Source organism: Falco peregrinus, chromosome 4 (genome assembly GCF_023634155.1).
Source record: "Falco peregrinus isolate bFalPer1 chromosome 4, bFalPer1.pri, whole genome shotgun sequence".
In the NCBI taxonomy this organism is placed as follows: domain Eukaryota; kingdom Metazoa; phylum Chordata; class Aves; order Falconiformes; family Falconidae; genus Falco; species Falco peregrinus.
Genome location: NC_073724.1, coordinates 116,686,646 through 116,758,734, shown reverse-complemented (window position 1 = coordinate 116,758,734; position 72,089 = coordinate 116,686,646). Strand labels below are relative to the sequence as shown.

The 72,089-nt window shown below is 39.9% G+C and overlaps 1 long non-coding RNA gene across 1 annotated transcript; it reads left to right on the top strand.

The window, feature by feature from the left end:
• The first annotated feature begins 30,463 nt into the window (after positions 1–30,463).
• Positions 30,464–56,746, top strand: LOC114011163 (uncharacterized). Its single transcript, XR_003552988.2, has 3 exons — positions 30,464–30,551; positions 37,381–37,442; positions 56,573–56,746. It is a non-coding gene; the product is annotated as an uncharacterized LOC114011163 (long non-coding RNA).
• The last annotated feature ends 15,343 nt before the right edge of the window (positions 56,747–72,089 follow it).

Sequence of the window (72,089 nt, the reverse complement as noted above, 5' to 3'; positions counted from 1 at the left end):
GGCACACAACTACTTCTTGTTTTACAACTGGGAAACTGAGTCATGGTGATACTAAATGGCTTGGCCAGAAGTCACTCCGAGAAAACAGTGGCAGAGCCAAGTGTAAACCTGATGGTCTCAACTCTGTCTCTATCATGAATCAATTGATTTTATTTTCTCTCTCTCTGTCATTCTACAAGGACACTCTAAACATGTTGAATTATGTTTTGACACTTTAGAAACATGACTTTTTTACTAAATTCTTATATATTCAATTTATACCATCTGCAGACATTCTCAAAGCTGCAGTTTAACTTGGCTTTTGTTGTATGGCACTGAAATAGAGAAGATTTAATGAAACTCATATTCCATCCCATTCAAAGTGAAGAATGAATCTTACTTTACAGTACAATTAATATTGATTATATTACTTGAAAGAGACTGCACATATATATATATTTTCTGTGAATCAGTGTTCTAGCAAGGACCTATATTTATTATAGCTGCTGAATGTGATCAAAGAAGTGAATCTTTAAAGTAAATAGTTCAAAGTATGAAATTAAATATCACGATTAATTCTTCCTAGAGGAATGGCACTTCTATACAGCAAAAGTGCAGAGAACATCTTTGGTAAGAATAGCTCACAGTTAAGGGGACAGTTTGGAGAACGGCATAGAGAATTTAATTCTTTGCTAATTGTGTGAGTCTGGGAAAATTATAGTCTCTCTGCTTCTCAGCCAAATGCAAGTAACGTCTCACAGTACGTCTTCAGAGGGAGGCAGTGATGATTTGCTCAATAAATTTGTGCTGAAAGTATGGACATGCAGCACACCCATTCTCACACTGGGGAGATTATCTTTGGTGGAACAGGGGCACGGCTGAAGATTCAGAGGATGGCAGACAGTGCACAAGCAGGAGTCCTATGGGTGTCAAAAGTTGGTGTGTTCAGCCAGTCTCAGACCGTATTCCACCTCTGCATCTATGACAAAAAGCATCCACTCTTTTTGGTGCTGTCACAATTTCTCTGTGCTACTTGTCCTCTCCTTCAAGTTGCTGCACTATGTTTTCTCCCCTCCCTATCACTCCATCTCCTTGACCCTATCTGTCATCCTGCCATACGTACTGTGAACTGCACATCTCAGAAAAAACAGAATTAGCCATGGGGCTGGAGTCAGGTGCATAATCCCTTGGAAGAAGTTCTGAGTCCCTCAGAGGTCACTGAAGCTCTACCAAGGTACTGCCTGCAGGGATTTTGTGGCATAGGTGCACATATGATGAGGCTGGCTGCTTGCTTCTTTTTTTTTTTCTTTTCCTAGCTATTTAACTGTATTTTGGCTGTGCCAATAATCCACCCCCAATTCATAACAGCACGGTGACTGTATTTCAGAATGCCAGTGGTGTTTGAGATCCCGTGATTTAATTTCACAGGAATTTCATATCACACATTTACAAAGTACAGACCAACAAACAATTTTAATTGTGCTCCAGGTAAGCCGTGCTAGATGGTATACCAATCTACAAAAGATGAAAGAGTAAAACCTCATAATCAATCACTTTTTTTTTTTTTCATTTTTTTGTTTTCCTGGTTAGAAAAAGAAGCGGCTTGATTTTCTAAACATCTCAGTGCCCTCTAACACCAATGACGCAAGTCACCATCTGCACCAAAGCAAATTGGGATAAGGGTAACCCAGGACAGGTCCTCTCTTCCGAGAAGACCATGCTATGGGCACAGCTAAATGGATGGAGGTGACCCTACCAGGGAAAGCAGTTCAGATAATGTCCAGCAGAGATCAGTAGTGAATAGACACCTGTCAATCAACAGAAACCCCTGTCTGCTGATCGTGGCAGACAGCATTCGCCAAGGGCTGTGCACCAAACCCAGACTGCTGAAACTCCAGCACAATGTCTGAGCCACAAAACCATCCCATTTCTCTGTAAATGGAGTACAGGAGTGTTAGGAGACAGGTTTAAAACAAGGGGGGAGGGCATTCCTCCCAACAACTCAGATTTCATAGATCAGAGCCAAAAGAAGCAGCAGGTTTCTGGCTACGCTGCATTTAGATCAAAGACTCTGTTATAGCTTATATGATTAATGAAAGATGAACAGCATTCCAAAGATTAGCAAATTTAATTCCTGAGTGTGTAGCAGTTATCTGTGTGGGCAGACTGACCCCTAATCTCTGACTTGGTGCTGGACCGTGCCACTCTCATGTTTCTCTCCCCCCAGCCTCTACTGCCACTTTCACGCCGGCAACTGAAAGATGACATTGAGTAGATGGGTTCAGCACAGGAAGATAAAAACAATGTGAAAGGATGGAGATTGGGAGCTTATCAGCCAAACAGGACACAGGATATAAAAAGTAATCAACTTAAAGCTCTTATCAAAATGTCTCCTGGGAGCAGTTTTTCTTTTTTCTTCTTTTTTTTTTTTTTTTTTTTTTAATATCTGTCATTGCTCAGGAAAAATTATAGGATTATTTTTAAAGCAATTTCATCTGATATACTCTGCATATGGGGGTGTATGTGTTTCCTGAAGAATGCACATGCTTTGTAATTTGAGGTGTTTTAAGCCAAGGGAATCAAGTTATCATGTACAAAAGAGGTATATTTAAAAGAGGAACCCAGACATGACATTTTCTGTCTTATTTTAAAAGTGAATTGAAAAGCACTGAAAAGGAATGCACACGCTGCAATATGTTAAGAATTTAAACAATTAACAAAATATTTAGACAAATTACATATAATTACGTGCTAAAACAAAATAGCTGCCTGTAAGATCCTCCCTACCAGGATTCTATAGAGCTTCATTTGCAGAAGTGCTTCTTTGAAAAGGTTTTCAAATCTTACAGAAAATCCTGTAATCTGATTACAGCAAACAACTCTGAAAGTGGAATGTTTTTGAATTTCCGTTGTTGTTGGATTCAGTTTTCAGGATTAATCATTTTCAGTTTACATGCCCAGTCCAGTATACATCCAACCTCTTCTCCACTGCTAAGAACCTACATTCCCTAATCTATACAGTATCATCCACTCATTTAGAGAGTCTCCTGCCCATCAGGGACAAAAAAAAAGTTATGTGATATTTTTTCATGTATTTTTCACAACTATTCGAGAGAAATAAAGCATTTTGTATATATATTTTTTTTTAATGAAAAAGCTAATTGGCATATGAGTGATGGGTTTACAGTGAAGTTATAACACTTCTTAAGCAGGTACATAATATGAGAGCACTAAATGCATGATAATAAGAAAACATAGTATAGAAATACTATCACATGGAAAATGGTGTAATAAAGCCAGAAAGATACTTTTGACAGTGAGACCTTGACTCCATCCTGGTTTCCTTATGGCATTTGGCATAGCTTACTTGGGAATGGGTTGAAGGCAAATTAGGCTTTATGCCACATTTGTACTCCAGCAATTTGTTTGGTTGCCAGCATAAATTAGAGTGGCCTTAGGGCTGCTCCAGTTTATACTTGGCTTCCTATGCCCAGAATCCAGACTATGTTGTGGTTTAGGTTCTGTGCTGGCCAAAAGACCCCTGTGCATTGGAAATCCAACTACATAACAAAGTATGTTATGGTATCAGTGGTATTTAAATGAACTCCATAGGTCAGAGAGGCTTCTGAGCTGGATACTACAAGACAACGCAGTTAGGCAAGGACAGAACTCCAGCTGTCCCTTCATCTCTTCCAGAAGAGAAGTCCATTTCTTTTAGTCACAAAAGGGATTTGCACAACACATGGCACAGCTCTGCCTCCTGCCCATGCCTTTCACGCACACACAATGAGAGGGTTCAGTCAGGCTGGAATCCTGCAGTAGGTGTGTTCTTAATATTCAATCGTTCATGAATTTTTAAAGGCAGTAAGTGTCAAATTAAATGTTTAACGATCTTGTTTATATTTAAAAGACCTTGGGAAGGATCAAGAAGAAGCCAGGCTCTCTAAATTGGCCAGTTACTGAGCTCAGAGAAGCATCTCCAACAGCTTCTGCTGCTCTGGAGCATGTACCCTGTGACAGCAATGGTGGATGAATTAAAAGACAGGCACACTGATGTGGTAACACCTACCAGCAACAAAAATATCTGTGTTTTGGGCTATCCCAATAGTCCTAGTATAGGTGGATCTTAAAATGATGATTCAACTGGCTAGCACTTCTGTGGTCCCTTATTTTTTTGTAGTAACTCTGGGATTTCCTTATGACTTCTTGACATGTTAAGGTGTATGTAGTAGATTTTAAGTAATTTTAAGTAAATTCACCTGCTTGAAACTACCCATTTCTATGATACTTCATCATGACCAACCTGGATCTTATCTGCTTAACATAGCTGTGGAGAAGAAATCCTCTACATGGTGGAATTTTCTGCAGAGACACAGACATTTAGAAAAAGGTGTTTTTTGGTTTTTTTTCCACAAACCATCTAGCAGCTCCCTTATTATACCCTATTTTTTTCAAGAAAGTGAGAGTTCAGTCCTCATTACTGCAAACTGTGGAAACAATATTTGTAATCTCAACTATTAAGGAACAGGGGAAAAAAAAGTTAATTACGTACAATTACAGTTACCTTCACCTTGGTATGCTTTAATGAACTACAAGAGTTTAATTCTGTACACATGACTTTTACAGAGGTGAACAGACTTGAGGCAAACTGAACAGTGCCCTGTGAGCCTCCAGAGCGAGAGGTGGCACAGGGGAGAGTAAAGGTGGTAGCTGAAATTGTGGTGAAGAAGCACATTGTTTCACAGCCTCTACACATTTGGTCTCTTCCCCTCTCAGCTCTGTATCGGCTTAAATTATTGTTATCTTGCATTCATTTGAAATCAGACCAAGCTTTTTAAATAGTGCAAGAGAAACATTGTTTTCAATTTTTGCTCTTTCTTATGGCTTTGGATTTTTAGGTTTTAATGAAGCCAAGAAAATGTGAGCAAGCATTCAACTCAAAGCTACTTGTCCGGTTCACACACCCCAGTGTGGCGTTTACCTCTGGACTCATCAGTTTATTTAGTTCTGCTTTGCCAGTAGAAGCTGAAGGCAAACAAAAGTCTCACTTCATTTAATTGAACCCCACTTATGTTGTCCAAAAAGAGTGCAGATACTTGATCTGTTACCATATTTTTTTTCTGTATTGCAACTATCTAGAAGTTCATGTGAGGGTTGAGGATCCAGAATTCTTAGCATTTCCCAAACAAACAATAAAAGGATAATCTCAAACTTCAAGAGATAATTTGACAAATGAGATCTCTGGAGGACAGCAATGTGAATCTTTCTGGATTTTTCTCTGTGGAGTTTGCTGGCTAAACAGTCTGTAACTCCTTTTTTTTTTTTTTTTTTCCCTGCTTGTTTTTCTTTATCTAAAGTAAGTGCAAGTTTTTCTTTGTGCCTGTAGGAAACCTTTCATTGACCCATTTCCTGAACCAAGCAAACAGCCATCAGCTTATAATTGGGTGAATTAGCCACAGGAGAGAAAGCAAACTTTAAAATAATTGCTCTTTTTTCCTTCTTTATATCAATGTTCTTTCTGCAACAAGCCACCTGGCTTCAAATATTTGTTTTCAATTCACCCAAATACAAAACTCACCAGACAGCAGACTCTGAAAGGTCCTATAGTGAAAATCTGCTCAAATCACACCATCAGTTTTCAAAACCCATTCAAAAGGAAAAGATGGGCAAAGCATACCCTCACACTGCACATTCTTTGGCTGGGAAAGCGAGCTCCCCTGCAGCTCACAGCTAAGGAAGCAGGAATTTTACTCTTTAAATCACATAAAGTATACAGAGAGAGGGAGGGAGGGAGCGTGGGGAAACTAGCACTGATCAGAGGAACTACTAATGGAACAGAAAAGCTTGGAGATGTCTGATCTCCCTTCTGCCTTGACTGCAGGCAAACTCTCAGATGAATTATGAAACACACAGCCCTGTCATGCCCACCTGAAAGTTCAAGGAGTAGAACAGTTGTGTACTCTTCACTGGGTACTCTGCCAATCTGCTACTTATTCTCCACCTGCTTTACAGAAAGAGATATTTTATATATTTTCCTTAGGCAATACAGACCTGTTTATACCAGCTTGCCTCCAATGTGCTCAGGGAAAGGATGGCTGTAAAATACTCCTTGACTTTTTGCACCTGCGTAGCAAGGCCATCAGCAATGGCTACACTGCAGGCTTGGCTCTGGTTTAAACGTTTCAGGTCCCAAGGAAGTTTACCTCCACCCTGCTGACCGCACAGCTACAGCTGTGGGAGTCATCTCACCTCTCTTCACTCATCTGCAGGGTAGATATCTGCATGCAAGGTAGTTTTCACCTTCCCCTCCTCACAATCGCAGGAAAGAAATAAGTCCTCCTAGGGAATGATTCATTTGACTAATTTCAAATAGCTACCTTATGGTGAGATAATTAGGCCTTAGAAAAGCCTAATAATTTCTGTTGACTGTAAAGGGAACCTTGAAGATTGCTAGATGTACAGAAACTGCCTCTGGCTCAGGTATTCCCTGAGCTGCAGATCACTGGTAGCTCCATGCTTGCCTTGTCCTTTTCCTTTTCCCTCAGCACCTGGCATCTACCACTGGTTATGGGCCAAATGGTCTTTCAGTGAAATTAAAATCTCACGAAATCGTGCAAGCCTTCTCGAGGACTCTCAGCCTTGCCTCTATCCATGACACCTGCTTCAGGGCAGGAACTGCAAAAAAAGTCTTGAAATGCAACCAGATCCTCCCCCTTTGGGAAGCTGCAGAAGCCCAGGCAAGGCAGGGAGCAATGACCCTTCCAGGGCAGAAGAGAAGGTTGCAAATCTGTGCTTAGGACACAGCCTTGATGTGTAGCAGTGCAGACACCCTCTGTGATCACATGGTTTTCGTGGGAAGCAGGGTCTAAATGACTGCCCAGTCCTGTCTTCATGAAGACTTTCCTCAGAGGGGCAAAAAGGCTGGGGCTTCCTATCCACCTGCTTTTGCAATGGGCTGACTCAAAGGGACAATTTATACTTCAGATTATTTCTTCTCCAGACACTGAACCCAGGCCTCTGGGAACCAAATGGCAAGATTTACTGACTTCATATAGCAGATTGACCTTGGTTTGCCACCATGTGCCCACCAAGCTGCCCTCTCACTTCTCAGCGAGGCAGGGGAAGAATATACAGTGAAAAGCTCATGGGTCGAGATAAAGACAGAGAGATCACTCACCACACACCTTCACAGGCAAAACAAACTCAGCTTGGGGAGACAAATTTAACTTATTGCTAATTAATAACAAAGTAGGATAGTAAGAAATAAAAATAAATCTAGAAACACCTTCTACCCACTCCTCCCTTCTTCCCAGGCTCAACTTCCCTTATGAGTTTTCCACCCTTCCCCCTGAGCAGTGCAAGGGATGCAGGCTGCAGTCAGTCCGTAACACTTCATCCCTGCTGCTCCTTCATCCTCATGCTCTTCCCCTGCTCCAGCACCAGGTCCCTCCCACAGGATAGAGTCCTTCATGAACTTCTCTAATGTGGGTCCTTCCCATGAGCTGCCGTTCTTCAAGGACTGCTCCAGCATGGTTGGGGTTTTTTCTTGGTTGTTTTTCTCTACTGGGTGTAGTCCTTCAGGAACAGACTGCTCCTGCATGGGTTGGTCCCTCATGGGCCACAGATCCTGCCAGCAAACCTGCTCCTGCTGGGCTTCTTTCCACGAGCCACAGACCCTGCCAGGAGCCTGCTCCAGCATGGGCTCTGTTCCACAGGCTGCAGTGTGGGTATCTGCTCCATGGGCTGCAGGGGGACAACTTGCTTTACCATGAGATGTAAGGGAAACTCCACTGCAGCACCTGGAGCACCTCCTCCCTCTCCATTTTCACTGACCTTGGTACCTGCATAGATGTTTTTCTCACTCCCCTCTCTCACAACTACTGCACAGCAATTTTTTCCCTTTCTTCCATACGTTATCACAGAGACACCACTGGCATGGCTCATTTGCTCAGCACTGGAGAACAGTGAGTTCATCTTGGAGCCAGCTGAAACCATCTCTGTGCAACACGGTGGCAGTTCCTTGTGTCTTCCCACAGAATCCACCCCTGCATCCCACCCTGCTATCTAAACCTTGTCATTTAAACCCAATACACTTCAGAGCCAGGATTTCCATCCCTTTCTTCTTCTGGATTTGGCATTCAGACAGTGTATTTCACTATCAATGTATCTATCTATATATCTGTCTAGCCTCTCTTTTCCATAGTCCAGACTCTCCTCTTGGGCATATTTTTCCTTATTCCTTTTAACCTTAATTTAGGGCTATAGTAATTAGCCACAGATGCAAAGAGAACAGCTTCACACTTCCTACTGCAAAGAAGAAAGTGATAAATTCATTTTCCAGGTCTCTCTGCAACATGCCTTTTAGGCTCCTTATCAGGGCAATATTTCATCAGTGCTGGTCCCTTTGCTACTGTCAGTTATTTCAGGAATGCTGTGAAATTAATGAGGGTAATGGGTTTTGTTTCTTTTGGGTTTTTTTTCCGTGCCTTTTTTTTTTTTTTTTTTTAAGGTCTTATTTGTTTAGAGGTGCTTTATAGCCCTCATAACTCCCATTACACAACTCCCATTACATACTCTGACTGCCCATGGCCTTCTTATGAAAAAGAATAATTCGGGAAGCAGATATATGCCATCAACCTCCCCTCTGAGGAAGCTAAATGGAAAATCTAAATGATGCTGTTTTAGAAGCATTTCCATACAGAAATCTTAAAATATGAATTAACAGTATAGGTTAACATGCATTTCAAGGCAGATACAGGAAAGTCAGAAATGCAACTTATTGTCTTTAATCCTATTCCTGCCATTCTTCATGAATCATAAAACAACTTTGCAGTTTTAACTGAGTTGTGGAGTTAAGCCTTTCATGTCTCCATCTCATACGTATACATCAAATTTCTTTGCACATATATGTAAATTCATGTATGTATATGTAGTAGCATAGGGACGTGGCGATGCGGAAGATCACGTGCTGTGACGGAAACGTAGGAACTAAGTAGAAAACCACCCACGAAGGGCTGGCTCTGCTACTAGGATGTAAGTGCCTGTGTCTTTCAATAAACTGCCATTTTGCCTTCCTCTCCATGAGAATCTGAGTGCTGCGCTGAGATTTGGACACGTCATGAGCTACAAGTGGTGACCCCGACGTGATCCTGGGAGGCAGCGCGCTGGACGACTCTGGACCTCTGGAGGGGCAATGAAGCCGAAAAAAGATGTTGATATTGATTCTGTGGTACAGGTACTGAAAAAATGGGTGAAGGTGACGGGGGGAAAATGCCCGCGAAAAGATATAACAGAAATCATCCTGTGGATAAAGGGCAGAGGGTTGATTGTTAACCCGCAAGATATTATGTGTTGTGAACTGTGGGAAAAATTTGAACAAGAAATTTGGGAATCTGAGAAAATGGGCACGACGGCGTGGCGTTCAACCTGGGGTAAGATATGTCGTGCTATGAACAAAAAACGTGAAGGGACTCAAATATGGGCTGTGGCGGGAGCATTTATGTTTGGTATGGAGCATCCTTGGCTCCCGGGAATAAATCGGGAAACGCAGGTGGGCACTTCAATAGCAGGGGACTCTAAACCTCCTGGTCCTCCCCCTAGTCCACCGGGTAATCTACCGGACAGCCCACCGTCAGAAAGAAAGACGGAATGCTATCCGGTAGATAAGAAGAATGCACAGCGGGAACAAAAGAACTTATACCTGACAAATGACTTGGCAAATTTAATGCAGAGATTAAAAGTGGAGGAACAAGAACAGCAGGAAAGTGATAAGGCAAAAGAAAGTAGTGTGCGGGATAGAAAACGTGAAAGATGGTTGGCAGAGTTAGAAAAGGAGGAAGGACAGAAGGAAAAGGATTGGAAATCAGTAAAATGGTTACAGGAGGCTATTAGGCAGGGCGAAGACAGATTGCGCAGAATAGACAAAGCAGGGGACAACACCCACACATGGTGCCGGCGAGAACAGCCGCCGAGTTTTTCGGATGTGGCAACGCCTCCTTCATCTAGTTCAGATGAAGAGGAGGACTCAAAAAACTGTGGTAACGCAGCCAGCAATGAACTACCTGACATAGACTGGTTGCCTAGACACATCGACCCAAGGGGGGGAGAGAGACCAAGGACACACTCAGCACTGCTAGATAAGGAAGACAAGGGTACAGTCTGTCTAGCTAACAAAGGGAGGGCTTTAATCGACATAGAGGAGGAGGAGGGAGAAGGGACAGTTGAGCCACGAAGGGAGGCTGCGGTAGATTCAGCTACCGTACCAGCCCTTATGAAACAAATGCAAGCAACAGTTCAGCGAATACAGGATGTAGTGCAGCAGCAGAGAAGGGTAAAAGGAGGGATCTGAAGTTTTTTAGCACTGCTATTGGTTTTGGTGTCCTTGGTCAAAGGTGACTGCCCGTACAACTGGACACTGATACAACTTCAAGAATTGCGAATACTAAAATCTATAGTGACTCCGGGTGCTCCCTCCTTCAGTGTCACGGTCTGTCAGCTGATGGGCCCAGATCTACTGGATGGTTGGCGAGCCCCGAATTGTGCTAGTAACAGTAGCAGATGAGACACTGATGGTAGGAATACATATTGGTGCCCAAGTTCAAATCCCAGTAGAAGTTACTGTAATTCCCCTGGTTATTTTTATTGTGTCTACCGGGGTTGCGAAACTATTGCCACAGTGTGGACCCCGCGTCAACCTGATAGATTTCTTATGGTAACATGGGGTCCCTTTGGCTGTAAGACCCCTTCTAAAACTGATGGTGGGACGGTATGGCACCGTGGGAATTGTAGGTATCTCTGGATAAATGTCACTAACCCATCTGATCCAGCTTGGTTTATTGGCAAAACTTGGGGAGTAATGCTTTGGGCATCAGGTACTGATAGGAGCACCCTTATTAAAATCATAAAAGAACCCCCAGGGTACACCCCTCAACCTCAACTCCTAGGCCCCAACGTAATAATCTCAGGGCTTCTACCCCCACAGACCTGCGCCCCTGACACAACTCCCAAAGCAACTAAAGGTACAATTCGTGTCCCTCAAAGGGCTCATACTGAAAGCCCTGACCCTTATCCCCTTTGGTCCATGATGCAGGCGATGTATTTGATGTTGAATGAATCTAATCTGACCCTCACTAACCCCTGTTGGCTCTGCTATGACATCAAACCCCCATTTTATGAGGGTATTGCTTGGAATGGCACCTATAATTTCTCTACGGCGGATAACCCTGGTTCATGTAAGTGGGAGAAGTCTAATGTCGGCCTCACGATGTCAGCGATCAGGGGGGAGGGAACCTGTCTGGGCCGGGTAAAAAGGAGCTGGGTCTCGTGTGCTTATAACATCTCTCAACAGTCCTTTAGTGGAAATGTCAAATGGGTTATTCCCGGAGAAGGAGGGTGGTGGATTTGTTCCAGGAAGGGCCTCGTACCGTGTGTATCACTTGAACCTTTTAATAACATCACTGATTTTTGTATCCAAGTCTTAGTTATGCCAAGGATTCTGTACCATCCCTGGGAGGACATATATGCACACTGGGAAAAACAACCATCACCTGTCCGCGTCAAGAGGGAGCTGATAACAGCCATAACGGTCGCAACCCTCATGGCACTTGGAATCACTGGAACGGCGACTGGCTTCACCTCCCTAGTTCAACAACGGAATGGCTGGACCTCCTTGTGCGCAGCAGTTGATGAGGATTTAGAAAGACTTGAATGATCTATCTCGGCCCTAGAGAAATCCCTATCCTCTTTATCAGAGGGGGTCCTACAGAATAGGCGAGGCCTAGACCTTCTTTTCTTACAACAAGGAGGCCTCTGTGCAGCCCTGCAGGAAGAGTGCTGTTTTTATGTGGACCACACGGGCATAGTTAGAGATTCACTAGCGAAATTGCGTGAGGGTTTGCTACAGCGTAAATGAGAACGTGAGGCACAGCAAGCATGGCATGAATCCTGGTTTAACCAATCACCCTGGCTAACCACTTTATTATCTAGTCTTGCTGGTCCTCTTCTTATCCTGATGTTGCTTTTAACTTTTGGATCTTGCATTTTTAATAGACTAGTAGCATTTACTAAATCTCACTTTTACACAGTAGAGGCACAGTATGTTTTGTTGGCTCACATGACTGACCATCGTCACCAATGTACTTAATGTTGTATTCTTGTAATGTTGTATTCTTGGACACGTCATAAGCTGCTACATGTACACATATAAATTTGTAGAGCCTTGAAAATCTGGATGCCACTAACCAACGTAATCCCAAAGAAGGCAAAACACGTGTCACTTGAGTTTTTCACTGTTCTTTCTCTATATGTCTTATGCTGTTAGAACCGTAATTTCATTCACCTATACTGTAATTTCAGTATATGGTGAATTTTCAGCAGACAAGACTGTATGGATTATAGAGAGCACGGACTACCTGTTCTATCACTGATTAGTGATGCTAAGGGAGTAGTGTGAGGAAGTCAGGATTTTCCCTGTCCATATACCTATCCTTAGGATTAGTGACAGGTTTTATTTTGAAAGGCTGTTATCTTGACATCTTTTTATAGTGCTGCAGTTGCTGTCTGTGCCATAGAATCTCCAGAAAAAACAATTTACCTAGAAGCCACTAAAACTGCTTTTCCAGCTTTTTTTGGAGCTGGAAGAAGGAAAGTATTCAGAGCTTGCATTAGGGTCCTTGCTCTCTACCCAGGGGTATATGGGGTGCACTAATGTCCGTGTGAGGTACAGACTCCACAAAAGTTTTTATTAATATGAACCCTGACTAATGTGGTCATGAAGCTTCTCCCACTGTTAGAAAAGTTCCTGTTGAAGCTACCTTTGTTCTCTAAGGAGCCCAGGAGCATGGAAACTGTACCAGTGTAAACCCAGCTATTGTGCTACAGCCCATTCCAGGGTAACAGGAAAGAGAGAAAACTTCCTGAATAGCTAACGGGATACCAGTCCCACTGGAGAACTTGGAAATGGGCAATTATAGAAGAACACGTCCCCTGTTTGTCATTCAGGCAGTATGCCAATGGAGCCAAGTGCTTGAAGACAATGACAATTTTTAATTTTTGCTTCTTTGTAAACAAGAATGCAGAGAAGAACATATTCTAGGAGACTTAACTAAAGCAGCCACGACCACTCCTGTGTACCATTATGCACAGATGCATGCAAATACACCTGCTAAATTTTCCAGAAAAGTGAGCTAATTCTCTATATCAGATCCCTAGTCTGAATCTCACATCCTGTAATTTCTTTTTCTTTGTATAGAAAAGTGTCTATAATTCTTGTAGAAGGTAGTGCTGTGCTACAGAGGCCCATTACGTGATTAAAAACACAATAATACAAAGTGAAGAACCCTTCCTTCCACTTCAATGAACAATGAAATACCTCCTAGTGTACATACACAAACCCACAGAGACACAAAATAAACTTGTAGTACCTCACGAAAATCAAATACAGACTTGAAGGAAGTAATGAAGAAGTTGGGGAACATTCCCACCAACCATGGGCAACGAGGGACAGACTTCTGTGTCATCATGTAGGGGTTATGTACAGACCCATCTTATTTGGTTTTGAGCTACGTTTACTGCTGGAGAAGGTAAACAAGCCACATACCAAAGTCAGTTCCTGCTGCTCTAATAAGACCTTCCATGAGAAGGTCTTTCTGCTCATAGACAGGGGACCCTCCAAGATATGTGCTTTGGCTGATGTGCCAGTAAACTCATCTGACTAACGTCTCAGACTCCACAGAGCTCAGCTGATATTTCTCAAATTATCATTGTATTCAAGCTTCCTGTTGCAGCCTTCCTAAGTGCAGGATACAATCACAGTTGTAAGAGTAGGACTATTGTGCAGACAGATGAACAGTTTAACCATGGGGCTATCTAGATTTGCTCTGAGTGGATAAGATATGAACTCTTCCACCAAAACAGGCTTACCACAGTGGCTAAGAACAAAGCTGCACCAGGGGAAGTCTAAAGGAAAACGAAAATATGCTAGTCCAGGCATACTGGTGCATGTAAACGCTCTTGTAGTGAAGCAAAAGAAATTTCCTAGTTTATTGATGTGGATTTTATATAAGGGATAACAGAAGATAAAGACAAACAGAAAAAAAAAACCCCAAACCCTCAAGCAGGACATTGAGAAATCCTGACAAGAACAGTTTTGAGATTGTGAAATATTACAAGGAATACAACAATACTATGAGAGGTTGTTTTTTGCAAGTCTTCCAGGCCAAGATATTTTTATTTTATCTTTACAAATTTGAGCTGACTGCTAATCTGGGATGCAGCCAGAATTTTATTTTCCTTCTCTTGTGCCTAGTAAACACTTGCTTATTTAGTTAAAATGCAAATATTGTTAAGAACATTTTACCAGATGCTTCCTTAGGTTCAAAACACAATTGCCTTTGGAGCTTGCATTTGGTCTTTTCATTCTGCTTATGGTAATTCAGACAATGTATGTGATAGCAGTTAAACGCTCAAACCTTCACTTATAAGTGGTTTGCTCTAGGTCAAGTATTTCCCAAGAGATAATGCCCAGGAAATCAAGACTGTAAATATGAATAATCTAAAATAATATAAAGAGAACCTTCATGAGAACACAGTGTAAATGACAGCCTGAAACAATAAATAAAATTCAGTCTTGGGTCATTTGTGCTTTTACATCCATAAAACCAAAAGGAGAACCTTCATGAGACCACAGTGTAAATGACAGCCTGAAACAATAAATAAAATTCATTCTTGGGTCATTTGTGCTTTTACATCCATAAAACCAAAAGGAGATGTCTGCTCAGACCTTTGGGTATGCAGGTTTGATCTAAAAACTATTGCAAATTTTCTAACAAATGTAAGGAACTCTGCTTGTACTGGGTGTTTCTGTGCTGCTCCTATCAGCCTGTTCCGCTACACTGATCCCTGAACAGAAAGCATTGCTCTGGAGAATATTCATGCCAAAGGGTGACTACTTGCAATTCTAATGAAATGTCTTCATACTTCATCAAGGGAAGAAGGGATCCGCAGAAATGTCACTGTCAAGAAATATCTTTCTTTTTACATGATATCTTTATGCTGAATTTTTAAGGGTCAGGGAGAGGACTGCCAGTTCAGTTGCTGAATTACTGAGATCTGATGTGTTTATCAATGTGCTTTCGTATCAGCTGCGAACCAACGAGACAATAAAATGGCCTATCTTTTACTAGAGAGCAGATAGCTTGGCAAATGAAGCAGGTTGAGACAACATCTCTCGAACTTTGGAGCCCCAATCTGTGTTGCTGCTGTCAGTTTTACAGGGGTAGTGAATTTTGAGGTGAAAAGTGCTTACATCACTAGTCTGAAACACCTTGTGCATTATCAAGATACCTGAGGTATCAAGATACCTGAGAAATTTGCCATGACCTGTTGTTACCTTACGAACTAACCTCCAAGGTAAGGAAGCCATGTATTTCTCTTTGACAAATATGACAGTGAAATCCAGCGATCTGCTAAAAAACACACAAGCCAGATTAGGAAGAGGACAACTGGACCTGTATTTCCTATGTTCTGACCAGTGACGTCCTCAATCTCTGCATGTGCAAATCAGTTATTCTAAGGGAATTCAATAAGAGTTTAGTGAAGACTTGTGGCCCAATACCAGATAAGAAGCAGACCAGATCCCCATCCTTGAAATTTAGGGAAGTGATGGTAATTTTTAGTCCTTATTTTCAGAAAAGTATTTAATGAAAATATGTGGAACAGTAATGATTGTCCCCTCCACCTCCTTCTCTCGCATACTCATTTCACACTTCCATATCTGAACCTGGAAGATCATCATATGTTTTTCTGTAATGACCAGAGCTCCAGCCTGTTTGCAAGATCTGCACAGTTTAAGTCTTAAAGTTTTATTTTGTGACTATGTTTCTCCAAGGAATTGGCCTGACAACACAAATCTTTTTTAAAAAAATCCCTAAAAATATTCGCTTTCTAAAAAATATCCCTAAGTTGGCACTACATGACCTGTAACGACGCCTGAAATATGAAGACCGCATGCCCTGCAATTTTAATTTAACCTGGGTATTCCCTTTACTTAATGAGACCAAAGCAAGACCAATTTTCAGGTCCCTGTTACTTGCTTTATGCAGGAAACAAGGGATTAAAAAAATGCCACCGTTTGTCTTAGAAGCAAGCAGCAACAATGGTGGTCATGACCCCCTAAAGCCGGAGGCCTTGTTATTAGTCATCTACAGCTGTGCTCCCAGCGGATGCTTCCACCCTGGTCCAGTAAGATTCCAAAGGGCATGTCTACACTTCAGCCGCTGAGGCACTGTTAGATTTATTGTCATAACCAGAAGCAGGTGCTCTGCGATGAATAAACACGGCTGTGGCTCTGTCACTTTCTGATTGCACCAGTTAACAGATGGACGTAGAAATTTGGGTTGGCACCCGCTACCGCACCACTTCCCCCTTGTTTTCCCAAAGAGAACAGTTTTGCTTGATCTACACCGGTGGATGTGTAAGAGCAGAATCAGACCCCCAAAACTCTTCAGCAAGGAAACACAAGTGCATGCAAAGATAATGGTTTGCACAGCCCTGGAAAATATCAGCTTAGATTGTTTTAAATACAAATAAACTCAAGCAAGCTCAAGCAATTAGCTTGGCACAACTCTGAAATGTGTTTAATGGCTGAGTGATCAAAAGGGTTTCCATCAACTTTAGCTGAATCAAACTGGCAAGTAAATCTTTCCTTACACATAATTTTCCGAAGTTTGAAGTGACAAATTGGACTGAACTCAATTAAAGCAGCAGGTTCTATGCATTTAATTGCAAGCAGTGTCTATGATTGTGCAGGAATCCAATTCAGAATGAAAACACAGATGTGGCTGTGGCATAGCTCTGTAAAACACAAAGAGGTAAAACCCAGTTCAGTCAGGAAAAAGTTACAGGCGATGTCAAATTATGTATTCTGCCATACTTCTGGAGCCGTAGCTGTAGGCAAGTATTAAAATATGAAATTGGGAAATGTTCACCTAGCTACACCACTGCAGTCCAAAAAATGCTATGAGAAAAAGTAAGCAAATATTTGTAAAGCAGTTTGCCTGTGGAAAGTGCATGAAAATACTAATGGTATTTCCAATTACTATGCAATGACACTTACTTCAGAGAATTAATTGTATCATCAGTTAGAATATATTAAAAGAAAGAAGTTTGTGCTAAAAATGGTAATCAAAGAATGACTTTGTAATAGGACACTCAGTCATTTATGTGGGAAGTGCTTAGGGGGTAAAATCAGTATTTAGTCCTTCAGTGCACACACATGGCTCCCATTGATATTAACGGGAGCCACGTGCACCTTCAAGGGCAGGTTTCAACCTACAGCAGGAAAGCTAAACTTAAAAAGAAAGCGAATACAGCAGATCAAGTTATTCTTAAAACTGACCCAGGCAAACACGACATGTGCTAGCATTTTAAGCCCTGCACTCAGTGAAAATTAAAGTTGTTAAATAAGCAACGGAATCAATTTTAAGCAATTGCAGTGTGTATTTATAGAAACAGCACCTCTGTCAAACATCTAAACAACTAAAAAAGGGAACCTATTACTGTTTAATTTTGGTCCTTGAAAGAAGATGATTTCCATAGTAAGGCAAATGTGAGAATCATTTTAAAATCTCAGCAGGGCATCTGTACAGCCTCTGAGTCCTGTTTGAAATTGGGAGCTTTTTATATGTATCTGTGTCAAACTGCAGACAGTATGTTGGATGTGGGATTCTTCGTCCTCTTACATCGTGGTTGGGGGTGAATTGTGGAGACTGTTGTGAAAGGGCTAACCCATCCAAAAGACTAGAAAGATTAAAAAGAAAAAATAAAAAAGGGAAAGAAAAAAAGACCAAACCCCCGAAGATTATATGGTTAAACAAGTGAGGTGAAAAAAACTATTTGAACTGAAAAGATATCCCTCAGAAAGCTGAATGAACTCTTCCAAAAAAGGGAAGCAGAAGAGAACTAGTTAAATATAAAAGCATAATACGGCAGGACAAAAGGAAAAAAAAAAATTGAAGAACATATTGCTAAAACCATAAAAATGAAAACTTTTTCCCCCAGCAACAGAATGAAGAAACCTGCCAGAGAGTTTGTAGGACTGAGAGATGATCAAGAAGTAAAAAGATCATACAGAGAAGATAGGGCTATAAAAAAAAGAAATCTCCATGATCAGTGTTGATATGTTTAGGGAGATTCTCACACCAGAAATGTTCCTTAAAAAGAACATTTTTAATTCAAAGATCTGTTTCAAATTAGAGTATCAGCAGAAAAGTTTCAAGAGTGAATCAATAAAATTAACAGTATCACATCACCAGGACCAGATGGTATTCACCCAAGAGTTCCAGAAAAACTTGAGTATGAAATTTCTAAACTATTGATTATGCTTAGTAATCTTTCACCTAAAAGGGAGTGCCCACTGCAAAAATGGGATGCCAATGTGGGAAGGGAAGAAAAAAAAAAGTTTAAAAGAAAAAGGAAAAAGAAAATTCTTCCAGAAGAGGCACTGGAAACCAAAGATCAATAAAATCATACTGGTTAATTTGATAGAAATTATAATGAAGAATGGCAGATGGGAGTACATGGGAAATGGGAGACAATGGAAAAGCACATATTTTTTTTGAAGGGAAGTTGTTCTTCTGAAATCTTGTCAGAGCTCTCAATGTTTTATAAGGGTTTTTAAAACACATTTTTAATTATATTTTGCCTCCCGTTAAATATCTTAAGAAGGGTGGAGTACAGTGAGAGAAGAGTCTATCTTCTAGCTGAGGAGGATATACATCCATGGGAAAGACAACACTGGAGGCTTTTCAGGGTAGGAAGAAGCAGGCAGTGACAGAGTGAGGTTTTGTTATTGTCCACACTTGTAGGTAGTTGCATCATCTCCAAGAAGACGTTGGTAAACTTGCCTGGGAGCTGCAAAGGTTGCGAACTTCATGAGATGTCCAGACAGGCTGTGTGCTGGGACAGGTGAGGAGCCAGAAATCTTCTCCTGAACAAGTATGTACTCTATAGACGTACATTTCTACTTACTGCTTTTAATACTCTGATGACTTAATTTTTTAAAAAGTCTTTGATGAGGAAACTCGATGAGTGACAGATGATGCTGAATAAAGAGAGCACACAAACTTGGCCACTCATGCAGGTAGTTTCCCCTGTGCTTACCAGGCACCTGCAATTGCTGTACTGTGCAAGCTGGAAGGTATATCTATGTTTATTCCCCTTAATATCTCAGTCTCTTTTTAATCCTGCTCCTGCTATCTGTGTCCACGACCACCCATGAAGAAAGTTGCGGTAATTTACTGCCCAGCAGCTCAAGAAGGGCTTTTATCTGTGCTAAACCAGTCTCCTGAGTGCCCTGGTTAAGTGTCCCCCAGTTCCTGTATTGCTGGATTGTGGCACTTCTAAATTCGCTTTACCCATGGTCTGCAAGACTGTAAGCGGCCACTTGATCCCCATGATCGTTTTAGTTGCCCTTTTCTGTTTCTAGTTCACATCCACTATACTTTCTGGTATATGAGGATCCACATTTATGAATATATATGATGTATATTCACGTGGGAAAATGAGACCTGCACATAGTATTCACAATGTGGACACACACCAGCTTTATAAAGCAGCGAAATAATGCCATCTGTCTTCTCTGTGTCCCATTCCTGATGACACAGAAAATTCTATTGACTTTTTTGGGGTGTCACTACCTCTTGAAATGACTATTTCAGGGACACATCAATAGTGACCCCAAGATCTCCTTCTTACAACAGTCTTTTCTGAGTTCAGCACCATGATGTTTTGCTCCAGATTGTTTTCTCTAGATTAATTCATTAACTTGTTTTTTTTTTTTGTTTTTTGTTTTTTGGTTTTTTTTTTTTTTTTACAAAGAAACTCATTCACCAACTTTCAGCCTCTTTGCTCAGTTCTGTTAGTTTCTAAAGCATTTGAATACCTGATAAAGCTTAATATCATTTGTAATCATAAAGATTTCACTGTGCTTTGCTTTCTCAAGAGCATTGATGACAAGATCAAATAAAACTGATGCTTATACCAGTCCTGGAGGCATTCCAATGCTGACTCTTTGTCATCCTGTAAAGCAACTAATAGCCCTTTGCTTCCTATCCTTTATTTAGCTTTCAGAAAGACTTTCCTCCATTCCCATAGCAACTTACTTCCTTCAATAATATTTGGCACAAAGACTTACCAGAGGTTTTGGGTTTTGTTTTGGTTTCAAAATCTAAATCTGGTATGACCACTCTATCCTTTTTATTAAGGTGTTTCCAAATTCACTGTAAAACTCCAGCATGGAGTAAGGCAGAATTTCCCTTTACAAAAGCCATACTAATCCTTTCCCAACAGGTGATGCTTATCTGTAATGCTCACTGATAATATTCTTTATTAGAAATTAGCATTTTACTAGGGACAGTGGTCAGACTTAACAGCCTGTCATGTCCAGGGTCTCCTCTAGAGCTGTTTGTATAGGTGGCTGCAATGTTTGCAACTCAGCAGTCAGCTTTCACAGCAGTTACTTGTAAAGAGAGGTGGTGCGCTTTGGTCACCAGCTGGAAGATGGATGCTGGAAGAGAGGCCATTGAGATGAAAGAATGCTGTTAGAGCTCTGTAAAATATGGAGTGTCATGGAGAAGGTATGAATACCTATAATGTTTAACAGTTCAAGAGATACAGGACATCACACACAATGTACTGTTAAACTGCAGTCTGTCCCCAGCCAGCCAGTCCCAGGAGTGCACTCAAGAGATCTGCTACTCTGAGAAGAACGAGTGGTCTAAGATGCCTTCCTTTTCCTCATTGATTCAATGTATGTGCTCATTTCTTTATGTGAGTGACGGGGGAAACACTCCCAGTGGGACAGAGACATACGGAAGGGTGCGTGTGTGTGTGTGTGGAGGTAGAGTAAGGGTGAAAAGTTTCTGTTTCCCTCCCTCTTCCCAGAGAATCACTGAGAGTTGCTGCACTAGGCAGGAAATTGAACTGTAAAAGCATCCCTGGGACTCCAAACCAGGGACAATGCTGAGACTCCAGGCTAAAAGTTTATGGCTACCAGCAAATGTGCAATCTAGAGAGCATTCAAAACAAAGTGCACAGAAAGATCCACCTTAGGTGTTTATGATGTGAGGAAACAACAGAATTGGTACTAAACTATTCAGCCTGCTAGACTATGAAATGGAAGAAATAATCGTTGCAATGAAACAATGGTGGTATTATTATTTGCTTATTATAATTTTGGATCTTTTTAATAATTTAGATGGAAATACTCCGAACTTGCTATTGAAAATCAATTGATTTTGGTTTTATTAGAAACAAAACATAGCTCTGCTATTTCAAACCATTTCAGATTAAAAGTATGACCATTAATGAGTCAAAAAGTATGACCTTTATTTTATCTCCCTTCGAGTAGCTGAAAACTCCTTGATTGGATAAAGACTGAGATGTGAGATGTTTTTTATGACTTTATGACAACCAAACCAGTCCTAAATCTGAAGTAGTTTGTTTATCAGTTATTTGGCGCACCTGTGAAATTTCCTTGTCAACAGTTTCTGCTTTAAAAGATGGTACTAGATCTTAGTTGTGAATTTAGATATAGCTCATCTCAGAGGAAGATTATATGCAGAACTGAGGACACTTTACATCTGAATAAGAGTTTCCACATGGGGTTTTAAGATACTTGAACAGCGATGCTCTTAGTTCACACCTCCAATTAATTTGAATTCATTTTCCTAAGTGTATAGATGTCAGCTGGCTCCAGAACTCTAGATATAAACAACTTCACACTCTGGCAAAGCCTAGATGTAAACTTGACAGCTTGGATGCATTTCTATTGACTTGAAGCCAGGACTCGAAGCAGACAGAACAAATTAATGTGTGAAATACCCTTAACCAGTATTTCAGAATTCTGAGAAACAAGTTTTACCAAAAACTGCTTGAGAAAGTCTGAACCCTATTTCAACAGTTATCATGTTTTAATAAGGTTTATCTAAGCTCAGCCTCTGGAAACTTTGAAGTTTGCTGTCTCTTGATAAAACTTGTTTCATTCCGTATCTACACATTCTGTGCTTAAATGAGCTTGGCACACTTCACATCAGCTAATGCTGCATTAAAGAGCTGTATATGGCACAAAAATGTCAAATGCGGCTTTAAAATGTAATGAAAATGCTCTGAATGGAGACTTGGAAAAAGATTCTTTTGCTGTTACATATTGGTACATGTATTATTGCACCAAGAGATATCAAGAGCTTTGATCTTACACGCACCTAAAAATACCCGACTTCAATAGAGCACTCAAACAATCCTTTTCCTTCACAATGAACCCATATGTTTTCTCAGCACAAAAGAAAATTATCTTTTACTGCTCAAAATTAAATGCTGTAGAACAAACAAAATATAGGTCATTCCTAGCAGGGCTGTGATCCTGTTAGATAACATAAAGCTAAGAAGGCTCAGGTCTGGGCAGTATATGCATGGAAAACAGCCAGAGGGTTGAAGAAAGCTGTAATTTGGTAAATAAATTGGAAATGAGCCAAGCAATGTACCCCAGTATTGAACTGGGCCCTTCCAGTTGTGAAAGGCAACTTCTCATTACAGAGGCAAGGGACAAATGGTGGTCATTAATGATGCTATAGCAATTGTCTGCAAAGAGTTTTATTAGTCCTGGTGTCCCAGATAAATTCTAGTTTCAGTAATGATATTCCACTGACCTACATTGCAGTATGAGCTGAACGAGGCTTTTCTTCTGTTTGTGTCTCTGTGACAGTTCATTATTGCCATGTGTTGACAAACAGATGTTAGGCTCAACCCGGGAGATGAGTGTGCACCACACATACTGTGCAATGGCTGTGGTAGCTGTACAACAGACCCCAGAACCATGGGGGCTGAACGTGTGACTCTGCACCTTTCTCAGCCACAATGTCTTTCGTTACATCTGTACAGCACCATGTGGCCAAAATCCACGTCAGTGTCTCTGGGTCCTGCAGGGACAGTGCGTTGTGGGGGCAATACTATTACTGATGTAGGAAGAGCCTGTGCTGTTTGCTATAATTTATTTCCTATAAGAATTCCTGCACATATCTTAAAAAAAAAAAAAAAAAAAAAATTACAGGGCAACAATTTTGTTTGTAAAAACAGAACTTTCACCTGTATTTTCTAGACAGGTAAACAAAGGCACAAACATCTTCAAACAGCTGTTACACTCTGCTACCTTTCAAGCCATCCCAGAGGTTAGGGTTTGACACGAGAGACCATAACTTCCAGTGGTCACTGCCTGTGAAGGTGGCTTCAAATGGGCAACAAACTGATTGCCAAGACAAAGGTGAAGCAAAGTACTTGCAGTGGCTTGAGAGCAATGAAGCATTACCAGGTAGGAATAAGTGAGAATATAAAAGAGAACAGGAAAGGCAGGAGACAAGAAAGATGAAAAACAGGGCAAGGGGGTCTAATGAAAACTTAATGGGCTTGTGCTGGTGAGTGGTGTTTCTCTGTCACAGCAATCCTCAGTGTGAAGCAGCAAGACTTTTCTCACCGTATGTAATTGCGCCAGGGAGAGCATATAATAAATAGGAAGAGACAAGGCTGTATGCGTTCGCAATAAAGTCTCATTCTTTAATTTCCCCTTTGTGGAAAATATCAACTCAGAAGCTAATCTAAACTTTTGGTAAGACTGAGGCATACACCAGGCATACTCCCTGGCAATGTGGAACATGGAGCCACGAGCACTTGGGTGGCTCAGCAACATAATTCAGAAATTTTTACCTCTCCATCAAGAGTTAAATGTCTCTTCTACACTGGTTGAGGTGGTCCCGGGCGATTACTGTTAACGGGGTGTTGAGGCTGACATGAAATTAATTTGTCATTCTAAACCAACAGCAGGTCAATCGAATATCTCTGTCCCATGGTGAATGATGCAAGACATTATAGAAAGAAAAAATAAGAGGAATATGGAGCACCTGTCTCCGCTGCAGAAACAATGCCTCTTGTGGGACATTTTCAGTGCCAAACGACTACATTTTCCATGCTCACATACTTGGAAAGTGGCTTCAGTTTACAGAGCTGCTACAGCCAAATAACTTCTAAAAGTATGAGGAAAGAAGGGAGGAAGAAATAACATAGGGTAAAAAAAAAAAAAAAAAAAAAAGTGGAGGTAACTCAGGAGTATGCAGCAAACAGCCTGGTTTTCTATCACCAGTCCCTCGGTTTAGTTGAGGTATGTTTTCACTTGAGCTGCACTCAGGAGTATGACCTGCCTGCTCCTATTACATCGGTTTCTTCTAGGGAGATGAAATATTAGCCTATTTTCTTAACTTCTGTATTAAGAAGACAAGTTAATTTTTCACCCCTCTGGTGAATTATTGTATGGTCGGTTTATATGAGAGATGTCCCAGGAATGAGAAAATGAGTCATAACTCATGGGAGGTGAAGCTACAAGTGAGTAATGAAGAATATGAAGATCATTCTTTCCCCTCAGTGCCTGCACAGGCTTGTTCTGCAATTAGAAGGGCAGGGGAATAGGTAAATACATAGCCGAGTCACGAGTCATCTCTGTAGGCTGTGATCTTTGGGAAAAAGTCTTACGAAGTTTATTTTTGTTGGAAATGAACATGTGTAGCTATAAAATATAAAAGCCCTTAACTTCCTACCTAAGAGCTTCATTAAAGTGCTGGGCTATGGAGCAGCTTTTACAGGAGAGGTTCCCGAGGACATGACAGTGACTCAGTCTAGAGCTCTGTTCCTCCCCATCGCTGCATGCCCACCGCCTCTTCCTTGCAAGGTTCAGAAGTTTACTCTGGAAAATCAGCTTACAAGATGTGCACTGAAAAAGGTCTCTAAGCCCTCACTATTACAGGTGTGGTCTGTGTGATACAGGGGGAAACTGCAGACTGAATGGAAATATGGTTTTAAATGCCCTGACCTACTTTGGTTCTCCATCACCTGCTCTCAGGCTGCCTATTTTCACTGCCTCGAATACCTCCCTTACCGATCCACTTGCTTACAGCGCACAGCAGTCAGGATCTGACCAGTTCTTACTGAAGATTTAATTCTTCAAGATGCAAACAGCCATTTTCAAGTTTCCCACACTTCAGACGCTTATCCCAACACAGCTGCTAGTTGCAGTGCTGCAAAGAAGATCCTTCTTCATCTTCTCAGCATGTGGTTTTTTTTGGTTTTTTGGGTTTTTTTTTTTTTTTTCCATGGATAGAGTTATCCCAGCTTGTGCACCAAACCTGGCCTCTCATGGAAAGTGAGTGTAAGTCTCATGAATCTACTTCTAGTTGAAAACACATTTGAAGTGAATTTTGGCACCTGAGGCTGAAGTGGGAAGTACCTGTGTGGACAGTAGCTTGTGCTGCTGAGCAGAAAGTAGTGGAAACCAACCCCCAGAGCCCCAGGAACTGCAGCTATAAGATGTGTTCCTCTAGGTCACCAGACATCTCCAAGATTTGCTTTTTGATGTAACAAAAATTGATGGGTTTAGCAGTTACATTGTCTTTTGGTGAAATTACCTTCTGATCAGGCCAAGATAACCTCAAGGGCTTCTAGTTTTCTTGCTGTTATAGTGTTTGGGTTGAAAAGTCTCTGCTCTGAAATTCAAATATCCCTGAACCCTTAGAGACTTGTGCCTCCAGTTATCTTAAATTTACATTTTGTTGAAGCAGTTTTTCTTAACAGACTTCTTGCTACCTGCATTGCTGTACTGGCTATAAAGTCTACCATAAATATCAAGGCAAGATGCAGGTGCCACCAGTAACAGTGATCTGCAGACTTAGACCATCTTCCAAACCAAATCCAGTTCACCAACAATTCAGTGCAAGTCCATTTGCTCAGCCCATTTGATGACTTATTATGTACCATGCCATGGTATGACTGTTGGGGCAGGAGGAAGAGAAGGAGCAGCAAGAAGATCTTCTGAAAGACAAGACCCAGACTGGCAGCAAATCTCAGGAAAGCTAGAAACCTCACATCTGCTCACATCACCGTCTAAATTCACGGTTTTGTCCTTTGTGCTATGAAAGCCAGCAGCAGCTGCCCCCCTGCTGTGGATATGGAATGAAACAATTTATTACAAAAGGAACCTCTCTAAATCAGTCTAAAAATCACTACCAGAGGCCTGGAAGCAGATGTGACATGCAAAACTTGACACCATCAAGTGTACAAGATTTTTCTTTCATTCTAACAATGCCTGGTGGATTCTTCTTCAGCATCTGAAAAGGTGCCCACACATGCTTTAAATGGCAACATTTCAAAATCACCAATTACATACACAGGGTGGTTTCCTTCCCCACCTTTAATACATCAGACACTTGGTACATTTTGGAGATACAAGTGACACATGAAAGTTGCTTTTTCCCTTGCTCTACAGACTTGGGCTAAATCTATGCTAATGTGTCTACACTGGGATGTTTTCCACCCACTCAGAAGATGCCTGAAGGTCATATATGGACCCTCTGATTTCTGAAATACATACTGTTTGCTAAACATATTTTTCCTATTATATGCTACTGATTTCAGTTACATTCCACAACAATTGCCCCTTGAGGTTAACACATACAACAAGAATCACCTACTTAAAGTAACTTGAATTTTGAAGGCTCCTAGCAGCAGTTTCCACCTGACCTTATGCTCCTATCTGTATGATCAGTTCCTCTCAAAGCTGTGCTTTTCCCTTCCAAACAGCCATATTTTAACCCTGCATCTGAAAATAATGCAAACAGAAAGGTAAGAAACAAGCAACCCCTCAGCTCTTCTTTAGTAGGGTCATCATACCCATCTTGGAAATCACATGCAGTGGTATTTGTAGCTCTAGTTCATGCTGGGGGGAGGCTTGTATTAATATATTGAGTATAAATAAGAGTGTTCCAATTATTCAAAATAAAGATGAGATACAGAATTCCAATGTATCAATCTTTTGACATTAATACATGTGTCAGGAAAAGTATATGTACTTGACTAAGGGAAAAATTAAAGTTCCTCTAAGAACATTACATGTACAGATTTTTTTTAGGATACCTTCTAGCTAAAATCTGTAATGCCTACTTATGCTACTCATGTTTCATAGAGTACCCTGTAATTGTGGAGGCTGGTTGTTTTACTGGGGGACGTTTCCAGCATCTGCAATGAATGACAAAATCAACACGGGGCAGGATCCTGGAAACAGCCTTGCAAAGTCAGAGAAAAATGTATCAGTGACTGAGGAACAACTCATCCAGCTTTAGCAGCCAGGCACGGGCATGGCTATAGTGCAGCAGGGCTGTAGCTCAGCTTAGATAGTATCACGAGTGACAAAAATTTTGCCAGAAAATCTGGAAATCCTGTTTGACCTCATGCATCAAGACTATGCTACTATTGATGCAGGCATTTCAAACTTTTTATGTTGTCATGCACAATATGGTCAAAATGTTGCTTGCATGCTCCCTGCTGTTGATGCTACTGTGAGATGTAAGTCAGGTCAGGGAGAGCCAGCAAACCACTCCAAGCCACAATATGATACCTGCTATCATGTTAGTTACTGAGCAATTGTGAAGGTCTGACTAATGCAAAAGTTTCACTCATATATTTGTGTTATCTCAAGCATGAGATAAGGTTCCCTCTATTCCCTGAGAAGCAGTAAGATGCAAATTCTGTTAAGCCTTTCTCTATCAGATCATTTATAACATACTCTTCCAAGTGGATTTTTCTAGTTTCTAATATGGGGTTGACCTAAAGGTACAGACTTCCTCTCAGCAGGGGGACTTTTAGGGCATCACTCCATTACATAGCTGTTTATTTGCATGAACCTTATAAAAAAATATAAGGTTTACCCTTTATCTTCGTGCCAAACTTGACTCAGTTAAGCCAGTCCCTTCAGCGGCTACCTGAAAGAAGACTCAAGGAAGGAGGAGCTGACATGCAGTTTGACTACAGCAGCTCCATCCCAAAAAAACCTACCAAAACTGCCCCCTAACTTGCAGGCACTGTCTGGTTTAGATCATGATGCTCTGAATTAGCTCATTAGTGTGTGGGATGCAGTGACACCGAGCCCAGTGCTGCAGCTGAGATGCTGCTTTCCTGCCCCAGAGAGATTACTGGCATCCCAGTATCAGAGCAACTGGTTGAAATTTTATGGCTCATGTTATTAAGGAGACAAGATTTATGGCTTTGGCACATGAAAGAGAGAACATGGGAGCCTAATAGGTTACTGTCTCTTAGATGAGATGTATATTCTGGATGGTAACTGCCCATGTGCATGCTCCTAATCTTTCCAAATCGCAAGGTAACGTGACTTAGCTTAAACCTCTTTCAATGAAGTTTAAGCTTCAGCCCATTACATCACTTTTAGGGTGGGCCAAGAGCACATCCCACAACTGTTCCTGTGGCTCACAGTTGGGAATAATTTGTTAAAACATGGCAATGCAGCTGTGGAGCTGAGAGTCTGCAGCCTGTGATCTAACAGTTCCTTCCAGCCGCAAAGCCGATGTATAATCTCCAAACGGACAATGAAAAGGGAAATGGATAATGGAACAACAGGGTGAAGAGCAACGGTTTGCCAGTGTCACAGCTTTACCCTTACATTTATTTTTTTTTATGGATGACTGAGGTTGGTTTTGGTTGTTTGTGTTTGGTTTGGGTTTTTTTTGGTTTTGGTTTTGGTTTTGTTTTTTTTTTTTTCAGCAGGAGTCAGTTTTTAAAACGTTTTTGCTAGGCAGCATGAGCTCCTAATGTAGCTGCACATTATCTGATTTAATTACCATGAGCATCTCTTTTGCTTGGTTGAGGCTTTTGCTTGCCTTCACCAAGGCTGTTCAAGCAAGGGTTAAAATGTACCTAAAATGCATCTGGTCTGCACTCCCAGGCTAGCTCAGTTTCAAATTGATTTAGTTAAACCAAAGCAAGTTTTCTGATCTTCACAAGCTTTTAACTAATTGAATATATATGTTACTGAGACTTTCCAGGCTTATTTCTACTGAACGTTTTTACAGATAGAGCCACAGTTTCTACAGCCAAAGGATTCAACAAGATGATATAAAATGATATTTGGCAATATTTTTTCCCGTTTTTCTAAATAGAAAGTCACCTTGGGACATGAAGGCAGCAAATATACTCTGAACACTAATAGACCCTAATTCAGTCCCTTCATTCTTTTTTTAAGCACTCAAAGCATCTATACTGGATTTAGGGGTTTGCAGACACAGCTAATATCTTCATGGGAGGGTAGGTACGGTCTGAGCGAACTGTCAAGAGATTCAGCTTCAACACGGGAATAGCTTAGATCTGCTCAGATGAATCATTGTTGTAGTTAATCTTCCCACACACTTTTCCCCTTCCTTACAAACATCCCTGCTTATTAATACTGGCTAAAAAAAGTTATGTTTAATCCATAGATGAGAAACAGTCATAAGTTTTAAAGTTTGTAGTATTTTATTAAAAAAAAAAAATAATCCAGATGTGTGGAAGTATCTACTGAGGACACAGTGAAAATATTTCACTGTAAAACATAATGAACAAAAATAACATGATCATCTTCTGTGTTTTATTCAGAGCTTAGCATCTACAAACGTTCATCAGAAGATAACTGTCTTCTACCCAATTATACTAGCTATATAGAGAGAGAAAAAAAAAAAGAAAAAGAAAAAAGAAATCCCATCATTAGACATTTCCAAATCAATGAAGACAAATTTAAGCAGGATTCATTACTCCTGCAGTTCTGTGCCTCACTCCTGCGTAGAGAAGAGAAAGACAATGTATCTGACCGATGATGCAAATTTAGATGTGATCAACCACGCAGAGACAAGAAGAATGGGAAGCATCTGGTGAACCTTACTGATGTGGGGCTTTTGGGGGAACAATGTGAAATTAAAGAAACAGGTTGAATCTGGAAAGTGGTATCCTACTGAGCATCATCTCAACAGAAGAAAATTTGTACAATGGGCAGCTAACTGTCTATACAACTCATTCTGCCATGCAAAATGTCCCATAAAATTTAATAGGGCTAAAAGAAATAGAAATCTCTAGAAGAGATTAAGACAAAATTAAAGCAGAAGACTTTAAGACAAAAAGATTGAATAATCTCCTTTACACAAAATACTTAATGACTGAGATCCTTTCTGTGCAATTTTAAGTTGGTCAAAGGAATTGAATAAAGATTATATACTTCAAAAAAGATTTCTGTAAGGAAGCTTAACTTTCTGTAAGAAGGTAAATGTTCTCTTGTTGCAGTCCATACTTGATTTCCAGGGGGGTTAAAAGAACACAATTGTTAAAAGAACTGAAAATGTAATTGTTTGGCTTTGCAAAGTGATTAGATGTAGCTCACGTATACAATGTAGTTACATTGTGTGAGCAAAGCCTTGCATATGCAGCATTTACAGAACACACAGAGAGAAATCAAAATTGCATTCTATGCCTTTAACACCCTACCAGGCAAACACAGATAACTACAGTAAACAGGGCAAAGTCAAAGGTTTGGCTGGTGAGGTTATTAGACAGGGAAGGTTGCAAGCGTAAATGGGATGAATATTGCTGCAGTCACCTATTTCATTAAACAGGATAAATCAATCCCCCTGCGTCTCTCCTGGAGCCCATCAGCTGGCTTCTTGGTAATCTTTTCTTTATTTTTTTTTTTTTTTCTTTTGGCATGGTGTGTCTTCCTAATCTATTTGCCCAACTGCAGGAAGGGTGTAGAAATGGACCCACCACTTTTATGATAACAACAAATATTTTACAGAAACTGTTCTTACTCTCTGTTTTGTTGCAATCATATTTAGAGTGTAGAACTATTGAACTAGGAAATCAAAATAATTCAGGAGATATCAAGTCTCTCATATTGTAACATTTATTACATTATTATTACATTTATTTCCCTTGAAGTAACATGAGTAACTTCTCTGTTTCTATTAATATCACGTTCGTTACTTTCAGGTTCATCTATTTTCTACAAATTGAAAAACCCACCATTAACACTAAAATTATTAAATGTCTCCTGCTTTAATTTGTCTCAATCTGGAAGGGAATTTGGTTAGCTGTAGAAGTACTGCCTACTGCTATACTAGAGTCACCCATAAGGAGAAAAAGCAGCAAAGCAAAACAAGGGGATACCAATAATCTACAGACTGTAGTTCTAATTCCTACCAAAAATAGTAGGACTTTGAAAACAGTGATAGGAAAAAAGAAAGATTAGGAGAAGCAGCAATTACTGCAGCATTGTGGCTTTTTTCTGAATGGACTTCAGACCAACTCATGGCACTCATACTTATCAGCTTTGTAAGTCAAAATATCTGCAATATTAGTCTCCAGCTGAGAAGGCAGAAGAGACAGGTGCAAAATTAGTAAGGCCTGATAATATGAGTAGTGCCAGAAATGAATGACATTCTGCATACTTTGTGTGATTTGCCCAGCTAATTATATTGGCATTCAATAGCACTATCTAGTTAAGGACCTGTCAACATTTCTTCCAGAAAATCTTATTTGCAGGATTTTATAACACAGCTGTAATGAAATCAATTCAAGGCTGAATCTTGACACACACAGCTAAGTATTTAAGAGGTATTGGTTTCTATCAAAAAACAGACAAATTGCACTCGGCATTTAAAGAGTCAACACTGGCCAACACAACAAGGTTAGAATAACAGAGCATTTCTTTCTATTTACAGCAGGATAAAACTGCATTAACTCAGCTATCCTATTGTAGTTTTTAATGGATGAAATCATCAGGTAAATAAAATAGGTTTTATATATGCCATTTTTTATTTATATGATAAGTAAATATCCTTTATATATAAATATATATATACATATATGTAAATACATTTTTCCTGGATGCAGGTAAATGAATTTATCTAGATCATTCTTCATTCTCCTGCCCTTTCCCTTCTCCCCATCTCCTCCCTTATCATGGCTTTAATTTTTCAAATATAATAACAAAACATGCTGTGTGAAGTGCTGGTTAATGCGCTAGCAAAATGATACTGAAGTTAGGCTCACAAAGTTAAATTTCAGAATTCATGCCTGCTGATAAAAAAGTCTTAGCCTGGAAGAAAACACCAAGCGCAGACCGTATCATCCTCTTGTTCCTACCAATCTGTTCAAATCTACATCTATAAGCACTTAAGGCAAATGCCAAGCATAGGAAAAAGCAAGTGGAAACAGCAATGTTTCAAGCACGTGATAATGAAGAGCTAGGAAAGAAAATGTTAGCTAGCTTAGTAACAGGTGCTGTCCCTGTGCTGCTTTACATTTCAGCAGCTTAACTCTTAATTTGTCTCTCACTGATACTTATGCTATTTATCGAACAAATTCGTATTTCTGTATGCTTAGGAAATATATTAGTTGCATTATTCATGGCAAGCAAAGCAAGAGAGCCTTGTTACTCTGGTGTTTAGTATCAATCACCAGAAGAAAAAAGATAACATTTTTTACATGATTATGAAGTGACAGTCAGTGATGTCTGCTTATCTATATTCATGCTTGTTTCTAACAATGTATTTTTCAGTGATTCTATTATTTACTTTCATGATATTTTTGAGTGTAAATGCACTCCTGTTTAATTTTCCATGGCAGTGATTTCCAGTGCCAGGAATTTATTCACTTTACTAGGAAATGAATTTAAGATATCATGCTTTGAACTCTTGCTTTGGAGAGACAGCAAGACCCCTTTCCATCTGGACTGCTCCTTGCAGTATGTGAAACATATTCACATTGTGGCAAAGAAAAACAGTCTTAATTCTTATATTCAGCTTCATGCAATGGCAGAAATGGAAAGGCACCTCAGGTATTAATTCCCAGAACAGCATTTACAAGTTACCTTTCTCAGTAGATGGTAATTGCTAGAGTTGAATGGAAGTATTACATGTTTTTGACAAATCACATTTAAAATATTTCTTTTTCATGGACTCACTGACTTTTCAATGACGAGAAATCCAAAATAGACTTCACTTTTCAAAGCTGAAAAACTATTTCCTCTCTTTTTTTTTTTTCTTCCCCTGGTTTGTTCTTTTATAAAGAAAGTATGTGGAAGGATTCTCAGACACAACCAAGAAGTCAAAACCTCAACCTTGAATGGTGTCACCTTTAAGAAAGCAATGCTACCACCTTAAATTAATAAAACTCTAATTCCAGGATCTGAATGTAACCTTTTCTCTTAGTTTCTAAAAATTGAACCAACAACATAAATGCCTCATTCTTGCAAATTTCATTAAGGTTTTTGAATGATTTTATCTCTTCAGAAAGTGTTTCTCAGATGTTCCATCAGTTTCACCCCCTGGGCCCCTGGAGATTGAAGAGCTAATTTTTATTTGCACTTTCAGCAAGGCTTGTACTGTTCTCCTGGCAACATAGTCATGAAGTCTTATTACAATTCTTATTCTCTTCACCGAGATTATCCCAATGGTCCCCAATGGGCGGGTAATGAATGATAATACACTCAGGTTGCGGCCAGCCCGTGCATGTATATATACATATTTAGAAGACTGCTTGCAGTACAGAAGATTTAATAACATTCACATTGCTCTGGCTTCTTTGACCCATGACCTTGAGAAGAAGTTACCTTCAAAATCGTATTCCTAACTCTTCCCATCTCTGTTCTTCCGCAACTTCTGCTCTAGCATGCAGAAACATGAGGTGATCAAAGTCAAGGTTGATGAAAAATGTTAGAGGTTTTCAATCCAAGTGGCTGTAATGCCTCAAAGAGTGATACAATACCCACCTATAAATGTCTTTAACACTTTTTCAGTGAATGAAGCACATTTGCATAAAAATTGAAGGCATTTTGGCTAGAGTTTCTGCAGAATAGGTATGATTTATTGCCTAGGCTGTAGTCTAGCTGAAGAAAAAGTCATGTGAATGCCTTTAATTTTCATAATCCCCGATATTTATAAAAAAAAGTATTTTTACAAATATGAAAATAATCTGAAATAAAAGCTAGCAATAGTAGACAGTTTACATGACTGTTTTCTTCGAATTAGGTATGTTCAAAAATTGCCAAGTAGCTAAAGCTGTGATACAGAGATTAGCATTTTTGCCTTCCTCTTTCTGTATGGTCCTCTTCCCACCTATAAACTGTGTTTTACCATTCCTGCAGCTGTGCATGAAGGACTGCTAGGGGGAATGAACATTATTTTTGTTTGAGCAGGAGGTTCCTGAACTGTTGCCTACTGTCTCTTGCCTGAGAGAGGATACAGGGCTTGAGGGACAGGTGGTTCAATCCCATATGCTCATTCTTACAATGACATAACTTGGCTGGAAAATTATTCAGTGAACCATTCTGGGTAAAGGAGGCTTGTGGGGGGTCATGCAAGGGATTTTGTTTATATGTGCTCCCCTGATGCAGCTGTATCAGCAGAAGCATTAGGGTGGGGAGGAGGAGAATCAGTGATGAGAGGAAGAGGAGGAGAGTGAAAGGGTGTGAGGGTATAGAAAAGTCTTAATCTATTGTGGTCCTGATGACATTATCTCATGTACCTTCAACATTAAGTCACAGCTTCATCATATAAGAAGCTTTATGGCCAAAAAATTATAGCCTTACTCCATCCCAGGTCTGTTACATCTTCATGTTTCTGTACCATAGTAAAGCACTTTTGTCCCACACGTCACCATCTGTGATGGTAATGATAATGATATGATAATGATAATAAATGATCCAGCTTTTAGAAAACAAACCAAGGTAAAGCATTTTTGCTGGGCTTTTTGTTTTGTATTGTTTGGTTTGGTTTGGGTTTCGGTTTATTACCACTAAATAGGAAGCATGGTTGGGTTCCTACTCAGAGCAGCCCCACGGTAGTTTGGCACAGCTGAGAGGATGACATGCCTCACTGAGCACATGGGGAATACTTTAAGCTCGTACTAAGATAAAACCCTTTGCAAGGTGAAATTATGGTTCCTGACATGTACATCTACCCTTGAACAACCCCATTTACTTCTGTAATTAAAACCACATTCACCAGCTGCTTTACAAGTTGTCAGAAGATTTCCAGTTCACAGAAGCAGCCAAAGAACTTTTGTTTAATTGGGTAGGAGTCATGTCTATCTCTGTAAAAGATAACGGAAAATCATATGCTTTTGATTACTAAAAACACAAGATAAATTTTACTTGATAACTGCCCTGTCCCTCCAACTTCTGACTCCATAGTGACTGGCTTTTTGCATTCAGGCATCAGTTAACTGAAGAGCAAATAGTAAAGAAGCATTTGGCAACTTTCAGTTATTGTGTACTCTGATAATGCCTGTTAGCCAGAGCTATGATGGTTTGGCTTGTACGTGCTGTGTTTGAATTCAGACCTGACCTACAAGCACAACTTTGGAGACAAAGCAGGGAATTCACCTCATGCAACTTCAGGACTAAAATTTAGTAGCAGAGTAGGACATCTGCAAGGTTTTACTGTTGTACTGGGGGGTTAAGATCGCTATACTCAGTGAAGATGTAGAGCTGAATTAGGTTGCTCAAGCTTTCTTCTGCGATTTGAAATGTACTAGGGCACTGAGAGTGTACACCAAGGACTGGTGGACGTAACACATACCTTGTGGAAGATTTATGTCTGCTGGGTGAGTAGCTGGGAGTCTAATGAGACTCTCAAGGAGATCACAGACAGTGTGAGATTTCCCCATGGGGAGCCGAATGAGCCCTTTGATGTACACATAGATATCTACAAGCAGCAATACAAGTATATTTGTTTTAAGCTGGGGCTGAGTCACACCCTAGATTTCTGCAAGGGAAATACCTATGTATGAAGTATGAACATACCGGTACTTGTCTAAGTCCTAACTTCAAAACACAGGGACAACATGCCAGTAGGCTTCACCAAGGTCCAGACTGAAAACTAGGTCATACTCAAAGTATAAATACAATCATCATAGAATTGTTTAGGTTGGAAAAGACCTTTAAGAAACTATTTCATATGTGGTATTGAATTTGTCTTAGAAATTTTCCAATTTTGGTAAACTTTTTGGTGACTATTGTGTAAGAGACAGATCAAAATCCTTCCTCTGCAAGAGGAGTGAAAGCGGTTTCCTGTGCACAAAGCCCAAGAAAGGCCTGTGTACTACCTTATCAACCGCTAAAAATTTTGAATTAGGGGTTTAAAATGTGACTGTATTGCCTGGGTCTTGTTCTGGCTGGTGTATGGAGTTAAGGAGTCAAACAGAAAGGAGGAAAACTCAGTCAGTGAAGAGCTCCTTCTTAAGCACTAAGATTCTTGGCTATTCCTATACAATAAAAAATTACTTAAAATCCTTATAACAGATGTCTTGTTTGTTCACTGCTCCCGTAAAACAATACCTCCTTAAAAGCAGTTCACAGCCATTCTCTTTCACACAGTTATATTCCATTTCACTAAGATCAATGACAAAATTTCTGCAGCTTTTAGAAGCAGAATTAGCACAATCTAAAGATATCTCCTCTCATTTCTCTCTGGTCCAGCAACACAAACCTATTATGAAGCTTTTTAAAAACATTTCTCATTCTGGTCTAAATACTTTAGCCATGATATCACAGCTCTTAAAACAGAACAGGCTCAACATTATTCCCTCCTTGCACACAAAAGCTGTAGTATATTCATCATTGCACTTGAGTAATTTCTTGGTACCTATTATTTAAACATTCTGTACTTTGGCCACTCTATTCTTCATGCAATCAAGAAACCCTTTGCTAACACAATATCCATGGTTTTATATAACCAAGCCCTATTCAGATGAGCCAACATATTAGACCTCTTTTACTGCAGCTGCAGTAAACTGGATACAGAATGCAAAACACTGGCCAAGACACTGAAAAAAGACTATTTTGAGTGTCCAACTTAACACACAAGGATCTAAAATTGAGAGGACTGGTGGATGCTTTTTTGAAAGATGGACACTCTTTAAGACATCCCAGACTGAATATCAGATGCAACTTGTCAGATCCTTTTTGTATTTCATGGTAGTTATGATGTGTGAACTCCAGAGCATTTGGATAATATCTGAACATCTCATATATTCAAGTACATTTCAACTGATAGAGCATTTTACAAAAGCTTACCAGACACTTCATTTAGTAAGACATGGCCTTACTAAAGCTGAGTCTGATTTCAGACATTGCACAAAATGAAGGGCTCATATACAAGAAGCTGGGGCTGAGCAGTGGTAGGAGAAGGAAGGGGATGGATTGTATAAAAAGGACCCAGCAGTAATAGTCCTCTTTCTGATTGTGTTAAGAGTTAACCATCTGCTTGTTTTCTCTGAATTGTGTTTTGGGGGAACTGACCCAATTACTGTCCCTAACCACAGGCCTGTTGTTGTGCATGTGAAAATAGGGACAGGAACTGATTCTGTCACCATGGGAGACATCCAGATTTCTGATAGTAAAAGTTTTGGATTTGGGTGAGCTTTTTTTTTTTTTTTTTTTTTTTTTTTTTTACCTTATACATTTTGTATGTGATGCTTCCTTTTCCTACATAGGTGGGGAGGACTTGTAATGGATGAAGAAACTCCTAACATGAGCACTTGAAGGATTACATATGGTAACATTAAGAAATGTAGTTTACAGTTTCCCTATGATCTTTGTAATCTTTTCAGCAAAATCCTATGAAAATAGTTGCTCCATTGGCAATATGGAAGAATCAGTTCTTGCGTTACTGGTTCAGATCACGAAGATATATCAGATGCCTTGTAGTTTGTGGGTTTGATTTACTGTCTTTAGGACTGTGGTCTAGGCACCTTTTTATACCTTAATGGTCCAAACAGTATTTTTTCCCTAGTCACACAATCCTTAAAAGACTAGATGGCTAGATTACTCCTAAGATAAATGCAGTAAGGGAATAAGCTTAGTTTTCCTTTAGGTCCAAAATATGTCTCATCTGGTTAGGGCAGTGAATGGAACTAATTAAACAGTGATGGACTATGCATGACCAGGTCTAAACGCCAGGATACTAGGCTGCAAAATGAATCAGAGAATTAGGGAAAGACAATCTCTATGACCTAGGAAGAAAAGATGGTCTTGTTTTGTCCAGTGCAAGCTATGTGTGGCCACGAGTTGTACTGTATCTGACTATTCCTGCCTTCGTGCAATGCTGGAAGATCTGCTGTGCGGGAATCACCCTTGTTAATAGCTATGTCTCACCACTGCCTCAATGGATGAGATGCTGTATGCAAAGACACAGCACCTGCCTTAAAATGTAATTAGAGAATGAGCAAGTGGAACGAGAGGTGAGCACCACAGACAGATTTTGCTGTGCTAGTCCCTGATCCATTTTTCTTCCCTGCTCATGTTGGAAGCCCGGTATCATCTGTCTGGATATTTAATGCACTAATAGTTGTCTTTACACATCATGTAAGAAACAGCAGGTGTCAGGTCATGGGTTGCCCTGGGCTGTATGCCTAAGAGTTCAAAGCACACGTGTGAAGATGTTATGAGACGCCACCATGCTTTCTCACAGACAACTGAGCTGCCAGAAGATGGCACTTTGTTCCTGGACACAACATGCCCACCCAGCTTCTCCCCTCCAGCAGAAAGCTGACTTCATGAAACAGAGGAATTGGGAGCTGCATTCAGGAACCACTCTGACAGACCTAACTGGCCTCATTCTTTTGGCGTTTTAGTTTGAAAGCAACAAAATTTAGTTTCATCCAGTCTCTCTGCACCCACTTCTCACCAAATAACTAAGTTCAAAGCAGAGTTTCTAGAGCTTAAGTGTTTCTATCTCAATGCACAGCGAATGGCACTAGTGCAGACCTCCAGCAGCTTCTAACCCATGGTAGTACTGACACGCCTAGGGGCAGAAGCCATGCACTAGCACAACTGCTCCAGCACACCATGATCTACAGCTCACACTGCACCAGGCAGTGCCCACTAACTTGTCTTACTGGTAGCTGTTACTTTGGGAACCACATCACATTTAGCAGAACTAGCCTTCAGTTTGGTGTATTCCTGTGGGATCTTCTGGGTTCAACTGTCTTGGGCAATTAATAGAAAATATTTTTTTTTCTTCTACTATACATAAACACTTTTTCTCCTGATTACCACTTTCTCCTGCTCTGTCAGGGTTTTTACCATAGCATAGCCTGTGTCTCCAGCCTATTCAGAAAACCTTGAGAGCATCTTTACTCCCATAAAACAAGGCCAAAGTTTCCTTTTTTATTTGTTGGTATTGACATAGGCTTTGTGATTTTCTGTAATGAAGAAAACAAGCTAATGACTGCACGTTGAGAAATCATCTCTGGAGGTATTCATACGAAGCTTAGTTTGATATCATGTCAGTACCTCATGGCTGCTGTATCTTTAATTTTGGGCTTTTATCAAAATCTAAGGTGGTATCTAGTACAATGTGTAGTTATACACACTGATCCGTTGATGAAAATCTTTCACATTAGCTGTGAATGTCTATTATAATGTTCACTACTTCAAGGAATAGGTGTGTCATCTGTCTATAGGGCTGACATAGAAGTGGTGGCCATAAATATATGGAGATATTTGCTTATACTTTCTGTTCATGTGTCTGATTCATGCCAAAGCACCTTGGAGCCCGTGGTGATAAAGTACCACTTTCAGACAATTAAATTTCATAAAAAGAAATACCTTGGCTACCTTATAAAACCCAAACAGCATTTTGGGGAAAGCACGTGTCCCATAGACAGCGTTGAATTTACACAGACGGGAAGTGTTTTTGACTAAGAGCAACTGCCAAGAGTCCTCCTAAATATAACACATCAAACAAACGAGTAATATTTTTTAATACTAATTCTTTTAGTGAGGCACAGTTTTTCCTTCCTCTACAACAAGAGGTGCACCTTTCCTTTTCAGCTTTGTCCTGCCATTCTTAGTGCAAACAAGTGTATGTATCTCCTCTTTTAACTCTCACTTTTTATATAAGGACAACTCTCCACACAGCATGAAAATTAGGCTCTCTTAGCTACATTTATCATGTTAACAGCCTACCTATTCCCAGGAATACACTTTTAAAAACTCTTCTCAATTCTTATCTTCAACAAAGGTAGTTTTATTGAGAACATCAGTAAGATACACTTTCAACCCAAAATGATTTTCTTCTATACTAGCACCATTACAGATTGCATCTTTTCTGGGTTTATTTACACATACAGCTAAGACTCATATGCTTTTAATGAATACAAGCATTCATTTACATTTAGTTTATTTATCCTTCTAATATCTGTAGCTCTTCTATTAAAGTTTTCAGAATGCTTCTATCAATAGAATGGCTTCTGCCTTAGTATCCCTCTTAAAAATTCTAAATGTAACATTTAATTTCTGGTACTTGATTCAATTTGTGTCACCGCTCTATCTACCTCCTTACAGGGCACTGCCTTAACATTATGCTATCCAAAGCCAAATACAATGATGATGTTTGAAACTTTTGAAAAGTGGCAAAATCTATTGCAGCTTGTTCCATTTTCCCAATACACCTGACATTTTCTAGCTTGTGCTGGTCCTCAGCATTTGCTCCATGTGCTTTTCTTGTTTGTCTCTACATTTCCCAAGATTTTGCAGTTCTCAGCGATACAAATTCTCATCCACAGTTATGCTACTATCGTCAATAATCTCCATATGCTTCCTTCTGAACTGAGTCACTTCTTTTTCTTGGAAAATTAACTCAGTCTCTTGTAACAGTTTCTAAGTGTTTATGTTCCATCCATAATCCAAGCTCTTATCAGGGACCAATAAAAAAGCTGCAATACAGGCTCTTCAGCTTCATCTTTAACAGGTTTATTTAAGTAAGCTCACACTCCTTTTTAAATCCTTTGAAAATATTTCATGTTTACATAGAGTACAATGCATCCTTTTAATTTCTGAAGCACATTTTCATAGTTAATAGTTGAATCAGAAGGATGCCAGCAAACTCAATTTGGAAAAACAAAACCTTTTGAATTGCTTTTACTGTAGCCAGTGATTGCTTGCAGCCAATGTTTGCAGAGTGAAAATTTCATATTTCTGTCAGTTTCCATATTTCTTGACAGTTTTGGTTTAGGTTCATGCAGTGCAGAAGACTTTGAAGTTAGGTCAGGTTGCTCACATCGTACTGACCTTTAAGTCTCTCGGTTGCTGGTGATTCCAAAACAGCTGTGGGACCTTTTCCAATGTTTCACAATCTAGATGCTGCATAAAGTTTTCCTTATATCTAATCGTAATTTCCCAGGTTGAAAATTGTTTCTATAGGCTCTGTTCCTATTGCTGTACATCTCTCTCTTTTCTATACATTTTCCTCTTAAGTACTTCTAGATAGCTGTACAAGATGTCCCTTTTGCCATCTCTTTGTAAGGGTGTACAAACCCAGTTCTCCCAGGATCTTCTTGTTTCTCACATCCTTCAGCCCTCTAAACCTCTATGTGACCTCCACTGGAATAACTCTAGCATGTCCATGTCTTTCTTGTACTGCAGAACCACAAATGGGACACACAACTCCAAAAGGGGTCCTGCAACTGTTGAATAGAGGGAACCTCCCTCAACCTTCTGACAACATTATTGTCAATACAGCTCAATATGCTATTGATTTTCTTCAGTACAAACACACCACTGACACACACTCAATGGGGTTCTGCACCAGAACCCCCAGGTCCTTTTCAGCAAAATTGCTTTCCATCCAGCCAGTGCCCAGAGTGTGCTGTTGTCTTGGTCATTTCTGAAATTCAGGGCAGTCTCCTGTGCCTGTTAACTAATTGTATAAACAAGCTCAAATCTGGTCTTTTGATGTGATCCTGCCATACATCTTGCTCACTTATCTGAGTATGGGTTTTTTTAGCCAAAACTTATGCCAGCTTTCATGTCCTGCATTTGTTCTTTCTTTTAGGTGAAAAGCATGCCGAGCAGAGTGTCTTCCCTAGTCATAAGATTACTGATCTCCATGTCCTTGATGCTCTCTGAAAATCTACATTGCAAATGGCCTCAAGTTACCTTTCTAGGCAATTGCAGGATGGTTGACTAGTACCAGTGATGTTTCTTACATCTTTTTATCTACTTTATCTGCTTCCTCTTCTTGATTAGGTAATCTGGAGCAGGTGTGCTCCATATTACCTTTGTTGGTGTCTCCTCTGGTGCTTACCCGTAAACTCCTAATCATCTTGTCATAAATTCTAAGGCAAAACCCTGTGCGTTCAAACTTCTTTTCATATTGAGGGGTGCGTGACACCTTTTTCTTGCCTTTCTGCCTTTTTAAGGAGGTGTTACCCACCCATTTCAGTTCTCCAGCTGTAAGATCTAATTCCCCATATCTGTGGGATCATAGCCCTGCAATTTGCAGACTAGTAACTCCTGTTATTTCCCATGCTATGTGTGTTCATGCAGGCATCTAAGATAGAGCAGTCATAGGTCTTTTTCAAGTGAAATGTGAGACCCATGACCCATGCCATCAGGCTGCCCCTTTGAGCTTGTCTACACCTCTATTTCTCATCAGTTTGTGGTCATCATCTGCTGACACATTTATTTTGAAGCTCTTCTCATGGGGTCAGAAAGCTGGCTTGCAAAGATGCTTTTACCTGACTTTGTCAGACAGATCCCATCTCCCTCCAGAAGCCCTTTTTCCTCCAGTACGATCCCATGGTAATTAGAGCTAATGTCCTGCCTGAAACACCAGCTGTACAACCAGCTGTTCTGAAAGATAACATCTATTTCTACCTAAATCTTTCTTCGTGACTGACATGACTAAAAAGAACACCCCTGGGTCCCGATGCTCCCTTCTAAAGGCTTTTAGTTACTCTTTATGCATTTAAGGTCAGTTGATACTTAGCAGCATCAGCCCAAGTTGGTGAGCAGCTATGGGCAATCTAGAGTCTGGATGGGTTTCGGCAGCCTGTGCAACATCCCAGATTCAAGTCTCAACAAGTGCTGAACAACCTGAGACAACAAGTCTGGTTGGCAGATGAGAGTTTCTGTCTTCTGCAGAAGTCTGTATCCATGACCATCTACTCTTTACTCTGAATGCCAACATGTGGATCAGTGTCTGCAGGCCCAGGTACCTCCCCTGAGGGAGTTTGCTCCTCCTCACTCATTACAGGCACATCTGTAAGTGCACATCTGACATCTGCAGGCAGAAGAAAAACCTTCTGTCCATTAATAAAGCCCAGAAGCTTCCTTCCTTCAACATGACATTCTCAATCCTCCTCTCATTTAGACATAGCCTCCAATTGTCCCTCCTTCCAAGCAATATGAGATTTGCATCCTGCCTCTCCAAGGTCTTTGGAAACAATCTGTTATTCTTTTTTTGTCCTTGATACTGTGCAGTCTGCTCTGCTCACCCTCTCCAACAGCCCTTTTACCTCATAGCTCAGTGCCTCAACCAGAGCTCACCTCCCACCCGCAAGACTGAGACCCTGCAAAGTGCTGGTGCAGTTGAACCGTTCCCCGTGACATCTCACCACCTCTGACAGTTCAGCACACTCCCGAGCAGTACCTCGGGGCCCTCTTTCACAGCTGTGTCTGCATAAACTATTGGGTCATTTCCATAGCCAAATCTACATGTATTTGGCAGTTTAAGGGTTTGTGGTACAGGAGACACCTCCTTGGCAGCTATATTAGGTTCTTTTATAGAAAGGAGTTTGTTCTGATTTTTTTTTTTATTTAGTGATATCCAGGAAGCCACACTTCCATGGGGATTATGGATATTTTTCACATTTTATAATTTGTTAGCAGTAGTCCAGAAGTAAGTGATGTGATCTGTCTGGGGGTAACTCTCAGAAACTTCAGAAGAGTGCAGAATACATTGGATCACCTCTTGTAATTATTTGGTAAGTGTGCCACACTCTGTTCTGATGATAAAGCGAAGTGATAGTTACAGTCCTTTAAACATAAAATGGTCTGGGCTCCAAACAGCATAGGATCTCACTACCCCTGCTGTGTCTTGGGAGAGCATTTAAGACCTTCTCTTCTACTTTTCCTTCGATGACTAAAATTTCACTCAACAATAGGACTAGAGGAAAATTCCCACAGCCTGCAATTGTCCATATCTGCAAGACTTTAAGCACAACGGAGAGCTTACATGATGAATTGCTTGATACTGACAGTATTAGATAGCATCTTATATTTTGGATTATGAGCTGATGAGCTATGACTCATCAGTTTATCTCACTGACTATAATTTCACTACTACCTTTTTCTTCCCCACCTGTTGTATTCACTGGTAGCTGCTTACCTTGGACTGTAAGCTCTTTGGAGCATGAAGTACCTTTCAGGTACTGCTGTATAATGTGGGACCAATCTGTGTCACAAGTTACCCTCTCTGTTAATGTATCAGAAGATAAGGATCGTATTAGCACCTAATGTTGTATGTTAGTTGTCTTCAAAATCTAAATTTCCTTTTGTTATTTACTGAAGGACCTTTTTCCTGAAAGTATGTTTTAAAATAATTTTGGATCTTGCAGAGAGTAAGACCCTGGTCTTACAAAGTCCCTCGGAAGTTCCAGACTGCAGGTATAACGGGTTGAAGTGGAATGGCCCAAGAGCCCAACACAGATTCCAACAAGTTTAAAGAAGGGAGGAGCCCAAGAAATTCAGAGAATCTTAAACCAGTTCTTTCTAATGAGGTGCAACACTGCATAATACACAAAAATCTCAAGTGCATTCATGTATAGACCAGTTTGAAAACTCAGGATTTCAAAACAATACAAGAATTTCTCTAACAGATGCTTGTGTGCACATTTCTAAATATTCAGCTTACGTTTCTGTTTTCCTTTAATCCTTCCAGGACTATGAACTTCTTTCCCTCTCCTCTTCCTTTCCCTTACAGACACATACTTAAAGTTCTTTAAAATTTTCTGGGTATTATTTTGGATCCCTACTTCAGAAACTTTACATGTCATTTTTCTAAAATTGTCTTTGTCTGATTTAAAGCTCCATTGCTACTTTCATCTCTGGTAAGTATCCATAATGAACAATAACTTTCTATGCCTCAAGGCTTTTAAGACTTCTATTTAAATAACTTTCTGGTGATGGACTTAGTTGCTGGAAGTTCTGGAATTAAAAAAGATGCACTTTCCTGTCAGAGCAGCAAGGTTGGGTATGACTATCTGAAGCTCTTAGCACTCTAAAACTAGTCTTACCAATTGATGATCTAATATATGATCGGGTTTTCCAGAGTGTGTTTCCGCTCAAATTTCAGACACAAAGTTCATTTTAGACTTATGAAGCTGAAGCATGCCTTACTAGGATCAAATCCTGCATGCAAGGAAACTGCTTACTGAAGTTCTCATCAGCCCATGTTGCACATATGTACAGGGTCATCAGTAACATAAATAAAGATTAGGTGGTGCAACAGCCACAAACATTCATGTTCCAGTGATATTTTACCGCTTATGAAAATATTCACTGTTACATTAGAGAGATTTAACCTAAAAAAGGGATGAACACTAAATGTAAGTCAACAACTAACTGGTGGGAATTAGGATTAAAATTGCTTAATAGTTTATTCCATAATTGCAGACTATACATTGCTGATATTTTTAACATCTGGTACTAGCTGTGAAAAGAGCTGATACTAGCCACTGCTTCAGAAAAAAATGAAATATTAGGTTAAACAGATTAATGATCTGATCCAGTGTATTTAACCTTATATCCTTATTCTTCTGACACACATTGTGGTACTTTTCTGATTTGCGTCAAAAAGGGACAGGGTTGCCTAGTTGCCTCTTATAATGGAAGACTTATGGTGGTAGATTTTGTAATGAACAAGTCCTGTTGCTATCTAACATTTTACAGAACATTATGAAAGAGTAAAAGTATTGCAGGAATTAATGTGGGTTTTTTGATTAAAATTGTAGTACTGGCTTGGAATGACAATCTGCCTTCCTAAATTCCATCTGGAGTTTCCTCTGAATAAATATTCCTTTCTTCTCAAATTTGTGAACTAAATTATTCAATGATATTGCTTTGTGATGTTAAACAGCTGTTGTGTCTCTACCCCTAAAAGCTCATTTCACTGATGGGTGAAGCAATTCTTTCATTTAAGTTTTATTTAAAGAATGTCTTAGATACGTTGAATTAAATGCAATATATGCATACAAGAAAATACTATATATGTTATCACCTGTAATGAAAGTAAGGTCCTTGTAGATGACAGATATTATTAATCCCATAGATGCCACTGGAAAGGTTTTTAATATAACAATGTTCCGGAAAAGATTAAACCAAAAATGACTTCACTAGGATCCGAGTTGCCGAGGCAAGCGGCTACAGTGCCAGCAGGATCAGCAGTGGAGTGTTCTGGCACAGCGCGCAGGCGGGTCTCAGACTGAGGGAACATCAGGGGGACCCCAGAGAGCTGCCAGTAGCCCGCAGCTTGCATTACAGTGGCTGATGGGACCTGGGCAGGGCCAGGAGCAACGGTGGCCAAGCCTCCCCACAGTTGACGGGAGGTCAGCCAGTATAATGTCCATCTACAGGCAGGGCTGGAAGGAGGGTCCGGGGAGCTACAGGCCTGTCAGCCTGACCTCGGTGCTGGGGAAGGCTGTGGAGCAGATCAACCTGAGTGCCATCACAGGGCACATGCAGGACAACCAGCGGATTAGGCCCAGCCAGCGTGGGGTTATGAAAGGCAGGTCCTGCTTGACTAACCTTCTATGACAAGGTGACCCACCTAGTGGGTGAGGGAAGGGCTGTGGATGGTGCCTACCTGGACCTTAGCAAAGCCCTTGACACCGTTTCCCAGAGCATCTCCTGGAGGAACTGGTGCCCAGGGCTGGGACGGGTGTGCTCTGCGCTGGGTAACAAGCTGGCTGGGTGGCCGGGCCCAGAGCGTGGTGAGGAATGGAGTCACATCCCACTGGCGCCGGGCACAGGTGGTGTCCCCAGGGACCAGCGCTGGGGCCAGTCCTGTTTGATGTCTTCATCAGGGACCTGGACGAGAGGCTGGAGCGCACCCGCAGTGGGTTTGCAGAGGACACGAGCTGGGGGCAGTGTGACCTGCTGGGGGGCAGGGGGCTCTGCAGGGGGTCTGGGCAGGCCGGGCCGAGGGGCCGAGGCCAGTTGTATGAGGCCCAACGGGGCTGAGTGCCGGGCCCTGCCCGTGGGTCACACCAGCCCCCCACAGCGCTGCGGGCTGGGGGCAGGGGGCTGGGAACTGCCCGGCGGGGAAGGGCCTGGGGGGGCTGGTCGGCAGCCGGCTGGGCATGAGCCCCCAGTGTGCCCAGGTGGCCACGGCGGCCAGCAGCGCCCTGGCCGGTGTCAGCAGCAGCGTGGCCAGCAGGGCCAGGCAGTGCCCGTCCCCCTGTGCCGGGCCCTGGTGCGGCCGCCCCTCGGGCCCTGGGCTCAGCGTTGGGCCCCTCACCCCCAGACAGACCCGGAGGGGCTGGAGCGTGTCCAGAGCCGGGCAGGGGCTGGGGAAGGGGCTGCGGCACAGCTCTGGGGGGGGCGGGGGGAGCTGGGGGGCTCAGCCTGGGGAAAAGGGGCTCAAGGGGGACCTTGCTCCCCACAACTGCCTTGGAAGGAGGTTGCTGCGAGGTGGGGGTTAGTCTCTTCCAGTGTGACAAGAGGAGATAGCCTCAGGTTACACGAGGAGAGGTTTAGGTTGGATATTAGGAAAATTTCTTCACCAAAGGGCTGCCAAGAAGTGGAACAGGCTGCCCAGGGAAGTGGTGGAGTCACCATCCCTGGAGGTATTTAAAAGACTTGTGGACATGGCACTTAGGGATATGGTTTAGTGGTGGACTTGCAGTGCTGGGTTGACAGTTTGACTCGCTGATCTTAAAGATATTTTCCAACCTAAACAATTCTATGATTCTGAGATCCTAGAGATATAAAGTTGCTTTTTCTGGGAAAACACCTGCTTTTAAATACTGAGGAGAAATTTCACAGTGGCATATTTTGCACTCAGCACTCATGCATAAATCACATTGATATCAATAGAAATCAGGAGTGCATATTATGTTGCTTTTACTGGAGCAGGTGTATTGTAGAGGCTTCTACAGAGATTCCACAGCTAGATTTGCCTTTAACTTTAAAATCCCCATTTTACACTTGAATTGACAATTTTAGCTTCTAGATCTGACAAAGTCATCCAGAGGGAAATAAAATCTGCTGTGAAGTGCTGGAGCCTGGCAGGGTGTCCTAGAAAGAGTATCAGCTTGCCCTGTTCCTAGATATCTGCTCCAGGTTGCTTTCAGAACTGAGTCTGGGTCAGATGTACTTCCATTCTAACCTGATACAAACATTCTTATTTTGGCATGCAATGACGATTTTTGAAATGAGTATATTCTTTTAAACTTTTATGGACTCTCTTTCCTTTCGTAAGCTTTGATTTATCACTCTCAATTTTGTGTTTTGTGGACTGTGAGCCACCACAATCTACAGGTACCTCCTTTTACAGGTAAAACACAGTTCTTTATACCACTGTGAGACCTTGCCCACTGCTGTTTTTCTACTGTCCTTTCCCCAACTTGTCTTTTTCTGCGTATAGACCACCCCCACTCCACACTGGCAGAGTATCCATTATCAAATCAGAGAGTGTGGCTGTAGCTTTTAATCTCAGCACACTGTTCAGCTTGCCCTCTCCCAGCTTACAACTGAGAACATCAGAGTAAAGTAATCTACAGGACAGCAGTCTTAATTACAGGAATTGTACAAAAAAGAGAAAATAGGCTGAAACCAAACCAAACCCTTACTTCACATACCTCAATTCAAACTCCTCTTCTAGCAATTTTGGCTTAGTGCAGAGATGAAAAAGAAAACTGAAAGAAAGACTTCTCTGTTCTTGCTGTTTGATGATCTCTTAACTACATATTTTCTTTGAACGAGATCAGTTAAAACCACCTAGTCTGACTTTCTTCACACACTCTGGCATTGAATACTATACCCAGATCCCCTTCCACTCCCACTGCACTTTTCAGAATGGCATCTGCTTTTAACATATTCAAAATCTAATCTGAAAGCTAAACACAGTAATGGTGTGTTTAGCAAGACCACACCACCTGAATATTCCTTTGACAGCATTCTTCTCAACAGAATCAAACTACCCACTGTGACCTCCATCCCCCTGCAATTGCACCTCAAATTCAATACACTGCAGAACACAACAGGTCATTTGAGATGGAATATTGACAGCCCATGGCCTAATAAGTTCCTTTGGCTCTGCAAAAGTAAAGACTACAATAACAACACTGTTTCTATGAGCTTAGTGTATTGAACAATTTAGAATGGTTTGAGAATTCTGCTTGTCCCCCACTTTATGCCTCTTGAGAGTGCAACTAGCATGATTCTTACCATTTCAATTTTTATCAGTGACCAATCCATCACTAAGCCAAGAACTGACCCCTGAAGAATCTTTTCCTTTCTGAAATATTCCACTGAAGGCTACCACCATATTAAGAAAAAATATTACAAATCTATTAATTAGCTAGATTTAAATTCACTTTTATGCACCATATTTTTCAATATGGAATTATTTAGACCTTTAAAAAATCATGAGTACATTCACCAATTCAAATTGATCAATATGTTTTTTATAGTGGTCACTTACCTCTCACCTATCAAAGTATCATCTTAGATAATAAAGACTGTTTAAAAATATATAATCACCTGTATGTTGTGTGCATCTGGCTATTTTGCTCCAAAACACATATCTCAGCCAACTCTATCCATTCACTTTCTTAACTTTAAGCAATTTTTGCTTGATATTCAAACTAGGTTACAGTTAAAGCTCTGCCTTGCTTTGTACTTTCCTTTCTATTAATGATGGTAGATGAAATCTGGTGGTCAGTTGATTGAGCACTTGGGCTCAACTCTTAATAATCATACGCATTTGCAACCTGGTTGTACATGGAGCACTCTACGTTCTTGACAGTGTCATCAGACATGCTGGAACTTTTTTGCCAAAGGTCAAATGTCTTCTTACAGTCAGCTGTACCTTGGCTCTCATGGGCTACTTCGTTAGAATTTGAACAGAAAAAGGTCTACCCTGGGTTATGTCCATGGCCAGAGTGAATTACTGAGATTTTACAATAATTGGTCTTAGCTTCAGGATTAATGTGCATCAGAGAACAACGAAGGGAATAGTCATGGTTTTCTCATTTTGCTTATATTTATTATTCCTCGTAGGAGACTGACACTGTAATGTCCTAGCGTTAGATGTGGCTCCTCCTAAACACAATAACTTCAGTGATGAGAAGGACAAGGCCAGCATTAAGATCTGTTCATATAAAACTTTCAGACTATCATCATACCAGATGATCTGGCCTTCTAGTGATCCACTAACCAGATACTTAATGGCTTCTGGTTAGGAAAAGTAAGCTAGATGTGAAACATGACTACTGTATTCTCCTAATTCACCATGAGCTATTGTGTTCTCAGACTGCTTCTGCTTTGAGAAAGGAGATTAGCCTGTGCTCTTTCTTGGATTTTGGTTCAGTATTCTGGCGCTGTTCCAGTGGCAGTCATTACCTTGTAGCTAAAACTATATACTCTTGGTCCCCCAATATCCTTTCCTACTTCTCCCTAACTTTTGCAGCAGCATCGTTGCATGCCTGTACTTAGCTGCCATCTTTGGAGCCAAGCACTGCCAATGTGAGCAGGATCCCAAACCTATTCAAGACAGGAAATGAGACTCCCTGTTATATCAAAATGGAAATGGAAGGAAATTAAATGGTCTACAGTTTTGCACCTAGACACCATTACATTACGTTCAGGAAGTTTCACACAGTGAAATGCACACTATCTAGCAGGTGAGTAAAAGGAATGGAAATCAGATCTACTGTGTTCTCTGCTTTTTCCAATAGCACTGATGTTGAAGATATTGATGGGAACTTCGTTATGACTTTCTGTGCCCTAGTCTATCCATTTGTATAAAAATACTGATGTTTGCTAATAGCTCTGAAAACTTCATATTCAAGCCCCAGGATTGTAACCTGGGGACTATTATTAACAGTGACTGTTACTCAGATACATTGCTGTGGTCCCCAAGCAGCTCCAAGCTGAATTCCCCTCCACATCTTAGTGAGTCTTTCTTTTCAACTTCTAATGACTCTGAAAGAGTCATGCATAATAAATACATGATTCACAGACAGCTACTTAGCCTGCTGTCTAACAAATCTCTAATTTGTTATCTAGTAAATATAGTAACACTTAAAATACAGACACTCAATCAATGAATCTCTCTCCCTGTCTCACGTATCTGGAATACACAAAATGCAATATACTGCTGCTATCCATGGGCCAGCCACCTCTGATTACAGTATAAATACATGAACCGTCATTAAAAAAATGTACAAAGAGCACTGAAATGCTGAAGGAAAAAGGCACTTAAACATATTACTAGCTTTCCTCTTCCTGCCTTCTCTCCTGTGACGTCCTATGACTGCCCCCCAAAAGGGAAAAAAAGGGGAGTCAAGTACATGCAGCAAAAACCTGGTTCTAGACCAGTTTTCACTGTGTAACCCTTTCTTTTCTTACAATAGGACCAGGTAACCCTACTTCAGACTGGCAGGATAGAGTGCCATGCAGCATGTATAAATACTGTCATTCTCAATGACAGACATTGTGGGTTACAAGGTAAAAGTGGGAAGCTACAAAAGCTAATAATCCTAAATGGGAATATTTTAAGGTTATCCAGTCTTTATATGGAATTCAACAGAAATATTCTTCTACATTCCTGAAAGAGTATTAGAAAACTCAAAACATGTTTAATTTCAGGGACTAAACAAAACAACCTCTAGTGTTCCCTTTCAACCTCAACCATTCTGTCATCTGTGTGGTAGCATCTTCCTTGAGTTTCCAGTGGTAGGCTGAGGCTCTGTGAGTCTACAGTAATTATTTTATATAATTTGGATACTAAAATCAGGAAATCTGAATCTTGCAGGTGCTAACTACCCCTACCAATGAGTTTCTTCAGTAAGAGCTGTGCTGTACTCTGCTTGTGCTACAGAAGACACTTGTACGATACCTGATAAAACATACTAAAGTTAGAACACACTGCCTTAAGTGCATAGTAGAGATGCTCTTAGGGCTGATAGTTTTGTCCACCTATTTGGTTTCATTACATTGAATCAATTATCTCCAGGGGGTTGGTTTTAGACAGCTCAGAAAATTCTGGTTTCAGGAATACATGTGACTATTTTGCAGGGTTTTAATCTGCATGTGTCTGTGATCCTTTCCCTCTGTTTTGTTTGAGATTTGGAACCGAAAATAAGAAAGCCTGTCAAAACCTTTGTTTTGCCTGGCTTCATGTCAAACCCGTGTAGAATTCTGCATTCAGCGTATGTTTTCATAACATGGCCTGGGTTTCATGAAATTAAAAAGATTTGTCAGCTTTCAGAAGATGTGCAGCTGAGATATCAGTTTGTAATTATATCTGAAACGTGGTAGTCAGCTGAGCTCACGTTTCATTGAAAACATTGTTCTCAGCATTGTGTCTTTAAAACAGTATGTTTTGCCAAAGAATGCTGCAAATGCTCTGTTTGAGATTAAAAAGCAAACCAAAACAAATTAAATGAAAAATCCAACACAGCTACCCAGCCTAATCAAACTCTTTCCCCAGTGCTGTTTTGCCATGGCTCTCTAAATATTCAACATCTTTCTGCAATGACACCAGTCACCTCTTCAGCAGTCAGTTCTTCACCATTGTTTTTCAAATCACTGGAAAAGGCTAACTATTGGGAGGAAAAATGCAAGTGATAATAAGAGTTAAAAAAAAAAAAATCAAATAAAAAATCTAGCATGCCTTTCCAGTCTTTGGTTGTTGTATATTGGATAAAGAATAATTATAGATTGGGTAGGTAAGTGGGAAACACTATGATCACTTGTTCTGAACTCTCAGATAGGAGATTTCTCATTTTCAAAAGGACACCAATCCTACTGATAATGAATCAAATTCAGTTCCAAAATCCTTTAGGTGTTTGTTTTTTTGTTTTTCCTTCTATTTCTATTTCGGTTTTTTTTAAGCTCTTCAGAGAAGCTAGAGGGAGAAATCTCTGATTTTTTTTGTATAAACAAATCATTAAATGATAAAACCACGATTTGATAGAAATATTTAAGATTGCAATGAGATACAGAGAGTTAATGCTGTCTAAAATATTTCTGAAGTTCTGAAGTGAGACCACAAAGTTCTGAGAAGGTAAGAAGAAAGTTTGTGTTTATTATATGCTACTAATGGGCAAAAGGCTGTTGTCTTGGCTGCAACAGTTTTTCCAGGGTTTATGTAAGTGTCTTTGCATCAAATCCAGGTCCACCTAAAATTGATATAACCCAGAATTTCCCCATTTGGAGAAGTTCATTACTTATATTTAACAGGAAGCAAAGCTTAATAGGATTGTTGATTACATGAACACCAAGGATTTTTCCCAAAGCAGAACACGGTTGTAAACAACAAAGTGTTTTAATACTGATGTGGTGAGGTTAGAGAGCTGTTAGTGAAATCGTCTTTTAGAATACTTGGTGCATTAAGTATTTAATTAATTATGTGTGATGGGAATCTTTACACCCCACAGATAACTAGTTAGCATAGAGTTAAATACATACATATATATTTATAGTACAAGCGCACACATATATATATATATATGTATATGTACGTATCGGCTTTCTAATAGACAAAAGGAAGCCAAACTAGAATGCAAATGTAACTTTTGGCAAAGAGACCATGTCAACCCAAACAGACTAAAATTAGTTGATGATTTTCCAAGTACAAATTTACATATAAAAAGAACAAAGCAGTTTAAATTCTACATTTGCTAACCGGAGACCAATTTACCCAGGGGAAGAGAAATTCTTGAGTATGGCTGCTGTCCAAATTATTATGATTAGGAGAAACTAAATGAGATTTTACTTTGGTCATACAAAAAGAGCTATTTTTGTTTTCGGCTTTTACCTGATTCTGTATCCAGTCAACTTAAAACAGTAAGGATCTGTTAACAAGATTTAAAGTGACAAAGCAATGTTTCTTATCAGGAAACTTATCTGGGGTTGATTTAAATTCTGTTTTAGCCATTTATTAACTCTAAGCTGGCTAGCAACTGCGAGAGAGTTGTGTTTGGTGTCCTATTGTGCAGTTCTGTATTGCCACTAAAAAGACCTTTCTTCATCAATGGATGTGATACAACAACGTGTGATACAACCCCAAATGTTGTATGCTTTGGTCAGCTATATAGCAAGGTTTTCAGTTAAAACTGAAATTGCAGAAACAGCAGTAGTGTTTTTAGTATTCAGCCCTTTTTTGTTCTTTTTGCGAAAAACAGTTCACAGAAAAAAAACCCCAAAACCAAAACCCCCAAATTACCCAACAAACCTCAAAATTACTTTCCCTGGCTTAGACAAAAGCAACATTAAAAGTGAAAGAGTGGGTCATATTTGTTGGGATTTCTTTAAAATTATATCATGTGGTTTAAGGCAGCTCCTTCCCACTGTAGAAATGGATCACAAATTTCTAGGTGAGAAGTAATTTTTAAGGATCAGTCCTTTCTTGAATTGAAAGATGAAAACACCAAATGACTTGCAATTGGAAGGACTAATTGTGGATATGAATGTTCCACTTTGTTCACACTAAACATTAATTGTAAAACTCAATAGCAAGAATCTGATCTAGCATTGACAGGAGTATATGAAAGAGCTGCCATTGACTTCAGAAGGTATTAAACAACCATAAGTTGCAGTACATGGCAAGGAAAGAGTATACTTCAGATACTATATTTTTATTAATCTTGGGAAGATAATCAGATTTACCCATGCCTGCAATAAAAAAACAAAGGATTTGAATGAATCTTCCCATAACAGAAAAGAGATTTCTTTTATTCCTAATTACAGTTAGGAGAGGAAACATGCTCTCTTGTTCCCAGCTTCTGTCTCTAATTTACTACATTTTCTCTTGGAAGTCCTTTAGTGTGTTTCACCTTAGTTTATTTGTTATTTAAGAAAGGAGTCACCATACTCTTACACACCTTATGTGTTGGGTGTCATGAAATCTTTTGCTGAAAATCCTACTTAAATGTAAAACAAGAAAACAAGCCTCCTTGGAATTGTCCCAGAAATATGTCAAAAGCAGAGGACAGCTGAGGGGAAGGGTGTTGTGTATGTGAAGGAGAAACTGCAGTTTTGGCTTTTTTCCTCTATATTACTACGCACACAAAAACACAGATGCACAGGCACAGATTTGGGAAGGCATCACAGAGGAAGTGGGAGAATTTACGTTTCATATGAGTATCTCAGCAAAATCTAATCATACTGACTGGCCAATCCAAAGTAACTTTAAATGTAACAAACAAAGGAAAAAACCCCATACAACCCCACCCCCCCACCCCCAACACAAAACCCAAAAACCACAACAAAACAATCCACAATATAGTCAATAATTGCTTTGGTAGATCCATTCCAGAACATAGGTAAAATCAAGTCAAGGGGAAAATTGTTAGGCAGTAAACCCTACTGCAAATTGGCTGATACAAAGTTACTAATGTGGAGCTTTTAAAGTATTTCCTTTTCCCCTTTAACACAAATTTTGCTCAGAAGCGCTATATATAAAGAGGATTCTTCCTGACCTCTGTGTTACAAATAAAACAAATTATTCTACTGCAGACAGTAATTATGCAGAGAATCATTAGTAAAATCCTGCTGTAATGTTTACGCTTGCTGGAGGAACAGTCAAAGAGTCTCTACGGTGCTTTGCAGAATTGCTATTTCCTGTCCCTTTTGAACACACGTTACCCATTTTCTTCATCTATCTATCAAAAAGATTCCCATGCACATACTGAGTGGGTGTTTACTAAAGGCTGTCAAACCTCAATGCTCAGCTCATGGGAAGTGCACATCTGCTTGCTGAAGATGAGGATGCTCAAGTGATGATGGGGTTCTCGACATAGGAAAATAAAACAGTGATCTGCTTTGTCAGTGCATCCTATATATATCATGATACAAGCAAGTGAACACTGCCTTAATATGAAAATTAAGAAATGACCCTACACAAATTTTCCCTGATTCCAGACTTTGAGCGCGAGTATGTAATTTTGGCTGTATCACACAATAAAAATACATTGATTTATGTAAACTTTTACTTTCCAAACCCCAAAGCACTTTATGAGCTATGCAACATATACAGGAGCAGTTTCACTTATGACTAAATGCAGCAATCTCTGCAGTGGAGCGCTGCATCTGTTAATTAAGGTACATGTGTAGCCCAAATTTCTTTTTACAATACCCTTGTGTGCCATCTCCATATCTCAGGCTGGGAACTAAGGCGGTGAGGTTGCCATTAATCTCCACAGGCTCAGGATTTCTCCTGGAGAGATTATTAAACTAGATTAAGTCTATGTAGAGATCTTATGGCAGTGCAAACAGTAGACACAGGTTAAAGTCCTGCATTGAGAAGACTCCCCTTCCCTATCGGGACACCAAAAATGGTGCTGAGAAGTGGTACTAAACTTCCAACCTGCAATAGTGATTTTCTTTGCTCTACTAGGAGATGAGAATGGTATTTGGCCTCTGAAAATATTCATTGAGTACTAGGGAGGTAAGGCTTTTCAAGCATCATAATTGATAGATTTATAATTAACAAGCTATGCAGCAGGAAGAAAATCATCGCATGATGACTAGATTACAAACCCAGTCCTTTCATCCTAACTGCTTGTGATTTTGCAATGGCTCTGATTGTAGCTTCTATGCCATTTGCATATCTTCCTAAGCATTTGAGGTGCGTGGTGATTTCATGTTTTATCTCATTTTGATGTGTTGCAGGTGCTTGTCAGCAACTACCAGAATTTCTATTACAGTCAGCTTTCATTTTATTGAAATATTTGTGCAGAATAATACAACACCGAAGCATGACATGATTCCATCTTAATCCTGCTGTGTGGAAAGACTTCGAGAAAGCACTGAACACACTACATGAAAGGAGTTTTGGTCTGATGTTTACAGGTAGATGGGTGGGGAAATTTTTCCTGCAGAAAGCGTATGGGAGAGAACTTAAGGGTGGTTTTGCATCCATTTGTATTCAGCAGCCTATCTCTGCATATGACTAATATTGCCTCCCCTTCTCCCGTGGTTGCTGCCTTTGCCTAGTGATTAATACCGATCTAGTATCTTGTCACCACTGAGACATCAGTGGGACTTTGATATGACAGATGCCCTCGTGGCAAAGACACTCAAGACTGACTGGAGCTAAAAGCCCAGTCTGCAAAGTTGTGAAGTGTTGACAGCTGTGGAAAGTTATCATAGGGCACCATGTGCTAATAGTTATTTGATCCTGTGCTTCGAGGTAAGATTTTGGGCTGATGACTTAGGTCTATTACTACAACTCATTATTTGTCAGGCTCCTTCACTGTCTGAAACACGAGTTTCTTCAACAACACTGACAATAACATCAAAATATCTAACTGTTTGACATATGAAGATTTATTCATTCAGGTTTTCATAAAAATGTAGGACCTTTCCATGATGGTACTTGTAGAAAATGACTAGCACATGTGTAAGGGTAATGTAAGTAAATGTCAGCACAGCAAGCATCACATACTACTTTTTATTGGTCCTTTTAGCTTGTATTCCATTTACTTATTTCTGTTTGTCATTTTAGGGCTCAGTTCTGCAGTGACAAATAGATAGGCAAATCACTCAGACAAAAATCATACAGAATGACCTATTTAGATCTTCTTTTGGGACAGAAGAACGTGGTTCAGAGTGATGATAAGTGGGCATTCATGTAGTATAAAAGAATCTGTATAAAAGAAATGCTTCGCTGTGACTGAAAAGAAGATTAAGACAAAGTGTGCTCAAAATTTGACTGCCCGGCTTATATCATGTTAGTAAAAAATGTTGCTAGCATAATCTTCAGTTTAGAGGAGTCATGAAAGCACTCAAATTCTCTTATTTCTACCCATTTGACTAATAACATCGAACAAAATATGAATCATCAACCCTCAGCAATAGATTTTGTACTTTTTCTCAGTCCTAGAAATGTCTTTGGATAGCAGCAGGGATGTGACCAAGAAGGAATGAGATTAAAGTCACCTTCAGCCATCTCAAACACTAGTATGTGGTTGGTACATATGGGAGGGGATCACAGTAATTAATTACACATAGAGTACGCTGCCATATGCAGTAGCCACCATTATATGCTACCGTTGTTTTCTTACTTTTTCACTATTTTTTGAAATCTGGGAGAAGATTGTTTCCTTCATGAAACATTTTTGCATGTTTCATGACTAGCTACCAAGCCACTGGCATTACACAGAGGTGTGGTTGGAAATTTGATGGGATTTTTTTTTTTCTTTAATATGAATTCAGTGTGGTTACACCAATGAGAACATTCATTTAAAAAACCTGGCTTTATCTTATTTTTTTCTTTTTTAGATATATTTTTTTTTCATGATTTTAAAATATTTTTCTTCTGCATCATAACAAGTTACATTCAAATCAACATTCACTTTTAGGGATATTAATCTTTCATTGTTTTCTCTCTTTTATTGTGTTTTGTGGCCCCAATGAAGAGTGAATTTAGTTATGATTATACCGTTTTTATTATTAACCAAATAGAAGACACTGAATATTCATATTTCAAATAAAAAACCAACCTCTGGAAATTATAAATAATACTTAAATCTTTTTTTTATTTAAATAATTGTGGCAGATAGATCAGAAATCTGCCTTCTTTAGAAGAAATGGATAAATTTGAAAGAACAGGATTCTATGTTTTTCCTGAAGAAACTCTCTGATATAAAAATAACCCCCTGCTTTTTTATGCTCTGCATTAATAACTGCACCTAGAAATAATACAGACAGTTGCAGTAGAATATACATCACACAAATGCATTTATAAACAAATCTAACATTATATATGGGAGTTATGACACAAGGGAGGTCTTTTGCAAGATAACTCATTTTTATAGAGGAAATGGCTTAGATGCATTTGACAGTTTTTTGAAAACAACAGAATCAGACTTTGTCCACCAGATCAACTGGGATTTTTGGCAAGCCTCCATTTTATAACTTGCCAGGGCCAGCTACTCCCTCTGCCACATGCGCTGCACAAGTAACAGTAAATGAGTTGGGGAGGGCTTTTATTTGCAGGAAGCAATGACAGTGCCAGGACCACTGAATTTTTAAAAAGAAGAAGAGAAGTGTGCTTTCTTTGCCCCTGCTTTAACACACTGACACGCCAGCATCACTTTAACAGATTAACAAAATAACGTTCACAGATATTGAACCTGCCTTTTTACATCCTCAGCGATACATTTCCAACCACCCACTCCCAGCATTCCCCTTGGTTTGTCTGCAGAATTTAATCTGATGCACATACAGTAAATTTGATGGACAACCTATGCTGTATTCTCTCCCCAACAGGGTATTACATCAGCCAGTGAGCCAGAGTATTACGATTTGTTGCCCTACATCTCACAAGGAACTGTTACACCCACAGAGATACTTCCACTGACTTTGCTACCCATAATGTCTTGGAGAAACTTTTCTGCCCATTCTCCTCATTTCATAGACCCATACTCCTAATTTCCTTGCCGTTTTCCTTCTGAAATTTTCCATTCCCTTTTGTTTCCCTGTAGGTACATCCCTCTAGAGCTAATGTCCCTTTGACTATGTTATTGGCTTTATATTTCCAATCTAAAATGGCGTGTATGAGGGGTTCACTGCTATCTTCAAACATGTATTCATAGATTGCCTTACTGTTGACAATCACAATACATTATTTCTGCCCTTCCTATTGTTCTCACTATTTGTTTGTATTTTCCAGAAGGTTCATCCTTATTAGGTTAATATTCAGAGGTGTATGACCTCTAGTTTTGCAGTCAGAAAAAAAGTGACTTCTTTTTTTTCCTGCCAAAGATTATAAAGGTGAGGATATAAGAAGATGAGGTAAATTGCATATTTATGCTCATTTCCATCTCCCACAAGGAATCTGAGAGGTACTTAAAATGCAATTATTTGGTTCAGATATTCTGACCAGGAAAATGTTTCCACAAGCATTTTACAGACTTACTGTAAATAATACAATCACACGCTTCAATCATAAATAAGCAAGAAGGAGCAGGAGAGAGAGAACTGAGGCATAAGCAGAGATTTGAAGCTCGCTGCTGAATCTAAGAGACAGCAGAAGGCAGAATGGCTGCTCCAGGTGACGGAGGAGTAACCAGGTCTACCAGGGATGATAAGGCTGTGTGAAAGAGAGAGTAGAGAAGCTGGATGCATGAGACAAACCTTGTGCAGAAGAATCTGGCAGCTCTAAGTGTTTTGTTTCACTTTGGGATTTTATTTTTCTTCTTTTTTTGTGTGGTGGTGGTAGTTTTGCAGGTTGTACCCTACTTTTTAGCCATGTCTTAAAGGAATACGCAAGGTAACAAGGTCTTTTTTCGTCATTGATTGCATGGTGAAGGTGGGTCATTTCATAACAGCAAAGAAATAGTATTTTGAGTGCACTCTAGTACCATAAATGGGTTTCTTGTTATACAGAAAGAAAACTAGGATCAGCAGACCACAGCTGGAGAAACAGGGACAAATGGGTACGTTCCTGACTTTGTAAGAATCAGAGGACCCTGAATGGTGGTGTCCAGGGAGGCACCTCTTACTGTGGTCCTAGTGATGGAGAAGGGTAAAGAATGTCTGGAGAACATGGTGGAGAAAATGCGTGGCTCTTCTAGGGTAACACCTAAGGGAAGCATGAAGACTTTTTTAGGGAAAGTATAGATGTACATAAATCAGTAACTCCTAATTAAACTATCTGCTCTAAAGAAGTGATAAAAACTGCTGGTATTATCCTCCTTATGCTTGCTGACTCAAGCATAATGGCCATTGGGAAAAAAAAAAAAAAAAAAAATCATGGAGATACATGCATTGCCACAATTGGACATTAAGACTCATCTAGTTCTGTCCAAGACCGAACCTTGGTTCAGAGGCCAACTGGAACATAAAAGCCCAAGTCTGTGTTATCAGGTTTTCTCAGCCTTCGGAAGACCTTAGCTGTATGCAAACTGCCTGTGGTCCCAGATGCATAATAAATCCTGAACCATGTCCTAAATCAGTTTTGGGGGAAAAGTGTGCTTAGATCCCAATGTAACTGTTGCATAACAGGACAGTTGAACTCCAGTGCCGGGGAATGTTTCCTCTTTACAGTTTATTGGTATAGGTGTGGCTATCACTATCAGCCCTAGTGCAAGGCAACTCTTAAGCATTAGATATCTTTTGAAAGCATGTACTGTATTAGCTCCAAAACAATCATCTACATGATTTCCATATCCTTATAGGATTTTCTATGTCATATCTGTGCAAGGTCTACTGATCTCAGACCAAAACACTGAGAATTACCAACTTCAGTCTTCTGTGTGACACCAATACTTTTCTAGCCTCTGACAGGTCTCTGACTCAGTTTCTTTCTTTAGGAGTGTTTGTAAAGATTAAGTCATTACTGCAAGGTTCTTTGAAGAATCCTTTGTAACAGTTATGTACAATTATTCTTTCTTATTTTAAGCAGAGTCAATAACACCCTGTTTATAATGCTGCTAAGTGAACCCAGCTATAACAAGGAATGTCTTGGCCCAATGTCACCCTTGGCCTAACTGTAAAATATGATCAAAACCATGTGCCAAACTTAATTTTGGTTACTATTACATGCAATGATTTTGAGACTTCTGTCATATTTAAGCCTTCATAAAAATATGAAATATTAAGATCTAGGTTTGGTATTTGATTGAACTATTGAAAAGGCTCCAGATAATACATCCTGAAAATTTCATGGAAGTATCTTAAAGGCTTCTGGCCGCAGATGGCTTGTATAGGCCATCACTTTTCCTCAGATGACACCCATTTCTAAATCTTCCTTGACTTACTCTCCCATCCGTTAGTTTCCCACTTATCTGCCTGTCTGAGCTCTGTCATCTCTTGGCTACACCATAACTTTTTCCTACTGAATCCTTCAAAGCCTGAAGGCATAATATGGATAAAAAGTTATTGCTGTCCAGTGTCTCTAGCTCTGTGACTGTCATTCTTCACTTTGCTTTCAGGGATGGAAACTGCAAGATTTGCCCTTGACTCTGAGGTTATTTTTTCCCCTCTCACAGCTTCTGAGCCTGTTTCAATACATAGAGCTTTTTCTGGAGTGCTGACAGAAGTTATCTTTATCCCATCACCCTCCTGCTGTTGCCAAAACCCTTACTCATATGCCAATTGCAATTCAGTAATTTATAATCTCTCTTAATTTCTCGTACATGCATTTTAAAGGGTGATGCCAGGCTACTGTCAAAGAACATCTATTTCCAATCCGTAAGTGCCATCAATGCTATCCCCATAATCTTATAGCCACCCTCTTGCTGTCATTTAGTAACCAGACTGTCCACTGACTGGAACGCAAGAACCAGACAGACACAGGTGTTAAACAGAGGAAATGAAAGGAACTTTTTGATCAAATATTAAGCTAGTGAACTTTCAGACTTCACACTCCATGACTGCTGTGTAACTATGAGTTTCTACCTTATCCACAAGCCAATTGTCTTGGAGAAAACCAGGTCTTCATAGATTTGGGTCCCTACGTCCTCCTGAAAGCCATTTTCAGTTCAAATGTATATATCACCGTCCAAAACCATAACAAAAGTCTTCCCCAAGTTGAAAATTTGGGAGGTAAAATAACAATGCCTGATGCTGAGGTGATCCTAGTGTCTGCTACTTCCTGCTACCTGGTGGAAAGCCTTCTTACTTGCACTTTTGTTGAGTTAATTAAAAATTTCTGGGTGAATTGCCAGGTTTTTTAATGTGAAGTACAGCCAAGAAAAGCTAGATATACCCAAGTAACTAGCTGAGTTACCTTCCAGACCATAGCAGTGGGATCCCAGGACAGCACAGACTAGGAAATCTATCCAAGATTTAGGGACTTTGATGGTTACTCACAGTAGGCTTCATTATGCCATTGCTACCCTGAAGCCTGGATTGTCTTAAAGCTGGCTTAAGCCTGTTTCCACGAGTCATTCACTGCATTTTAGACTTACTATAAGATCTGTCATGTGCTAATTTAAAACAGATTGTCCTGTGGCTGTTTAAATTGTGACAACAGTGGGTGTTATGTCCTTATTGATTTTAGCACTGTTTTTCACCCTGTTTGTTCTGTATTCCATAAAACAGGCAGGATGGCAATGCAAGTGAAGGTCCTTTTCAGTGTACACTGTATATTCTCTTCTGTGCTTGCTCCACAGTAGATATGATGGTGAACAATTGCCACTGCTATGTAAATACACTACATAAAGATGAAGGTCTATTGAGAATGAAGGTCACGCTCCATCTTGAAAAGTGGACTTCAGGCCTTCAGGCAGGTGAGGGGCTTAGAGATTTCAGGCTCTAGTTACTATGTTCCATTATGTCTATAAAAAAGGTTTTATAGTTGATTGTGAGCCATACAGATATGAGAGAGATACAGCTGGAGGCAAGGGCATTTTTAGTTTCTGGATTGTGGTAAGGACATTTTTAGCAACACACTAAATATAAAAATTCTGCATTTTATCCAGCGATTCGTGAAGCTAAAACATAGAATCTATTCTGAAAGCAGATACCAAAATTCAAGACTGATATTTCTCAGGCAATTATTTCCTATCTTTGGGATGCAAAGCTATGCTTCATCTTGTCTTCTCTTATTTGACCTATTGCATTACTGATTACACTGTGGCAGAGATTAAACAGCAGAAAGAAATGTTCCTTTTTTTCCCACCTCAGTCCCAATCTCAGTTTTATCTCTAATTTAAAATTAATGTTCCCTTCCGGACTGTAAGGAGCTGAAATTTATTTTGGAAAGGAACTAGCTAAGCCATGATGAAAAAGATGAGAAACACCTCCTGTTCTTGATTTGACCCTGCTACTCCTGCTGACACCAATGGCAGTGACATTAATGACTACTAAAATTTTCTTGTTCTTACATCTAAATCACTAGAAAACCTGACACTTTTGATTTGCAGTGGCTAAAGAAAGCTGTTGTACTGCCTAAACTTCAGATATTTAGACAGTTCAGTGGACACCTGACTCCTTACAGAAACCAGGTAGCTACTGAACTTCATTGAATTCCAGAAGTTTACTTCAGGTGATGTCAAAAGCATTCCAAATCAACTTTCTGAACCAGTAGCTAAGTTTTGGGCATTAAAACAATTAGCAGACCTAGGAATCTTCAAAAAATCTGTTTCCATTAAGTCCTATAAATCCAAATGAAAATTACACACCTAAATCCCACAGAAGACCTGAGTTGAAAGTGCTGGGAATGCTGTGATGAATAACAGAATCAGATCTTGGCCCAAGTTTCAGGCCAGAGACATAACAAGGTAACTCTCTCCCCAGATACTTTCTAAGGTGATGACATCCAAAGTCTGTCACAACACTGCAACCCATAAGTTAAAAGCAAGGCTCTTTTTTTTTTTATGTTGCACCCACTCAGATGTCAATCAGGAAGCCTCCTGTGAAACAGCTCTATCATCCTACACTGAAAAGAGGTGTCATATAGCAGTGCCTTGCTGTAAAGGGTTGTTCATTTTTACGGATATTTTCCTTGATTGTGAACAAACAAAAAACCTTTTTTAACTTCCTGATTTGTTGCACTGTACTATAACTAAAATAAAAATTATCCTCTTCAGCCAGTGAATGTTAAAATCTTTGTGACATTATTCATGCTACAAAGTTAAACTCTCCAACCTTGAATGTTCCTCAGTTGAGATATATGCCATCCGAGTTTCCTTTGCATTTTAATTTTGAGGGGAGGAAAGAAAAAAAGGACAAAAAAACTCTGATTATAATATTTGAAGAAGTAATAGTTTTTATTCTATATAATAAATAATATTATATATTATATAATAGGGGGAGAAAGGATCCACGGGTAGTTTATAATGTTACCTAGAACTGCTACATCCTGACTAACATTATAAATAAATATCTATCAGCTAAACAGAATTATTACTTTATCAGCACAAAGGGATAAACGTTTATATAGCAATCACTCTAACCAGTAAAATTTGCTTCCAAGTGTCAGCTGGGTTCGGTTAGGCTAAACTGTCCCTACAATTTAAACTATAATTTTTATTGATGTTTAAGAATCTTATGAGGAAAAAAAAATTGAAAGGGAAGAAGGAATGTTCAAATAAATTCATGCTGATGCAAGTTCCATGAACTTACTTTTATTGGTGAATCTGACCCTTCATTTGCTTGCCTCTTTGCTTAGGCTTGCTGAGGAGATGGCCTAAATTACTTCTCTTACATAGAAGATGGTTCAAATTTATCAGTTACATGCTACATTTGTTTTTCGTTTCTTGTTTGTTTGTTTCATTAGACTGAGAAGCTTAAGGGAAAGGGAAATAGGAAGCTCTATATACCTGAAAATGTTTTGTGAATGGCAAGACCTACAGATCAATAACTAGATAATACAAATTGTGTTCAACCAGACACCTCCATCACTGACAGCAGGAAAGTGCCCTGCTTCCTTGTATTCTCTCAAAATGAGATTCTTCAAAAACTGGGATAATTTAGTCCATGTTACTTATATATTGAGGAAAGCACCTGGTAGTGCAGCATGAGCATTTCTCTGTCATGGATGAAACCTGAGGTTTTGGGAGCACAAGTCTTCACCTTCATTCTTTCTGAATGGACAGTTTTCCCATAGAAAGAGCTGTGTGTTCCATCACTGGAAAAATCAAAAGCTTCAGGCAAACGTAGGTACTTTTTCCCTCATCATTACGATGCTTGTGCAAGTTTACAGCAAGATTTTCACAGCAGTGTACCTTCAGTATACAAATAGAAAACTCTCCAAAAAATGAAATGAGGGAGATGCCTAGTGCAAATGAAAGTTTTCAGAGGTATGTATTAGTTTCCATTGACTTTGCAAAGTAGTTAACCTCTGCAGGAAGACTGGGCTGCTATTTCATTTGCATAGCAGTTATCTAAAGTTCAGTTGAACCTCTAAATCTTTACATGATAAAGGAAAAGAGGAAAAGAGGAAAGAAGCAAGAGAATGTATAGAGAATATGTCTTGCAACTACCTTAAACAGGAGAGAGCAGTAAATAAATTTTAAAATTGCTTAACAGGTGGCTGCTCTACTTATCCAGGAAGCCAATTTCTATAGAACCAGGCTGGTTATTAAGACTGTTCACCTGAAGTCAAAGCAAAGATTGATGTTACTTAAATCTTTGTGTATGGGATGACAGAAATCAAGAAGCAAAAGAACACAGAAGAAACAAGTGCTTGATCTTCAGGAATGATGAATAACAACAAAACAGACACATGGACTTACACATTTAAGTCAGCAGGACTACCTGCACTCTGAAAAGTTAAGTCAAGTAAGAGGGTAGCTCTGGGGTTAATCTGCAGATGTTGATCTCCTAAAGAAGGAGAAAACAGAAGAGATGAAGAACAAGCAAAACGAAAACAGAGGAGAACGCAGAATTGAAGACAAGATCAAAGTTAATTTTTTTAGAACTGCCTTTTCATCTCAACTACTTACTATGCAGTAGACTTGAGGAAAGCATATTTGATTTTTTTTAAAATTAGCCCAGCCTTTTATGACACCTTACCCTTGGTCAAATGTGAATTACGCAATAAATATATTAGCTTACAATAAATTTTTTTAAACTACTCCCGCTTTTCTCCTCTCAACAGTATCCTGGATGAGAAATGTCTACAATTATTTCTATGCCATCTATCAAACACATAGACAGCTCTGTCAGGTCAGACTAGGGCCATAAAATGCAGCTTGATATAATTCTGACAAAGTCTAACAACTGTCCTACCTCTTGCCTGATACCCTTCAAGAAAGACCTCTGCTAGTGTGCATCTGTTGTGGACAACCTCCCACTGTCCACCTCTAGGCAAACATATGTTTGAAACTGGGAGCATTTTCAAATGCGATTAAGTGACATAATAGAGGGAAGTAGCAACAGACCTGATGTCCTGGTTTCAGCTGGGATAGAGTGAATTTTCTTCTTAGTAGCTGGTGCAGTGCTGTGTTTTGTATTTGGTGTGAGAAGAGTGTTGATAACACACTGGTGTTTTTAGTTGTTGTTAAGTAGTGTTTATACAAAGTGAAGGACTTTTCAGTTTCTCAGACCCTGCCAGTGAGAGGGCTGGGGAGAGCACAAGGAGCGGGGAGGGGACATGGCTGGCACAGCTGACCCCCCCTGACCCAAGGGATGTTCCATACCATATGGCGTCATGCTCAGCATATAGAGCTGGGGGAAGAAGGAGGAAGGGGGGGACGCGGGGAGTGACGGCGTTTGTCTTCCCAAGTCCCCGTTGCGCGTGACGGAGCCCGGCTGCCCTGGGGATGGCTGAGCCCCTGCCTGCCCGTGGGAAGCGCTGGGTGAATCCCTTGGGCTGCTTTGCTTGTGTGCGCGGCTTTTGCTTTACCTGTTGAACTGTCTTTATCTCAGCCCATGAGTTTTCTCACTTCTACTCTTCTGATCCTCTCACCCATCCCACTCTGGGGGGAGTGAACAAGCTGCTGCGTGGGTCTTAGTAACCAGCTGGGACTAAACCACAACATCTGAATTTTCTTTTCACTCTATTTATGAGCACTATTTGGATAAGTAAAATTGTTCTGAAGTGGTAAAGCTTTGGATATACATGTATTGGAAAATACATTATCTGTCTTTCAGTACTGAGCAACAGACTCTCACATCTGTGTCTTGCAGAAGTCCAAATTTGTATCTTTGGCTGGTGTGACTGATGTGGTTTTGTGTGCTGTGTACTAAATTGGACACCTGTTAGAGTCAGCAGGATGATGTCCTCTGACCTTAGGTACATTGACTTAAATTGTCTTTATTTATATATCCGTGGACATATGGAAGAGGAGAGAAAACTTGTGTTATGCAAAAACAGGCAAAGTAAATCCTGCCTGAACACTCCCCAAACACAATGTTTACTTTGGAAGAGCAGTATTATTTTTAAAGACATGAGTATTCTGAACAAGCATTCTTTCCTGTAACTACCAAGCACAAAGACCAATAACCTTGCACAACCCATAGTATTGATGTTTCTGAGATCGTGCTCTTCCTGCCTTGGTCTTACACAGGCAATCCAAAGCCGTAATGAAATACAATCAAATCACGGCTGTAGCAAGTCCATTCCATTTTGTATTGTCCCCAGCCACTAAAAATGCAGTCCGAGCAATGAAGAATCTCATCCCTTGTCTTTATGAAAACCCCTAACAGCTTAAAGTCCAGGAATAACTTTAACGAATGTTGACCATGTCTTCTAGTGCTCAGTTGAGTTTCACGTACTGTCATGAAGCTGCTTTTTTTCTGGGACACAAACCACCTGGAGAAAACACTGTACTTATTTCATTGCAAAGGGTCTAACTCAGCAAGGTAACAACAGTGAAGACTACTAAAGGCTACTGCAGTATAGATGATGAGTGATAATGCATGTATATTTCTTAAGGGCGTCATACGATTCTCTTTATCCACAGGTACTTTTTACTAATCAAGACAGAGTAGTGTCATAGGTTAATATTTTGCTTTCAGTCCTGTTCCATCCCTCACATCACTGGACCTATGAAAGTGATGCAGGGTGACTGAAACACAAGAATCCTTCTCCTCACAACTATTCATTATGTTTTATTTCATTTAAGTGATTTTTAATCCACTGCAAGACTATGCTTCTTACCCTGTGGAGATTTATAATCTCTAAGAGTTCTTTATAAAGAAGTATCAAAGTTAGTTATGTCCATTGAGTCACCTTTATGTACTGTTTTATTAACTTTTTCAGGGAATCTGAACAGGTCAGAGGTGTGCTATTTTTCTTTGAAGAGCTTATGACCCTATTCTCCAAGTACTGTACTACCTTCTTCTTAATTAAGCCCCTACCTTTTCCTTGTCCTTTTTATTTCCAATTTGCACCTTAGCCGAGGTATTTTATGTTGTAATATATTCACAGGTAGGATTTCCAAATCTTTAAAACAAGCTTTGTGGTTTGCTTTCATTTCCTTGCCCAAAGATATGACATAATTTATATGCATTAACAATGGAAAGGATCTAATTTCACAGCACGAAAATTCCAGCTTGAAAGAAATTACTGACTTGGCTAATTTTTCTACTAAAATTCACTGTATTCACTAGAGAAACATAACTTCAATAGATTCATAGAAAGGGTGTCTAAAGGAGACTTCTGGAGTTCTCGGGTTCACATTCCTGCTTGAAGCACTATCAGTGTATCTGATCACACTGATCTGTATCACACTGAACATGTAACAGATGCTCACTGAAGTCACTGATGCATCACTAGGTGTGGCCCACCCTGTGACTTCATCTAGGAGAATCTTGAAGCTCTCCAAGGATGGAGATTCCACAGCCTCTGTGAGTAACCTGCTCCAGTGCTGTACTACTTTCCCAGTGATTTTTTTAAAATTATTTTTACATTAACTAATGTGTGATCTGAACCTCTTAAGCCACAGGGTGTGGCCATTGTTCCATGTTTTGGCATCTTTCACTTCCAATAAGTTTTTGGCTTGGTCTTTGAAACTGCCCTCCACGTAGTTCCTGGCTGGTATTAGATTCACCTGTTTGCCTTTAATTTCTAGACTAAATAAGCCCAGGTATTGTTACCTATGGGCCAACCATGTCCCCTTGCTTTCTGCTGAACTTCATAGCCACTTTCCATATTACTTTTGAGTTGGACTGAGTACTAATCAGTGTGGAATCTCACCAGTGCTGGGAAGAGAAGGATAGTTTACTTTGATCTGCTGTCCATGCTTTTCAGTAGCTCAATATGCAATCTACCCTGTTCCTGATGAGATCACATTTGGTGGCTCATATTTCACCTTGAAGACCATTGTAATCACCAAATCCTTTTCAGCAGAGCCATTACTGCTAGACTCTTCCTATCCTATGCTGATGTTTAGGATTAATTTGCCATAGGGGTAGAACTTTCCAGTTTTTTAAAATTAAAATAGGAACGTTTTTGTCATATCATTCCTTAAGTTTAGGCCACTGTGGTTGGGCTCTGCCATTTGTTGTTAAGCCACTCTCCAAGTTTATAGTCACCTGAAAATCTGTTGAAGGTACACTCATCCACCCTTTACTTCCTTAGCTTCCAAATGAAAATGCAGTTGGGAACTACATCAGAGAAAGCTTTTGATTTGCATACCTGAAATAAAACTGAATTCAGAAAGAGATGGTTTCCTTGCATCATTTCCTATAAATCACAATAGCTGACATTTCTTTTTGTTATGCTTCCTCAGAAGACTATTAACTATATTCCCCAGTTTAATACTTTGAAGACTACCAAGATAAATCTGTATCTACTTTTGTTGAGAATCAGATCCTAGATGCCAGAGTTCTTGGGTTCTTTTCATGTACTAACTCCTGTGAGACGATTTACACAAGCTTCTCAATGAACAATGAGACTAATGAAAATCTTATTCCTATAAATGTGTGGCCAGTAACTTTCAAAATGACAGCCACTTAGCCACCTTCCCTATACTTTCAGAGAAGTACTGCAGGATATGGAGTTTCAGTTCCCCACATAGTTCTTGGCATCTTCTCACCACGATCAAAACTCTCTTCCCCTTCCATGGAGACATGACAGGAGGCAGATGCTGTGGCTAGTTCAGATACATGTTTGCGAATGGGTCTTCACACTGAACATGTAACAGATGCTCACTGAAGTCATCCTAGAGCTTTTTTTTTTTTTTTTTTTTTTTTGGTCAGGACCTTTTTAAGTTTCCTTTCTACACCCAAACACCAGTTTTCATTGATACTTAGGACCTGGTATCTATTTCTCCCTCTCTGTAGATCCTGTTTAGCTTGATCACTGTGTTTGGTTTAGCCTGGGGAGGTTGAGGGAATGGGAAATACAAGTAGGGAGATACAATAAAACTTACTTCTCTAAGTAACCACAATAAAATGTTTTTAAGCTCCATCTTGCCTAGAAAAATAAAATCAGCTGTTGACTAAATTGTGTCTATTTTGGGCATTTTGGGGTTTGCCTTTTTTTTTCTTTTTTTTTTTTTTTTCTCTTAATACAAACCATTTACACTTCTATTTAAACATAGGAGTCACATTCATTAATCTAGAAAAAAAAATATATGTTTGCATCATGCTTTGCTTTCTCTCTTTGTCATGTCTCTGACCTTGAAACTGCAAGCTCATCATGGGAGGCAGGCAGACACTGTTTCTGATTTTCTGCAATACTGGACAAAGTACTACTTACGCTGAACACTGAATCCTCCCTTCAGGTGTTAGACCGCATTGCTCCTAAATGGTATCAGAATTCCTGCAAAGGGTGTCTTAGTCACAGCCATTGTGTTATCCCTGTTTCAGAAGACTATGCAGCTCTCTCACAGTGAATGCAGTTGTACAAGAAAGAGATACCGAGATCAAATATCTGAGACCAATTCAGATCTTTTTCCGGGAACGTTTATCCAAACACAAATCTTGCTAGATCTTACACCCATTTTGATAAGCTGCTCAGCATGTAACAGCTGACAAAGTAAGGCCTTCACTCATTTTCCACCAAATTAAAGGCATGATAATATGGTTCTTGTACGATGTAATTTCTTCACCTTTTTCTGACCATGAAGGTAAAGGGAAGTAAAGGCATGTAATGGACAACAGACTTTTGCTTCCTTACTAACTTGAATAAGGATTTTGGGGGAAGATGATCTTGCCTGTGGTACAGACACTCCTCCAAACCTAGCCTTCAAAGCTTGTTTTAGGTCATAAGCATATGTTTTGCTTACATGGCTTCAGTATTTCTCCACACACATCCACAGAAACCCAGACCAAGCCAGTCATAGCATTATCTCTGAGAGCTGGAGCATGACTTAGTATTCCAGTACTTGCAAGTGGAAAGTAGTGAGTATAATTAGTAGGAACAATACTTATCAAATGCCCTGTACATTCATAATCCTATGCAAACACCAAGATGACTGCATCCCCACAGTAACTCTAATGACTTTAGTATACTTAGAATGGATTTAGCTCATCAAGAGAAATGCTAGACATATCTCACTCTTTAAATATATTCATTTCCCTTTGAAATTGATTTAATGAGGAGGTTGATTTGGCCTATACAATCAACAGAATCAGACTTTAAAAATGCATATTATATTGCATTATATACATGTATATATATGCATGCACAAACACACACAGAGCTATATTTGTGTATAAATGTATATATAGACAAACACTCTAGTTCTGCTCTGACTCTTCTGATCACCTTTCTACAGAAGACAGTTAAGACAACAAGTCAAGAACTCTTCATTCCTTAAAAAATACAAAAATATTGCATTGCTAT